General features: G+C 43.3%; 3 protein-coding genes and 1 non-coding gene across 7 annotated transcripts; 1 reads left to right on the top strand and 3 right to left on the bottom strand.

Moving 5' to 3' along the window:
- Window positions 1-4,272: 4,272 nt before the first annotated feature.
- IL26 (interleukin 26) lies at window positions 4,273-10,532 on the bottom strand. Of its 2 annotated transcripts, none has more exons than XM_030960630.1 (4): window positions 10,373-10,532; window positions 8,800-8,931; window positions 4,967-5,032; window positions 4,273-4,881 (listed from the first exon to the last, which is right to left on the bottom strand). In XM_030960630.1, exons 1-4 carry the CDS (start codon window positions 10,382-10,384, stop codon window positions 4,795-4,797), a joined length of 297 nt encoding a protein of 98 aa, XP_030816490.1. In that variant the 5' UTR covers window positions 10,385-10,532; the 3' UTR covers window positions 4,273-4,794. The 2 variants fall into 2 exon arrangements, with proteins under 2 accessions (XP_030816490.1, XP_030816492.1); XM_030960632.1 differs by having other exon boundaries at window positions 8,866-8,931.
- A 24,956-nt stretch (window positions 10,533-35,488) lies between these two features.
- Window positions 35,489-37,582, bottom strand: IL22 (interleukin 22). Its single transcript, XM_030960970.1, has 5 exons — window positions 37,388-37,582; window positions 36,531-36,596; window positions 36,292-36,435; window positions 36,014-36,079; window positions 35,489-35,602 (listed from the first exon to the last, which is right to left on the bottom strand). Exons 1-5 carry the CDS (start codon window positions 37,580-37,582, stop codon window positions 35,489-35,491), a joined length of 585 nt encoding a protein of 194 aa, XP_030816830.1.
- Window positions 37,583-39,925: 2,343 nt separating this feature from the next.
- Window positions 39,926-39,996, top strand: TRNASTOP-UCA. Its single transcript has one exon. It is a non-coding gene; the product is annotated as a tRNA-Sec (tRNA).
- Window positions 39,997-48,585: 8,589 nt separating this feature from the next.
- On the bottom strand, window positions 48,586-69,851 carry MDM1 (Mdm1 nuclear protein). Of its 3 annotated transcripts, none has more exons than XM_030960646.1 (15): window positions 69,696-69,851; window positions 68,678-68,783; window positions 67,178-67,530; window positions 66,647-66,763; window positions 64,747-64,890; window positions 63,059-63,192; window positions 60,812-60,911; window positions 57,708-57,746; window positions 57,167-57,342; window positions 56,519-56,800; window positions 54,646-54,791; window positions 54,426-54,526; window positions 53,280-53,520; window positions 52,137-52,205; window positions 48,586-49,903 (listed from the first exon to the last, which is right to left on the bottom strand). In XM_030960646.1, the coding sequence occupies exons 1-15, from the start codon at window positions 69,849-69,851 to the stop codon at window positions 49,797-49,799; spliced, it is 2,271 nt and encodes a 756-aa protein (XP_030816506.1). In that variant the 3' UTR covers window positions 48,586-49,796. The 3 variants fall into 3 exon arrangements, with proteins under 3 accessions (XP_030816506.1, XP_030816508.1, XP_030816509.1); XM_030960648.1 differs by lacking the exon at window positions 69,696-69,851 and adding an exon at window positions 69,246-69,619; XM_030960649.1 differs by lacking the exons at window positions 57,708-57,746; window positions 69,696-69,851 and adding an exon at window positions 69,246-69,619.
- Window positions 69,852-72,089: the final 2,238 nt, after the last annotated feature.

Genomic DNA, 72,089 nt, shown 5'->3' with positions numbered 1-72,089 from the left:
AAGCCCTCAGCAGCCTGGTTTGATCTCCTAGTGTGCCCTGCTTTGAGCAGGAGGTCAGGCCAGAAGCCTCCATTCCTGTGACAGCCTCATTTATTCTGTGGACCCTGTGGCTTTATGATCATTGATGATTTTCATCAACCCAGTCCATCCAAAGAACTGGAAAAAACCCATTATCCATAACATTTTGCAATTCAAACTTTCTTCTGATATATTTCACTTTATTCCATGATAATCTCCACCCTCAATTGATGGTATTCCTGTGGCTCCCTTTTCCCTCTGGCAGTCAATGCTCCTTTAGAGCATTAAACCTACCGGCTGCCTTTACATTTCAAAATCACTCTTCCACTGAAGACAACAGAATAGGAATGTCAATCTAAACACTGCTTTTTCAATGAAAACAGATTTGAGGTGAGACCATTCTCCACAGCTCAAGAGCTCCTGGCAGTATTTAGGAGGGAGTAGCCCCAGGGCAGTCATTATTTGCATCATGAAGAAGGTTGGCTAAAGATGGGAGAAGCTGTAAAGTGACCGCTGCATCTGAACATGGGCTGCTGTATCCCTGCCATTCCTGCCTACCCAGCCACCCCTTCTCCTGGCAGCCTCACAACTCCTGAGGGGAGGATGACTTGACTTAAGTGTCCGGGTTCACTGGCTACTGGGGGCTATTTGGGGAGCATCTCATTAATCACTAGGCCAAAAGTTCAAGTGTTTCACCTTTGGCCACACATCTTTGCGGTGGAGAGTCTGCTGTTAAAGCCGCTAGAAATCAGTGTATGTTGTGGGCTCAAAGAAACTGTGACCAAATAGACAAACCCAACATAAGTTGCATCATTGTCCAAATACCATTCTTAGTTCCATGTTTCAGGAAACAGTTTTCTAATCTAATCTTCTAATCCTTCTAATGTTCTCCAAGGGAAACTGTCCCAGCATTTGCCAGGACTTGTTTAGATTGGAGATTAGGAAATATTCTCTGAAAGCACTGTCAAGTTGCAACCAAGAAAGGTTGTCAAGCACTGAACAGGCTGCCCACAGAAGTGGTTGAGTCATCATCCCTGGAGGTAGGTAAAAGACCCGTGGATGTGGCACTTGGGGATGTGGTTTTGTGGTGGACTTGTCAGTGCTGGGTTAATGGTTGGACTGGATGAATTGAATGATCTTTTCCAACCTGAACAATTCCATGATGTTATGATTCCATGATTCTATGACTACATTATAAGACCAGGGCTGCAGCTGAGATGAAGAGATTGCTATAGACGGTTGGGCCTACAGCAAAAAATCATTTATTAAGTGATAACCTCTGCTCTGAAGATTTTGCACTTGAGAGAAAAAAAACACTTCAGGGAAATCAGAAAATTGTATATGATCTTGTATGTGATGGAAATTGTCTTCACTGACTGTTGCTGTACTATTTACATAACACCAAAACTGCACGTGCAGTTTTGCAATACTGCTACTTTCCACTAGATCAGTGTTTTCCAAGTTTTGATCTAGTGATCATTTCAATGCACAGACACATATTTTTCATTCTTGCTTTTGCAGTAACAGTCATAAAATACCTTTCTTTTTCCATGTAATAAGAGTCACTGCTTCAAAAAGACCAAAACATTGTGATGAGACAAGCCACCCTAAGCAGCAGTGACATCAATTAACATTGCATGGGAAATAATTTCCTTTTGAGGATTTCTGTACACTAAATTAGCTTGAACAAATAATTGATAGACAGTTTTTCCATTTGTCAAAGGAGAAAAGTACCTTAATAAAGGAACTTGTCTATAGTCACATAAGAATTCTTTAGTAAAACTAGAGACTGAATTCATAATCAATCAGTTTGTTGCTATATGCCCATCATTTTTACCCTGCATTTTTATTTCAATTCTACATTTGTGGCAATTGAATTGAAATAGTTCAATCTTTCTAACCGAACTGCATATCTATCTCAGTTTCCACTCAAGAAAACTACTTATGTAATATGCTCTAACACTTTCTCCATCAACTGAAGTCAGCAGTTAACTGAGACTAGCATGAGTCTTGTTTTGTAAGAGTGACACCTAGAGTCTCCTCTGTAAAATTAAAATGCAGTCCTTCACTTGTCCGGTTTTAAAAAGCAACAAGCTTTTGTCCATACTTATTACTTTGAATTGACAGTTGAATATATTTAATACCAATTATTTTGCTATATTTTTGTGAAGAATCAGAGCAATATTTGTTGTTAGGTAGCCTTCATATGGCAGGTATCACCACAACACTTTTGTCTTAGGTAATGTCCTTTATTTGGAGATGCTGTATTTTGGCTTTCATCCAAGAGTGTTTAATTGGCTTGCAAATGTGATTTTTGCTACTATATGAAGGGATGCATCATTCCCAGAGGTACTTTCATTTTATGGGCAAGGCAACTAAAAATCTGCAAAGTGTCCGAAGCCATATGGAAAATGAGGGCTGAAATAACAAATCCTAAGCTTTTATGCCATAAAATAGCTTGATTTCCTTGTCAGATGAAGGGATGCTGAGCTTTGCTGCAGCCTGACCTCAAACCCTGCTGTGAGAGGTCTGCTGGCTGCTCATGCCCACTGCAGGGCTGACCCCAGGAATGCAGTGTGGCAGGAAAGATGTTACTTGTCCTTTCTAAAGGTCCTGTGTCACTCCATGTGTCACCACTGACTGGATGTGCAAAATTTCCACAAGAGAAGTCTCTGGCAACCTGAATCACCTGAAAACATTGCCCATGGATCTTCCCAACTGAAGGTGGCAGTTTTTCTCTTTGCAGGTGTCACTGGCTCCCTTCTGAGGCAGGGAAGCAGCAGTCCCTCCAATTCCCACAGGCCTCCAGATCCCGGCTACTGCTCCTTACCAGCAGCAAGTACTAGACAGTTATGTCTGATGAAGGCTGGAGAGGCCATGAAGGCTGGAGAAGCCATGCCCATGGGCAATTTTCTATTTCATACACCAGAGTTCGGACAAAAAACACTGAAACTGAAAACAAACTTGAATTTCAAAAATTAATGGGTGTGAAAAAATCCATGAAAAGGGACATTGTGTTAATTAAAAGTTAAATTACATGCTCAAAAAAGACCATGACATCAAATTTTCCATTGTTCCTCTAATTAACCATTTTGTCTTCAACTGAAAAAAAATGTATTTTTCATAGCAACTCCCTTGTGTTAGACATTTGCCAGAAGAGGAACTAGCTCAGGCTCATCAGTGCCATCACACTAACGGTTTCAAATGCTCCTGACATAGTAGAACTATGAGATTTGAAGATTTGCAGAATCTCAGCCCCATGGAACTGCCAAACACGCAGACTGGGAATTGTGGTAGTATGTTTTTTTAATTTGGCATGTTCACTGTTTAATTTGTGGTTTTGCAACCCCTCTGTATTGTCCTCCCCCTGTTATTCTGTTCTGTTAAGTGTCACTTTTTCTGTTTGTTACCCAGCTACTCCCTGCCAAGTTTTCAACCCCCTCCCCTTCCCAGCTTGTAACCCCTCTTGCCCCTACCTCTGTCCCCAGAACCTTCCTTACTCCTCCTTCCATTAAATATCAATCCCTTCCCGAACCTGCCCTTCCCTTTAGAAACTTGGCTGTCAGTTTTGCATTCTTCGAAACCCCATTAGCTTACTTAAACTGTTCTCCTCCCTTGAAATCCTTCATTGGTTTTCACACTGTATTCCTCGCCTTGTGCTCCACCCCTAGTCCTCCCGATTGGTTAAAGAGCATATCCTCCCCTGAGACCTCCCCCGTTTATAAGCTATTGTCTGCCCTCAGTTCGGGGTCTTGGGATCTTGGGCTCGGGGAGTTTTACCATCAAATAAAGTTACTCCAGTCCCCCAGGGCCCGTGCTGCTGCCTTTTGTTCCTGCACCAAACCTCCACTGGTAGCTGGGATTCTGCAGAGCTCAAACGGGGGCTCTGTCGCACCCCTGTTACCACCTAGCCGGGACTTAGCACACCGCAACAGGGGATGCATTCATGGCCTAGATATTTTCTCTTGGTAAATCTTTAAAAATGTGAGAAAACTAGAATTCCATCTTCATTCTGTACTATATGGAAGACATTTTGGAAACCACTACCATCAACTTCGACAAACTTCTCACAAATCATTTTACAATCCTAGTGAAAGTAATCCATTTATTGTGTTTCCTGAGTGTCTGATCTCATGTAGATCATGTTGCACCTAAAGCTCATGCATGAGTCTGAAAAAAAAGCTTTTACATTAATTGTGTATTTTTTATTAGTGATCAATTATTACTTTAAATTAATAATAAAGATAAGCAGTATATAATTATTTTTCTTATTTACACATAGAATGGCTTGTGTCTACTGTTATATATCTAGAACCACAAGCCCCAAAGGAAATATAGCTTAGGGGTGGGATTTTCCAAAGTGATCCTCGTTGCTTTGAGCTGTATTCACACAGAGTGGCACAAGCCACGGCAAGATCATGCCCACAGCACATGGGACATTGTGTCTGATGCTCAGGGTAGCAGATCCCACGTTCTGCTGGTGCGGCACCTTTGGGGGCTGCCCACGAGGCAGCGGGCGGGCAGGCAGGGTGAAAGCACAGCAGCATGCTCTAGCTTCTCCACAGGCAGAACAGGCAAAGCTGCTGTGCCAGGTTAACCAGGAAAGCTTATGAAAAGCCCTCTTCGTGCCACTTGTGTTACAGAGGGTCTCTTTCCATGGGAGGGAGTTACTGCCAGACACATTGATCATCCGGCTCTCAGTTCATTTTCAGGCCTTTTGGGTATTGATCTGGTCTTCTCACAGAAGCAGCACACTGTCTGTCACGTCCTCCTTCTTCATATGATGGTTTGTATGTAGGCCTGAATCCAGGGAAGGAGAATGTCCAGTTCATGGATGGCCTTGTAGATTCCCTGATCTCCAAGCTGTTGAGAAGATAAAGGCATTAGAAAAGAAACTCACTACAGCCCTTGAAAAGTGTAGTGGGGAGCCAGCACCGCCTGTTCTTACCTTAAGAAAGACTCTCTTTAACTTTTTGACTGCAGAAGTTAACCTTGTGGATGGAGCACACGGAAGCTGAAGGATGAAAAAAACCCAAAGATGCTGATATAAAGACGCAGTGATGAGGAAGAGTCCAGCCCACAGTGTGGCACTGTAGGGCTACCAGTAAAATGTGTGAACTCAGCATCATTTCAGTATTTCCCAATACTTCAAATGTGTTCTTTTACCTGCTTGCTTCCTGCCAAGTTGAGTTCACAACACCCCAAACTGGTAATATAAGTACCTCGAAGTTTTCTTATTAAACACATTCTATCTATCCCAGGAATCTTTGCATAAGTTGCAGTTACAGCTTTTGCACATTGTATTATAGCTGTAAGATTCAAGGTCCTTTAGCTCTGAACCCTCAGAACCTCTGGACCTGAGAGAAGGCAAGACTAAGGGCCAAAGACCATTGCAAAGTACAGGGAGCAAATTTGCACATTTCTGCAAGCCCTCCAAATACGTTTATAAAGTTAATTTATGTTTTCCTCTGTTTCCCTGCCCATTTCTCCACTGTGTGATTAATTAGTCTGGAGGGCTTAGCTGTCTCCTCACCACCCTATCTCTGGCCACTCAGCAGTGGCTACCCACAGCTTTTCCAAATGTTTTTTTTTAGAGTTGCCAGACTAAGCTTTCTGAGCAATACAGCTTACTGATCCTCAGCTACCTGGACTGTCAAAAATACATTCTTTCAGAGAAAAAAAAAGGAAAAATTTGATGTCTTCCAGTCTACAAACAAGGACATCATGTTTGAAAAGAATAAAGGCAAAGGTCCTCATCTCAACACATGAAAGGAGATAAGTCCTCTGAAATGAATGGTTAATCCTTTTCTATCTCACATGCAGTACTTTAAAAAGGAGCACAAACATTTTCAGGTTACCTTTTGTGCTTCCCAAAGTCACCTCACATGATGAAAGTGGAAAAAAAAAAGGAAATCTTTAAAAGACATTAAAAGAGATGTAAATAAAAGTAAATTTTTTAAAAATCGTCCAACCAAGGTAGTTCTTTCTAACCCAGAGCTTTTTTTTTTTTTAATGATCTCCATCTTGTATAGTATAGATTTCCACAAAATACTATTTGGCAGCAGAACTGGCCTTAAATGAGTATGTTTGCTTTCGTGGTGATACACATTACAAACTCTTATCTTCTTGCATAAACTGCAAGTAACTAAATGAGCTGGCCAACAAGCTAGAGTATTGAAAACTCAGCTTGAGGTCTACAAGTTCTGCCTAAAATGATAGAGAAATATTAAAGGCTCTGCAGGAAATATATTGTCTTTCTGCACTCCATTCAAATATGAGAAAACACTTCTGCAGTGCTCTACTGCTGTAGCTGTAGGAACATAAGTCCAACTTCAGAAGCAACTTCACCCTGTTCTCAGCAATGCTGACCGGGGCACTCAAGCAAGTAATGATGTCAGTGGTGCTGCAGGTGGGTACTCCAAGTATCCAAGGAAAAATATCTGTTCCCTTTACCTTGCAGTCATAGTCTAAATGAAAACATCTGACTTTATGGCAGAAAATCAGTTTAGAGATTTTCAAACTTACAGATTTCTAAAAAACTGAACTTGGGCCTCTATATCATTGAAAAATATTAATGCTTCCTTGTTTGGGCAAAACCAAGAACTGGCAGGGTGAGAATCATAATATTGTAGTATAAAGTCTTTGGAAGTGGTTGGAAAGCAAATATTGTTAGGATTTCTAGGTAGCACACATGCCTCTAGGTGGCCAAATTACAGCCCAAATTTGTGAAAGAATATGAGGTGAATGTGTCTATAAAGGTGTCACTGTTTCCCTTAATTGTATGGAGAGCTTTATTCTTGAAAGGTAAAAAATTAGTCACATAATATGTTGTCATTGGAGGAAATCCCTTCTTAAGACAAACATCTTATAGCTCCACTAGGTAATAGCCACTAAAGAGCTATGAACAACTAAGAACACTCATGGATGAATGAGTGTTAATTTATTGAGGAGTAATATATGAAAAAATCTCAAGTTTACTTTTAGCAAATGATCCATTACTTTCACCCTATTCATAATTTTTGTTATTCTTTTACATGGCTTTGTATTGCTGGGTTTGAATTAATACAGACATTTCAAAAAATATTAGTTTCCAGAAATGACGTGTCTCCTAGAAAATCATGGTGAGCTTTTCAAAGAGCTGTTGTTTTTCTACTAGCAGGGACAGTCTTATCTTTCTTACCCACACATTTATGACCCAAAAAGGTAAGTTGTTATGTTTAGACTTGTGTTGGGTAAAACACTGGCACTAATTATGAAAAAGGATGCAGGAGCTCTGAGAAACCTGCAGCATTTTGTCTCCACATAGCACAGACACAAATGTATTACTAAGCAATCTAGCAAGCTACAGTCACGGGATATTCTGAATTCAGTCACAGTTGACAGTCTAAACTCCTCAGTGTTGGCATTTGTACTGGCATTTATATAGAATGTAATTGTTTCTCCAGACAAAAATGTAATCTCTATAAAGCATATTATACCATCTGAAATTATATTGTCACATTCTGGAATTACAGCATTATCTGGAATTTTGACAGTCACAAATAATCACAGCAATATGATCACAGCAGATTGCTGTGAATAATGGCTATAAATCTCAACAGTTTAGCATGGTTTGAAATACAGAACCTGAAAGCTGGTGAAGTTTTCTCCCATTAAGATTTGAATCTTTTTACGTAATGCAAATATCCCAGTTCAGTTCTGACCTATAACTCTGCAAAGAGATTTCTGAAGCTGTTTGGTTTTACATTGCAAATGTTTTTGTGCACGTAGAACCACTGTCCTTTACTTTCATGCTACCGTGCAGTTCAGATTAGCCAAAGTTTCAATTAATTTAATTCAATAATTAATTGACTTGCCATCATTCTCTCACTTTTTAAAATCACAGTAGACATTTGCCTGGATATCCATGGCTATATTTCACCCTAGGTCACGCTCCCCTTTCTGGGACACTGTTATTTTGAGGACTTCATATTTAGGGGAGGAAAAAGGATATCCATAAGATATTTAGTTTTAAGACACACCCAGTCACTATTTGTTTACCCTTAAAAATTATGTGAGAAATGACCAACAAGTGATGGCATCATCTTGGCATCTACCTGGTATGTTAGTGAGTATATTTGCACAGGCAAAAGTGTGCTCTAACTGTTGTCCTGTTGTTACTTAGGCAGAGCTGGTAAAAGTGCCTCTTCTCTGGGGCACCTGGAGACATTTTGTCAGTGAGCAACATCACTGACAACCTGCTCTGACTGTGAGCACAGCTAATACATAGGAACTGCTCCCATGTGCTTCATAACTGTGGCCCCTGCTCACTCATGAGACACCACCAGTTCTTTCAAACTCAGTATGGAGGAGCAGAGATGACATGTGAGTAAAGATTACACACCAGCAGAGGGTATGTTGTTGAAGAAGGAAAGCATTACCACTGTAACATCACAGAAACTTAAGGAGCCTCATTTCTCCCTGTGACCACCCTGTTTCTTTGCAGCTTTAGTGAGGAGAGGGCAGCACAAGGTGACATCCACAGTAGGAAAGTGGCTTGGCTCCATGGGATCTCCACCACCTTTCACACTCCCCACAAGATCACTCTGGGAGGAAATGAATGGTGTTAAACTTCCCTGGGCCCAGTGGACAAGCCCTCGAGAAGTTGGGTTCCCTGTGGTGTGGGTCACACCATCACTCTGAATCACCCTCTGCCTCTCCATCTGCTGAAAAACTGAGATGGAGCCCTTTCCTAACTTCTGAGAGGGACAAAGTTGGCTTAGCGCTCAGGAATATACTCACACAGGCATCCATGTTTGCTTGCAGGACCTGGAAGGCACTAATAAAGTACAACTTGTCACTTCCTACCTCAAGACGACTGAAGACATTTTTCACATAGAAGGAGAGGAGCTGATCTCGAACAGTGCAGTTTATCTGAAGACAAATTAAGTAATGATTTGCCAAATGAATACCCCCAAAGTCAATTTTTATGAGGCTAAAATTTCAACCTCATAAAACATGCATGTTTAGAAAGTGTGCAATCAATAAAACTATTTTTATGAATTTTAGTATCCAATTGAACTGCATCCTTTTGTCTTAAACAGCTCAGTCTGCCTCTGTGGTTTCTGAAGGAAAGGCAGGAGGTTGCTGTGCTGGCAGGCACAGGAGTATTGGTAAGACCAATCATGGTCTTACACAACAGAAGGGACAGCAACAAATGTACTTAATGCACAAAGAGTAAATGGAAGATAAATTGGAGAGTTAAGTCAGACCATCTATGTCAAATTGTAGGAGCCATTGTATGTGACATTTTTCCACTCCTCCACATCACTGTCCCATGCCATTTGATAGGCTGTAGGGTATCCAGCCCATCCCCAACTGCTGCTCCAGAAAAGATCAGTCATCCTGTCAGCTCTGTATTGTATCTGCCTGACCTGTGGGTTCTCTTGGACCCCTGAAGGTATTTCAAATGACTGCATGCCTATTTTTAGGCAATGGAATGAAGTGTCAGCTGAGAGATTCCTGTCAGGAAGCTAATGCAGATGCAGATGACACCACTCAAATGTGGATATCTGTGTGTAGGTCCCACACACAAGTGAGGAGCCTTCACTCCGAACATAATTGGTGAAATCCAAGGGACATCAAAGGCCAATAGGTCTATATTTAAGGATAAACCAACTCAGTTTGTCTTGCTGACTAGATCTCTGCATGAAGAAAACTAAAATGTCTCACACACTTACAGTCACAATTAGACACCCCAGGGCTTGTTTCTCACTCCCATGCTGAGTTGCGCTGGGAACTCTGATGACCCTCTTCCAGTGCACCTGCAGAGGGCTAAGCTCAAAGCAGCTCCTTGGGTGTCTCAACTCCCTGCAGCATGCCCGGGCTATCCATGGTGCTGCACATCCTCAGCAGAAGGTGCCTCAGCTGCGGGACAGTGGCTGTGGCTCTGGCTCTCCTGTGGGAGCTGGTGCCTGAAAGCATTCCTGGGAGGCTCACATGCAGCCAGGGCTCACAGGAGGGAGTGCTACAACAAGCACACTCCTCCCTGACCAAAAACACCCTCACCCCAACTTCCCTGGCACAGCGTGACTTCAGCTGCCTACAAAGAAGTGCCTCCAGGCAGTCTTTGCAAATCCACCTCTTTCTCCCCATATCATGATCAACCATCTCTTCGTATCCCAGGGTAATATCCCTTTCTTGTGACAGAAAAAACACTCTTCCTCTAAGCATGTGGCTTTCATAAACGTCTTTCCCAATTAAACACAAGTGATTTTTGCATTAGTTGTCATTTCTTTTGATCGTGTATTCCTGTTTCTATTGACCAATAGAAAGTCAAAGTAAGAAAAAGGAAAACAGGTAGTATAAATCTTACCATAAACAGCATTTTTGTAGTCTTTTTAAGCAATCTAGTGGTCTTGATGAGATCCTTCTGTAAAATATAATATGATAGTATTAATTAACACAAGCAGAGGAAGGGAGACAGTTTTAAGTCTGGTTTGTACAAAACTTAGTAACAATAATATTAATCTTCATTGTCTTCTTCAGATGTAGGGTGAGGACTCAGTAAATCTGTATTTCAATCCCAGCCTAACTGCAAATTTCTTTCATGGCAAACTCATCCAGCCTCTCTATGCATCTTCTATGCATCATTTTTTACCACCTTTACAAAAGAAGTAGAGGCATTACCCTGTCTCTCAGGACTGTAGAGATCGTTCAACTTATTAAAGTTTCCAGAAGCACAGTAATTAAACTAATAAGCATCTATAAATAAAATCAACTTTTTCAATTAGTGGGATCAACTTACAGGAATAGATGATTTTAAACTAGTTGCCTTGACATACAGGTTCTCTGTCACCTGGGAGAGGAGTCCTTTTCGGCAGGTATGTTTTCCTGTAGGTGACTTTTTGCCTTCCACAGCAAAAAGACAAAGCAGAAATAAAAAATGCCCAGATCTGAAAATAGAACATCCTTTCATCTTCGCTCCCATATCTTCGAGCCTCTACAGTCACAGCAGCATGTGTGATGCAGCCAGACTGGTTAGATGACAGAGGGTAACCTAATTTTGTTAACCCTCAAAGTAACTTCTTCCCCGAGATGCTCACGCAGATAACCTATTGCTTATGTGGTGGCTGATTGGTATTTTTGCTGTGCTTTTTTATACGGCTTGCTCCACTTTCAACAAATTCGACCACAATCATCTATGACGTTTTTCTAAACGATATCTCCATATTTACTGGCAACAGGGTCAAGGTTTCCAAGAAAGAAGAATTTCCCTATCATGTGAGAAGTCTTCTTTCACTTAAGTGGTGGTCAAGTGAGGAAAAGGTAGTGGAGCATTAGTTTAGTTTCAAAACATGCCAAATGTGTTCTGGGGTTTTTTTAATTTTTCCACAAAACATTATGGCAGCACTTTTCTGAAAGGTAATGGCCCAGAAGGGAAAAAAACTTTCCTAATTTACCCTGAAAAGGATTAGAAAATCTGTTATCTATAAGGAAGCTGGACTGCATGGTGTTTAGAACTTCCCTGTTCAGTTTTTGAGATTGGCGTTTTTTCCAGGGTATAGCATCTATCAGGTGTTTGCTGCCTATTTTAAATTCTGTAGTCTTTTTCCAGGGCAGACTTTGCCCCAGTAGGAGCAGTAGACTGCTCAGTGTGAAAGAGAGGGCTCCAGGGAGGGCTCTGTGGAAGGACCAGGACATCCTTGGCTATCAAGTCAATTTAAAAGCCCACTGCAAGTCGTGGGCACTGGGAAATAATGTGCAAGATCACAACATATCCATCACGGAGGTTGTAAATGTAAAATAGTAGAATCAAATGATCACTCTTCTACAAAGGTGGTCAGAGATTGGGCAATCTCTGTCTCTGGCCTGTTTCCAACACAGCCAAATGCCGCAGGTTTCTTAGGTACTACTCCAGGCAAGATCACTCCAAGTATAGACTTCGAAATCGTGAAGTAACACCAGCCATGTGAGGCTGTTAAGCCAAGGATGGTTTTAAGTCAAATGTCAAGATCCTCAGTGAGACAACTGGCTGAGGTGTGTGCAAGAAGATGAAGAAAGCAGGTTTTGGTCTAGAACAAAATTTCCTTGACACCATTTTTGTTGGACGAAAAAGGAAGCCCTTGAAATATTCACACAGGACAGGCATTTGACTTGTTTAATGTTTCAAAAGCAACATAGAAAACTTTAAACAGATCAGAGAAAGTGGTTTAAACTGCAGCTGAAATGACTCAAAGTGACCATGTTAGATCCAGCAGCAGAGCTCTTTGTCCCTCTATGGTGGCACAAGTGTGCCTGTGCCCAGGACATGTGTCAGCTCTGGGAGGAAGAAAGGTGAGACAAGCTGGGTAATTAATTCACTCCAGCCTCAATCCCACTGACCATTTACACACACAAGCATGCAGCCTACAGGCCAAGCAGGGTTCTTCAAGCATCCCACCCATAACAGCTCTGGGAAATGCATTTTTCCACAGAACCATCTACACATCACAGTTGCTCAAGCTGCGCTGAAGTGCGGATGGGGTCCATGAACAAAAACAACCAACAAGGGGAGGAGATCTTAGATTTTGGAAAGTGGAGAGGATGATGGCCTGAGGCTTTATGTGCTTTTTAGTGCTCATGTGAACTGTGGTCTCTATTTAAACATTCTAAATGCTGGTCGGGCTTGCCAGATGAGGTGCACTGAACCTCAGCACACATGACATGTGGACAGCAGATTAGCCTCTTATTGCTAGTTTATTCCTAGAAGAAGATCTTGGGTGAAAGCAATACAGTCAGAATGCAAAACTGCCTTGGTGTGGTACTCCTTGGTCAACAGTTTTCCTCTAAATGGAATAAATGGGTCATGTAGCCAGTCTGTAGTGGCTTTTCATAAGAAAATCAATAATTTTCAACATCTCTGAAACTTCTAATGTTGCTGGAAAATCCGTGAGCCCACAAGTTTCATTTTGTCTCTTCTGTGAACTTGTATCACCATACTTACAGGGCTGTAAGTGACACCTTTTTATTGGGCTCTAGACACCTCTGGATGTGAATCAGTAAATGTCTTACTGAATTGGCTGACTTTTCAACTGGGTGGTGAAAAAGGATGCAGGTAGATGGAAGTGCAAGGTAGCCATACCTTAAAAAATAAATAAAAATAAAATTGGGCTTTCCTATCACTCCTTTCATAAAAGAATGGAGGCTGCCATTTCATAACCAATCCTATAAGATCAATTAAACTTCCACGAATTTTGATACAACGGTTTGATTTCTAGTCAGAAAATAGCCAATATTCTTCAAGTTTTTTATGTGTAACTTGTTCAGAACAAAGACGGTCTTTTCTTTCTGGGTCTTGTGTAGCACTTTGTATTTTAGTGCCACTTTGGCACTCATTTATACCATAAACATGGTATAAATAATGTAGAATACCAAAGAACCAGTATTACTCAGTATTTTAAAATTATAAGAAGCAGAAGAAAAAACAAATTCAGGGACCAGCACTTTTAGCAATGAAGTCAGAAAATACCTGCAAGGCTTTGAATGAGCAGTGGAACTGATGTATCCAGAGTAAGTCTGAGGACAACAGAGAACACCACAAAGCATGTTGGCTTCCATGAGTAGCCTGGAAACTGGAGAAGTTCAAGGACTCTGCCCCAGAGGCAATGGGCTCTCTCTTTATTGGAAAGTTAGATGTACACTATCAGCCAATACTTCAGGAACAACACAAGTGAAGTTTGTGTGTTACATCTATACAGAATTGATAAAGCTTATGACCATGAGAATGAACAAGAAAGAAAATAACTAAGAAAAAAGTGTAAGAAAAACCACCAGAGTAGTCAGCTTGCTAGATAACAAAATCTTGCCTGATTTACCCTGTGTAGGGACTAAGTTTCAAAGCAAGTTGTGTATGACCTATGCTCCATGTGAGTGCGTGAAAACAACAGCCTGATGAAGATCATTTCTTCTCTGCCTTATTGAGAGCTGTAGAATTGTCTTGATCTACTGAGCTTATTAGATATAATTAACATTAAATTCTCTTGATCTGTGGAGAGCAAACATGTACAGCTAGCACTGCTGCAAAATTCTCTTAGTCCATTTAAGGTAACAATCATATGCACTGGTTGTTTTGCAGCTTAAATGGCTTTTTGATCTCCATCCACAAAAAGCCTTGTCTAGTTTCTTACTTAGGAATCTTCTCACTTTTCACAATTTCTGTTTATTTCGTTTCCTGTTAGTATAACTAGAATTAAATGTCGTGTACTTCCTATGAACATTACTCATATTTGCTTAACTGCTGCTAATGTTATGCTTTCTCTTAGGACTATTCTCTACTATTTTTTTTTTTGTTTCCTTATCCTGTTTGAATCACTTTGTTCTTCTGAAAAATAAGAGGTCTTCATGAAGAGGTGCAGTACTTGTCCTCAGAAACATGATTTGATAAACAACAAAGAAGTTTAGAGATATTTTACAAAAACTGAGGGTAACAACACTACTGTTAGGACATAAAAAATTGAGATACCCTAGTACTTCCCTTGGAGAGAGCAGTTTGGAGAAGAGAAGCTTCTAGCATTCAATACTGAGCCTGCAATTTTCTAAAAATAGTTGTAATGAACCCATAGGTAAGCCCGGAATACCCACCTGAGTTAAACTGTTTCTTGTGACCTTCTATTAGTATAATAGGAACACTTGGAGCTGCCATAGATTTTGTACAAGTCCTGTACAAGTACAGAACTACTATGAGCCAGTTTTTCAGACAAGGGAACCTACATTACCTGTGCAAACTCAGCACATAGGCACCCAGTGATCCACTACCACTAGCCTCAGTGGTCGTAAACATCAGGGGAACAACAGAACAGCACAGAGAGGTATTACCAGCAGCTACAGCTTACATACTATAAACACACTGCTCTGGTTAGGAAAAATAAACCTGCATAAATGAAATATGGACAGTGCGAAGAAAATTAAAATCACTGGATGTCCAGGACTGGATGTCAGCCTGGTGCTTTTCCCATCCTTACACACAGAATCCCTGCTCACCCACTTTTCATGGTGCCTGTCTGGGTGTCCTTCAACTGCCTTTGCCAAAGAGCAACGAAGATTTAGGTCAGAAGTGACCTAGGCAAGTCATCCTGTCCAACACTCCTGCTCAAGAGGGGCCACCTACAGCTGCTTGTCTGGGACTGTGTTTAGTCAGCTTTCGAATATCTCTGAAGATGAGACTTCACAATCTCTCTGGTCAACCTGTGCAAATTTTTGGTCACAGTAGAAAACTGTCTTATGTTCAGGTGGAATTTCAGGGATTTTAGATTTTTTTTCCTATTGCCTCCTGTCCTGTCACTGGGCAGCACTGAGAGGAGCCTGGCTCTCTTCTTTGCTTCCTCTTTTCAGGCATTTGTACACATTGGTGAGATCTCCTTGACTCTTCCCCAAGCTGAACAGCCCCAGCTCTCTCTGCCTCTCCTCAGACAAAAGATGCTTCAGTCCCTTAATTATTCTGTGGCACTTCACCAGCAGGTCCACAAATCCAGTTCTCTCAGAAGTTTTTCACTCTGTGCCTTACACAAACCTCATAAAAATTTTAAGATATTAAGTAAAGCAGAAATCAGACTCAAACCCAGATGAAGAAGACAAACTAAACCAAATCAACCCAAAACAAAGTAACCCCAAACATAATTACATTTTCCCTGCATTTGCACTCCTTTGCACTTTATGTATAACAACTTCTGACTAAGCTTCAAATGTAAATTGCTATTCAACATGCTGTCAGTCCTCTGTGATTCTCAGGACTGGTTCAGGTGGTGGGTCTCCCTGTGCTACTGGCCTGCTTCAGTGCTTCAGTTTGATGACAGATGGCTGACAATTATCTGTCAAGCTGGTTTTACTTCAGAAATCTGATTGGAAGGTTCAGTACATTCAGTCTTTACAGAGATATATTAGAGTATACTCGGCGTCCATTTTGAAACCACCAAGGTACTAGAACTAAAATCTTGCAATTGTGCACAGAAATAGACAACAAATTTAAAAAAATAGTTTTCTAAGCAGTAGCAATTTTTATGGCCAACTGCTTCAGAAGAATGCTCAGTGCTATCTGAGTAATAGTCAAGATACATCTCAAATGTCCAGTATTGTAGTTAAAATTAGTGATCACTTTCTGGTTGGACAAGGAGTTGAATTTTGCATAAAACCTTTATGCATATAGCCTTTACTAATCACACACATGTAGTCTTGCATTTGAGAATAGAGATTATGAAAGAAAGAGATATGAAAAAATGTTTGAGCATTGTTCCCATCAACCAGTCAAGAGATCTCATTTAGCAACAATGATTCAATCTCCAAACTCTTTAGAAAACATTTGTTTGCCACCACAAAACTCACTGTAGGAAATCCCTGCACAGCAGTATTTCTGCAGAGTGTACAGATGTGCTCAGCAGTAACAGCTCAGCCTTCCCATGTGGGGACGTGGTTAATCCACGCTCCTTGTCTTCTCTTGTGACATACAGGAGTGCTCAGAAGTCTGTGACCTGCTTTCTCTTGTAATGTCATCATGGCATTAATAAAAGGTTGTACTAAAATTACAAAAGGAAAAAGCCAACCTCGTGGAAACCTGGGTCTGGTTCTGGGGGAGGAGGATGTCCACAGCTACTGGGTTGGCAGAAGTGTGTCAGTTTGCATGGCACAACTCTTATCCAGGAAAGCTTGTCCTCCTTCTACTTTTGTGCACCATTTTTCAGTTTTCTCTCTCCCCATTTAACCTTCATTCTTGCTTCTTTTTTTAAAAAAATATGAAGGTTCTTTTCCCCTCTGTTCTCTTAACCCAGGACATTCCTGAGTGCCTTGGCAATGCTAGCACAGGCTGCCCATGCAGCTCTATGTGGTACACCACCTGGGAGCTGGGCTGCAAGACTGGCATTGAATCTCTCAGCTGATAGGCCCATGCTAATGCCAGGCAATAAATTGAACCACAATATGAAAAATCACTTTCTTTTTTTTTCCTTTTTTTTCTCTTTTTTTCCTTTTTTTTTTTTTTGCAAGAATAGTCCTTCATAAAAAAAAAATCAACCCCTATGTAGGAAATATTGTTTACAATGAGAATACTTGCACTTCAGTAAAGAAGTGAAGTCATCCATTTGGTTTGGAGCTAAAGTTTTTCTGTTTACTGAAAGCTGAATCCTAGCTTTAGCCAGGCAATTTTGAACAACAAAGAAAATCTCCTGCACAGGAAAATGTAAAAAACTTGCCATGTCATCTCTCAGGTCAGCTCCCTCACACGTGAGATTGTTCCAAAATCCTCGCCACTGTTGGTCTTTGTTGGACTCTCCTGCAGGATATCTGCCACCTTGACTCCCCAGTGTAGGAGCACAGAACAAAAGCTAGAGAAGCAACAGTGCAGCAAGCAACAAAGTGATTTCTCTGGGGAATTTTCTGTTTGGGAGTGCTGTTCTCCCTCCAGTGAACTTAAACCCACTGGCAATAAATGTGCTTCCCTCTGTTGTCTTTCCCTCAGAAGCATTCGTGATCCCTTCAGTCAAAGGTTGCTGCTAGGGAACCATCTCCCCAGCACCTTCATGCCTTCAGACTTTCCACTTCCCACTGTGCATCTTCCTTCTTTGTGAAGTGCTGCTTCCAATGAACCCCAAGAGTAGAGGCACTTTTGGGGGAAATTTTACTTATTTAATTATCAGATATGGTCACATCTGGCACTTTTTGCTAGAAAATATATAGAAGACAAATAATGATTTATTTATGAGAAGTTCCAAAGCATGTAAAATCCCATGGCACAGGTCATTAGCGAAGTACCTGATGGTGCTGTAAAAGAAGAGTTTCTTTTGGCAGGATTTATAAAATAGAGACTGCATTGTAAACACTTCTAAAAGTTATAGAAAAATAAAATATCGCAAAAAATAACTAGAAAAAAAGAAAGAAAAATGCCACAGATGTCAAAATATCCATTGAAATTTTCACTTTAGATCAGGAAACTCTTGATGATTTTTCCAATTAAAACAACAGAAAAACTTTATTTTAGAAACTTAGGAAATTTATTTTAGAAACATAAGAAACTTTCTAAGAAAGTTGAGTACTGGTTATATCTAATTCTGGATAACTTGCTGGTTTGGAGTTTCACTCTTTAGTCTGTTTCCAGGGTCTACTTTTTACTTAGTGTGTAGCACAATATGTAAACACATGCACAACACTTTAAATTACAGAAATCTTTTAACAGATACTTTCTTTAAGAGTTTCTTGAACAAAAGAGAAATATTTCATCTCTTAATATTTGTAGATTTAATACAGCTTTTAGACAATCCTTATATGCAAAGTTACAGTTACAGACCTCAGCACTGACTTTGTAAACTCCCATACATCCAATTCATATTGTAACTGTGACAAAAGTTTAGGTCATGTAATACTTGTAGGAGTAAAGCAAAATTAATTAGTAAGTCCTTAGTGTTCTCCATATGAAAACAGCTACCTTTAACTTTTTAAGCTATGGTTTGCAGAGAACAATGAATGGACACCTTTTTTGGTTTTTTATCTAAATGTAATATCAGTGCTGGGCTTACCAGCTTTTGAGTTTCCAGAAGAAAATCACTCTTGTGTAGAAAAGCAGAAGAACATTTTTAAAATCAAGTTAAAATGACCTTTCAATCGTAATAAAATCTTCAATGATACCATTTGCTACAAAGAATAAAAAGAAAAAAAAATCCTTTGCCATACTTTTTCTGATTATTTGCATTACTTAAATCAACAAAAAGAGATTAATTCTATAGTTCACTGTGTGGGCTGGAAAATCACATGGCAGCCTTGATTTTAATTACTTTTTTCCCATCTGTACAAATTTTCAGTACTTGTACCCATTTATGAAGAAGCTTTTATCAGTTCCAAATACACATGGGTTGTGAAAGGTTTCCTCACATTTCCAGGTTTAGGTTAGATTATCTGAAAGCAAATTTTTACACATGAGAATTCCTTTTCTTGAAAAAAAAGGCATTTTGGTACCAAAATTTGCTTTGTTTAGCTCAGCAGCTCCATAAAAAACACATTTGTTGCCTTGATCTTCAGACAACATGATTCAAAACTCTCAGCTAAGCCCTTCAAAGTATTCTAGGTCTGAAATGTGTGCCCAAACCTCTGAACATAGAAAAGTTTATTTTTATCATTCTGTTGCTCTGGGAAAGCAAACATTTTATTTATCACAACATCATAACATTTTAATTATGTGCTATTTATATGGCAAGGAACAGGAGGTAATTTATCAATCTCTCTTATCTCGGTTCCGATAATGAGGTTACAGTATAAGCCTAAGCCTGCCAGCCAAAACTTCATACTGCAGGTCTAAGAAATTCTTTGCTTTACTCTTCAGCAGTGTAGAAAAAAATGAGTTGCTCCTGTCTTCCTATTTTCAGAGAAACATCACATATTCACCTCCCCTAAAAACATTCTCTCTTATTTATTAATTTCCAGTGACACCAGGTTACCAACAGAAAGTGGAGTCCATAACTGCAAGTACCAATGGAAAACAGGAACAGAAAACTGAAATCTAATGCAGTTATGTTCTTACAGCTAAAACATTTCCAAAGTAAAACGGCACAGGAAAAGGTTCTTGATTCTGGTCCTTTCGCTTGCCCTTAGCTTGACCCATGAGCACCACAGCATCCTGAAATCCAGGCCTGGGATATGCAAGGCCCAGCCTAAGCCCTGAGGCTGGGTGCTGAGTCTGAGCTCAGTGCTGGGTCTGAGCTCATCACATATCACACATGACACCTCACACACCACACGCCACACGCCACACGCCACACGTCACACGCCACAAGCCACACGTCACACGCCACACGTGACACGTGACACGTGACACGCCCCACCTCACATCACTTCACACGTGACACGTCACACGTCACACGTCACACGTCACACGCCACACGCCACACGCCACACGCCACACACAACACGACACACGTCACACGCCACACGCCACACACACCCACACGACACGTCACACGTCACACGTCACGCCACACGCCACACGCCACACGTCACACGTCACACGTCACACGCCACACGCCACACGCCACACGCCACACGCCACACGTGACACGCCACACGCCACACGTCACACGCCACACGCCACACGCTCACACGCCACACGTCACAGGTCACAGGTCACAGGTCACACGCCACACGCCACACGCCACACGCCACACGTGACACGTCACACGTCACAGGTCACACGCCACACGTCACACGTGACACGCCACACGTCACCGTGACAGCCACACGTCACACGCCACACGTCACCGTACACGCACACGTGACACGTCACACGTCACACGCCACACGTCACACGTCACACGTCACACGCCACACGCCACACGTCACACGCCACACGGACACGCCACACGTCACACGTCACACGCCACACGCCACACGTCACACGCCACACGTCACACGTCACACGCCACACGTCACACGTACACGCACACGCCACACGTCACACGCCACACGTCACACGTCACACGTGACACGTGACACGTCACACGTGACACGCCACACGCCACACGCCACACGCCACACGCCACACATCACACGCCACATGTCACACGCCACACGTGACACGCCACACGTCACACGTCACACGCCACACCGTACACGCCACACGTCACACGTGACACGCCACACGCCACACGCCACACGCCACACGTCACACGTCACACGTCACACGCCACACGTCACACGTGACACGTGACGCCACACGCCACACGTCACACGTCACACGTCACACGTCACACGCCACACGTCACACGTGACACACGCCACACGCCACACGTCACACGCCACACGTCACACGTGACACGCCACACGTCACACGTGACACGCCACACGTACACACGGCCACACGTCACACGCCACACGCCACACGCCACACGCCACACGCCACACGTCACACGTGACACGCCACACGTGACCGCGTACACGCCACACGCCACACGTCACACGCCACGTCACACGCCACACGTCACACGTACACGTCACACGCCACACGCCACACGCCACACGTCACACGCCACACGCCACACGCCACACGTCACACGCCACACGTCACACGCCACACGCACACGTCACACGCCACACGTCACACGTCACACGCCACACGTCACACGCCACACGTCACACGCCACACGTCACACGTGACACGTCACACGCCACACGCCACACGCCACACGTGACACGCCACACGCCACACGTCACACGTCACACGTCACACGTCCACACGCCACACGCGACACGTCACACGCCACACGCCACACGTGACACGTCACACGCCACACGCCACGTGACACGCCACACGTCACACGTCACACGACGACACGCACACGTCACACGTCACACGTGACACGCCACACGTCACACGCACACGCCACACGCCACACGCCACACGTGACACGTCACACGCCACACGTGACACGTCACACGTCACACGCCACACGTCACACGCCACACGTGACAACACGCCACACGCCACACGTGACACGTCACACGCCACACGCCACACGTCACACGCCACGTCACACGTGACACGCCACACGTCACACGCCACACGCCACACGTCACACGCCACACGCGACACGTCACACGCCACACGCCACACGCCACACGCGACACGCCACACGTCACACGCCACACGCCACACGCGACACGTCACACGTCACACGTCACACGTCACACGTCACACGTCACACGCCACACGTCACACGTGACACGTCACACGTCACACGTGACACGCCACACGTCACACGTGACACGTCACACACGTACACGCCACACACGCCACACGTCACACGTACACGTCCACACGTACACGTCACACGCCACACGTCACACGCCACACGCCACACGTCACACGTCACACGTCACACGTCACACGTCACACGCCACACGTCACACGTCACACGTGACACGTCACACGACACGCCACACGCCACACGTCACACGTCACGTGACACGTCACACGTCACACGTCACACGTCACACGCCACACGCCGCACACGTCACACGTCACACGCCACACGCCACACGTCACACGCCACACGTCACACGTCACACGTCACACGTCACACGCCACACGTCACACGTGACACGTCACACGCCACACGTCACACGCCACACGTCACACGTACACGCCACACACGTCACACGTCACACGCCACACGTCACACGTCACACGCCACACGCCACACGTCACACGTCACACGCCACACGCCACACGTGACACGTCACACGCCACACGTCACACGCCACACGTCACACGCCACACACACGTCACACGTCACACGCCACACGCACACGTCACACGTCACACGTGACACGTCACACGCCACACGCCACACGTCACACGTCACACGCACACGTCACACGCCACACGTGACACGTGACACGTCACACGCCACACGTCACACGCCACACGCCACGTGACACGTCACACGCCACACGTCACACGCCACACGTTCCACACGTCACACGTCACACGTCACACGTGACACGTCACACGCCACACGTCACACGCCACACGTCACACGTCACACGTCACACACGCCACACGGTCACGTCACACGCGACACGTGACACACACGTCACACGCCACACGTCACACGTCACACGTCACACGCCACACGTGACACGCCACACGTCACACGTGACACACGCCACACGCCACACGCCACACGCCACACGTCACACGTCACACGCCACACGCCACACGTCACACGCCACACGCCACACGTCACACGTGACACGTCACACGCCACACGTCACACGCCACACGCCACGCCACACGCACACGCCACACGTCACACGTCACACGCCACACGCCACACGTCACACGTCACACGTCACACGCCACACGCCACACGTCACACGTCACACGCCACACGTCACACACACGTCACACGTCACACGTCACACGCCACACGTCACACGTGACACGCCACACGCCACACGTCACACGCCACACGCCACACGTCACACGCCACACGTCACACGCCACACGCGACACGTCACACGCCACACGCCACACGTCACACGCCACACGTCACACGTCACACGTCACACGCCACACGCCACACGTGACACGTCACACGTCACACGTCACACGTGACACGTCACACGCCACACGTCACACGCCACACGCCACACGCCACACGTGACACGCCACACGTCACACGTCACACGCCACACGCCACACGTCACACGCCACACGTCACACGCCACACGTCACACGCCACACGTGACACGTCACACGCCACACGCCACACGCCACACGTGACACGTCACACGTCACACGCCACACGCCACACGCCACACGTGACACGCCACACGTCACACGTGACACGACGCCACACGTCACACGTCACACGCCACACGCCACACGTCACACGTCACACGTCACGTGACACGACACGCCACACGTCACACGCCACACGCCACACGTGACACGTCACACGTCACACGCCACACGTCACACGTCACACGTCACACGCCACACGCCACACGTCACACGTCACACGTCACACGTCACACGCCACACGTCACACGCCACACGTCACACGTCACACGCCACACGCCACACGTCACACGCCACACGTCACACGTGACACGCCACACGTCACACGTCACACGCCACACGCCACACGCGCACACGCCACACGTCACACGCCACACGTCACACGTGACACGTCACACGCCACACGCCACACGCCACACGTCACACGTCACACGTCACACGTGACACGCCACACGCCACACGCCACACGTCACACGCCACACGTCACGTGACACGTGACACGTGACACGCCACACGCCACACGTGACACGCCACACGCCACACGTCACACGTACACGTCACACATGACACGCCACACGCCACACGTCACACCACACGTCACACGCCACACGTCACACGTCACACGTCACACGTCACACGCCACACGTCACACGCCACACGCCACACGCCGTACACGCCACACGCACACGTCACACGCCACACGCCACACGCCACACGTCACACGCCACACACGTCACACGTCACACGTCACACGCACGTGACACGCCACACGCCACACGTCACACGCCACACACGCGACACGTCACACGTCACACGCCACACGTACACGTCACACGTCACACGTCACACGCCACACGTCACACGTACGCCACACGCCACGCCACACGCCACACGCGACACGCCACACGTGACACGTCACACGTGACACGCCACACGCCACACGCCACACGCCACACGCCACGTCACACGTGACACGTCACACGCCACACGTCACACGTCACACGCCACACGTCACACGCCACACGCCACGTGACACGCCACACGTCACACGCCACACGCCACACGTCACACGTCACACGCCACACGTCACACACACGCCACACGCCACACGCCACACGTCACACGTCACACGTCACACGTCACACGTCACACGCCACACGTCACACGTGACACGCCACACGCCACACGTCACACGACACGTCACACGCCACACGTCACACGTCACACGCCACACGTCACACACGTGACACGCCACACGTCACACGCCACACGTGACACGCCACACGTCACACGTCACACGCCACACGTCACACGCCACACGTCACACGTCACACGTCACACGTGACACGTCACACGTCACACGTGACACGTGACACGCCACACGCCACACGTCACACGCCACACGCCGTGACACGCCACACGTCACACGTCACACGTCACACGCCACACGCCACACGTGACACGTCACACGCCACACGCCACACGCCACACGTCACACGTCACACGTCACACGCCACACGTCACACGTCACACGTCACACGTCACACGTCACACGCCACACGCCACACGCCACACGTCACACGCCACACGCCACACGCCACACGCCACACGCCACACGCCACACGCCACACGTCACACGCCACACGTCACACGCCACACGCCACACGTCACACGCCACACGTCACACGCCACACGTCACACGTCACACGCACACGTCACACGCCACACGTCACACGCCACACGTCACACGCGACACGCCACACGCCACACGTCACACGTCACACGTGACACGTGACACGTCACACGCCACACGTCACACGTGACACGTCACACGCCACACGCCACACGCCACACACGCCACACGCCACACGCCACACGCCACACGTCACACGTCACACGTCACACGTCACACGTCACACACGTCACACGTCACACGTCACACGTCACACGTCACACGTCACACGTCACACGTCACACGTCACACGTCACACGCGCACACGCCACACGCCACACGTCACACGTCACACGCCACACGTCACACGTGACACGTGACACGCCACACGCCACACGTGACACGCCACACGTCACACGCCACACGTCACACGTGACACGTCACACGCACACGTCACACGCCACACGTCACACGCCACACGCCACACGTCACACGTGACACGCCACACGTCACACGTGACACGTCACACGTCACACGCCACACGTGACACGTCACACGTCACACGCCACACGTGACACGTACACGCCACACGTGACACGCCACACGCCACACGTCACACGCCACACGCCACACGCGACACGTCACACGGCCACACGTCACACGCGTACACGTCACACGTGACACGCCACACGTCACACGCCACACGTACACCCCACACGCCACACGCCACACGCCACACGCGACACGTCACACGTGACACGCCACACGTCACACGTCACACGCCACACGTGACACGCCACACGTCACACGCGACACGCACACGCCACACGTCACACGCCACACGCCACACGTCACACGTCACACGCCACACGCCACACGTCACACGTCACACGTCACACGCCACACGTGACACGCCACACGCCACACGTCACACGCGCCACACGCCACACGTCACACGCCACACGTCACACGTCACACGTCACACGCCACACGTCACACGTCACACGCCACACGTGACACGCCACACGTCACACGTGCACACGTCACACGTGACACGTCACACGTCACACGTGACACGTCACACGCCACACGTGACACGTCACACGTCACACGTCACACACGTGACACGTGACACGCCACACGTCACACGCCACACGTCACACGCCACACGCCACACGTCACACGTGACACGTCACACGTCACACGTCACACGTGACACGTGACACACGTCACACGTCACACGTCACACGTCACACGCCACACGCCACACGTCACACGTCACACGTCACACGTCACACGTCACACGCCACACGTGACACGCCACACGCCACACGTCACACGTACACACACGCCACACGCCACACGTCACGCCACACGTCACACGCCACACGCACGTACACGTCACACGTGACACGCCACACGCCACACGTCACACGCCACACGCCACACGTCACACGTGACACGTGACACGCCACACGCCACGCACACGCGCACACACACGCCACACGCCACACGCCACACGCCACACGTCACACGTACACGTACACAGTCACACGCCACACGTCACACGTCACACGTGACACGCCACACGCCACACGTCACACGCCACACGTTCACACACGCACACGCCACACGCCACACGCCACACGCCACACACGTGACACGGCCGCACACGTCACACGTCACACGCCACGCCACACACGCATGACACGTCACACGTCACACGCCACACGTCACACGCCACACGCCACACGCCACACGCCACACGTCACACGCGACACGTCACACGCCACACGTCACACGCCACACGTCACACGCCACACGTGACACGTCACACGCCACACGCCACACGTCACACGTCACACGCCACACGTCACACACGTGACACGCCGCCACACGTCACACGCCACACGCCACACGTCACACGTCACACGCCACACGTCACACGCCACACGTCACACACGCCACACGCCACACGCCACACGCACACGTCGTCACGCCACACGTCACACGTGACACACGCCACACGCCACACGCCACACGTCACACGCCACACGTACACGCGTACACGTCACACGCCACACGTCACACGTCACACGTGACACGTCACACGTCACACGCCACACGCGACACGCCACACGTCACACGCCACACGTCACACCACACGTCACACGTACACACACGCCACACGTCACACGCCACACGTCACACGTCACACGCCACACGCCACACGCTCACACGTGACACACGCCACACGTCACACGCCACGTGACACGTCACACGTCACACGCGACACGCCACACGCCACACGTCACACGCCACGCACGTCACACGCGTACACGCCACACGCCACACGTAACACGCCACACGCCACACGTGACACGTCACACGCCACACGTCACACGCCACACGTCACACGCCACACGTCACACGTCACACGTCACACGCCACACGTCACACGTCACACGTCACACGCCACACGTCACACGCCACACGTCACACGCCACACGTCACACGTCACACGCACCCGCCACACGCGACACGTGACACGTGACACCACGCCACACGTCACACGTGACCGCCACCGCCACACGCGCCGTGACCACGCACACGTACCGCGTGACACGTGACACGTCACCGTCACACTACCGTACACGCCACACGTCAGACATCACACGTGACACGTGACACGCCACAAGTCACACGCCACACGCCACATGTCACACTTGACATGTGACACGCCACACGCCACACGCCACACGTTACACATCACACGTGACACGCCACACGCCACACGTCACACGCCACACGTCACACGTCACACGTGTCACGTCACACGTCACACGTCACACGCCACACGCCACACGCCACACGCCACACGCCACGCCACACGCCACACGCCACACGTCACACGTGACACGTGACACGTCACACGCCACACGTCACATGTCACAGGCCACACGCCACACGTCACACGTGACACGTGACACGCCACACGTCACACGCCACACGTCACATGTCACATGCCACACACCACACGTGACACGTCACGCGTCACACGTCACACATGACACGCCACACGTCACCCGTGACACGTGACACGCCACACGTCACACGCCACACGTCACACGTCACACCACACATCACATCACGTCACACATCACACACCACACGTCACACATCACATGTCACACGTCACACATCACACACCACATGTCACACATCACACACCACACGTCACACATCACACATCACACGTCACACATCACATCACACATCACATGTCACACACCACACGTCACACATCACATCACACGTCACACGTCACACACCACACATCACATCACGTCACACATCACACGTCACACATCACACATCACATGTCACACATCACACGTCACACATCACATCACACATCACACGTTACACATCACATCACACATCACATGTCACACATCACATCACACGTCACACGTCACACAGGGCTGACGGAGGCACCAGGCTCTCCTTGCCTGCCAGCCCTGCTGCTGACAGGGCTAGGGACGGGCTCTGCCCGTGGGCAGCAGCTCAGCTTTGCTAGCTGGCTTTCTGGCACTGAAGCTAAGGCAGATGACTCATATAAGGCTACTATCAAAATGAGGAGAATATGTGGTGTTCTAGCAATTTGCAGGATCAGAGTCTTGGTCACTGATTTGTTTTGAGTTCCCAGAATTTGTTTCAGTCGGGTAAGAACTGAATCATTGGCAGATATTAAATGAGGGCATGGTGACAGCACTGAGCAGCTCCCTGTTTTGGAGGCTACAAGTTCACATGCCAAGTTAAACCAGATATCTCATGTGCAAGTAACTATCCTGCATTTTCTGAGCCACACATGGTTCCCATCAAACCAAGATGATTTCCTAAACTGAATTGAACCTCTATTACATAGAGGAGAAATGTACACAGTGTTGATATTCACATTAATGACTACAAACCAATCATATTTTTTGCCAAATGCTGTCCTTGACAAAAAAGCACATTTTCTTTTTGAGCTGTCAAAGTAAAAATAAGCCCCAGAGTAGATAATATCCCCAAATCTGGTAATATCTACCTGAAATCTTAGTCATACCATTTATTTATCTGGTCACATATAAAAAAAAGAGAGAATCTGGAATTTCTTCCCCTATTCAACACTGTTAGGACTCACATTATAAAGGATAACTACTGAAGGAGAAAAGCTGGTCAAACCAGAAACTTTACAGATGTTTTTGGTAAGAAGTAAGACAAAGCCTGGGTATTTTTAGACCAACAATAAATACAAGGTCACTGCAAAGACGAGCAGCATCTAAACTTTATTTTGGAACCTCTACTTCTCAAACAAGTGTTAATACACTAGATTTTCATGAAAAAGGCATTTATCAGAACACTCCAAATCATCACTTCCATTATCTGTGTTGAAACCTTTCTTTTTAATTTTTTTTTGGTAATATAATTTTCCCTATAAATACACAAACGACAAGTCTGATCTTACACACTTTGGAGTCAATAGGAGCTTACTTTCTACCTTCTGTGGAGCAGGACCAGACACAGGATGAACTGATCCATTGGGGAGCTCTTACATCACAAGGCCTAATCAGAAAGTCAATCTTGATGATTGCACAGCTTTTAGACTTTACCACAGATGCATGATTGGCCCCATTCTTTTCACTTCTTAAGGAACATCAGCACTATTCTTTAAACGTGCAGTAGGAGTCAGAAATCTTTCTTTTGGAAAAAACTGTAGAATAAAGAGAACTTTATAGTGGTGCAATGTTGCAGTTTTTGGAAACCAACATCACTTTGCATTCAGTCATTTGAAACTAGGGCTACAATTTCCAGGGGGAAAGCCTCACTGGTTCTTGAAGAAACAACTATAAAACAGTTTGAAATAAGCTAGTTAAATACATATTCATGATTCTGCTTTTTTTCAAAATATTTTTATCCATGCTGCCCATAGCTGAAGAGAAAATATTTTTAGTTTAGAAGACAGCCCTATTTTTTTAATCAAACTTGGATAAGAGAAATGGCCAGATCCTGGAAATATTAATGCTGTGCTTTAATCCTTCATACTGGAAAAATATTTACATTTGGGTCCTATCATGGTTTGACACTGGCACAATGCCAGTGCCCCATGAAAATATACTTCCCTGGTGTTCGCTGTGAGATGTGACCAGGAAATAAGCAAAGCAGGCCTCTACCTTAGAAAAAAAAAAGTTTATTAACTAAACTACAAAAGGAAAACAAACCACACGCACACACACACACACACACACACACCTGGAAAATGAAAACTCCACAAAAAGCATTTCCTCCTCCCCCCCCCACCACATTTCCAATACATCTTCCAAATTTCAACTCTCCATCCATCACCCTGTAAATACTCAATTCCAGTCCATCAAGAGGAGAGGAGTCCTTCTTGGGGCCATGGTGACCTCTTCCTTACATGCCCAGCGCTCCCACCACTGGACAAGGAACAGAGCTGCTTCAAGGGTTATCCTTTTAAGGGTGCTTTGACCAGTTCCGAAAAAAAGCACAGTTTCCTCATCACTCTCGGGACCTCTTGTCCCCCCCATACTTGTCTACCCCCTGGGGCCGGGGGGTCTCCAAAACTGAACCCTCTCAGTTCTGAGCCATCGCCTCCCCCCTGCATGCAGCCTCTGTGTCGCGAGGAAGCATGGTTCTGTCCATGGCTGTACCAAAAAGAGTCCAGCAACCAGCTACTCCATCATCCCTTTCCGGCCTTTTCTTTACTCTCCCAGCCTCACTCACTGCTCCGACTGTCATTCACTTGCTCATTTCTTCTTTATCATCCACTCCATCTCCCCTCCGGGAAAGGTCCAAATGCTCTGTGAGGTCTTCATTGTCCAGAAAGGGGTTAACAAACTCCTGCACGCGGCCAGGCTCCTTCCCTGCTGCACTCCCCCCTTCCCCCTCCTTCTCCACAGGCCGATATCACTTCAAGGCCACAGGCCCGTACCAGCTTTCTCCCTCTCGTCTTCTGGCTGGGGGCTGCCCAAATCTTCTCGGGGCCTCTCTCCCTCTGTCTCTCCTGGGGGGGGGGCTGCCCAACGCCTCCTGGTGCCCCCACCACCCTTCCATCTTGAGGGGTCAGGCCTACCTCTGCCGCCCGCAGGTTCGCAGGTTTCCCCTCCCCCGCCCAGCTCGAAGCCGGGCAGGGGAGGCCTTGCCTCTTTGCTGGCCGGGAAATCAAAGAGAGCCCAAGGGAGTGCTCTGCTTCTAACCCCTGTGTTCTCAGAGGCGCATCCACCCTCAGTGGCCAAGCGTGGTGTCAATTTAGAATCTGAACACCTATTGGCCTCTGGCCACTCCATTCCCAGAAAACCTGCTTCCTGTAAACCCACGAGAGGTCCCATGAGCTAGCTTGCTGAGGATAAATGGTTCTTCTCAATATAATTTTTACTTTAATTTCTCCTTAGGGGAGGAAAGATGTAGGAATCTTTTCTTTTCAAACCATTCATCATTGAATTCCAAATTAAACTATAGAAATTGATATATGTGTACTTGCCAGGGATTTGTAATATAAAGGTCAACAGAGAGAGTAATTTCCTAGACTTGAGAAGAAATCTTTTCACTTGCATTGCTGTTTAGCACTTTTGTTAGTGGTGAAGTTCATGCAGTTAATCTGATAATGTCTGCAGTGTTAACCATGAAAAAGGTGTCACAAATGGATACGTGCTATGAATCATATGTAGCCCAGAAGTGCCACCAGCCTCGGCATAGTCTGCATTTAGTTACCTCACCCAAATCTGACTTTCTAACAAACATTCTTGAATGTTTGTTAGCAATGGAATCCTGGTCTGGATCCATGGAGAGGTTGCATTACTTTCCATCTTAAATATGTTATTCTATGTAACTTTTTTTTTTCCTTATAGTGGCCTGCCAATAATACCCAGGGTCCCACAGAACTGCATTGTAGGTTTTTCCTTCTTTTTGTGGCCATTACCTTGACTGAAAAGTTTGTCAGGCATTTACTGCTGTTCAGTGCAGTCCATACCTCCTTCAGAGCAGCTAATTGTGTAGCTAAGCGTGCTTTAAAGCACAAGCTCACATAATCACATGCCACCAGTTTATGAACAGGATAGCTTCAACATTTTGCATTGCCTAGAATATACGTCCAGCAGCAAACTGTAAATATCAACCCTGTATTATTCTAGGTCACTTGGGTGGTATATATTCACACATTGAATATCTAAATCTCTTAAATGAGTAACACTCCAAGCAATGTATTTAAGAACGTGTTTCTTAAACTGTCACCAATACTTACTCAGCAGGATGTGGAAACTTCTGTTTATGCTTTGGGTTCTTCTCTCTTCACAATATGACATTTCAGAGGCAGTTTTATAAATGTTTTACAATTATCTGGGTAGGAAAAAAAAGTGCCTGTTCTGGTCACCTAATGTAAGAGAAGGGGAGGAAGAGTCAATGAAACGCAAATTTGACAGTAGAGTGGTCTGTGAATTTCTGCACAGGAAGAGGTCCTGGAGCCCCTGTAGTGGAGGTGTCCTCACTGTGGAGCAGGTGCTTTCCCTAAGGTTGCTAGTCGAGGATCTCTGGGAATTGCAAACAGTCCATGACTTGGAGGCAGAAAATGGAAATGAAAATAGGGCAACAGGAATTAGATTGCGTGAATAATGGAGTTTTTCTTTGGTGGCCCAACCAGAAAATTAAGCCAAAATAATTTCTTTTGTGTAGGCTCAAAGCACTTGTCCAACTCAAAATGAAACAGCTCATTTTGCTTTCAAATCTCTTTTAAACTTTTGAAAGAAATGCTCATAAAATCAAAACACTAACTATTTAGAAAATGTCAGAATGAAACATTTCAGCAAGATTTTCTTTTTTTGAGCTGGAACTATTAACTGCCCAGCTTGCCTGACTGAAACTACATCTTTATTTTCTTTTGGTCAGTAATTGTTTGTCCCAGACCTTTCCTCCTGTTTAAGGGAAACCTACTCCAACTTCTACTTCCTTTGTTTGTTCAAAACTGACCATCACCACCATCCTTCACACATCCTCAAGTCACAAATACCCTGAAAGAAAACCTGAGAAGGAAATTCTACAAATTTTGCTGTGTGGCATTTCTGAGGCTCCAGCTTATGAGGTTTCTGTGGTAGAGTCTTCCAGCTGGTGGCTTTTAGGGTTGGAGAAGTTAATAATTAGTCAACTTCATTTTTACACTTTTGTGGACAAACGGCTTTTAATCTGCCCCAGTGTGGAAAACTTGAGACTGATTTGACATTTCTGGGTAGAGCAGCTCAGTCAGCATAGTGCAGAAGAGACCTAAAGGAAGTAGAAGAAGGAAATAAGTTATTTATCCATTTGTGAAATGATTTTATCAACAAGAAACAGCATGTATGTGGCTCATGGTCTGGTCTTTATTTATCATTAAGGAACAAAACAGGTACTTTTAGGGTAAAGTTGTGTTATTCTGCTCAAAGCCACAACCTTTATAAACTTCTAATGTAGACAAGGGAAATGACACCTGTGTAATTCCTCTTATCCTCCACTGACTGTAAAGGGAGACAGATGTAGTTCAAGGAACGACTGTGTATGTCAAAGGTCAGTGAAGTGAAGTGAATTATTCATTTGGTGTTTAAAATCCCTTCCTTTGCTGTCAATTGTCACAAGTTTGAATAAGAGAAAGGGTGCTGGCCAAATAGCTCTTGACAACATCATTCCTTATCCCAGACGAAAGGAAATATATACCAAACTGAATATATAATAAAGGTTAAATCCCTGAAACTGTCATGCAGTACCAGATCCTGGCTGCCTGTCATTTATGGGCCACTTCTGCCTTGACTGTGAACAGGCATGTACATCATGTCTTGTGATATGCAAATGAAAGTGTGGGGAAAAGTAAACCATGTTGAATGAATCTAGTTTGACAGGCATCCATCACCCAAATGGATCATATGCTGGTCTAATATGTGATTTCCCACAAGAAAGTCTTGTGATTTCAGTTCACATAAACTGTGTTCAAAATAGGTATGGATGGATGCTTTTAAATCCATCTTTAATTTGCTCTGGCTCAGGAGCAACATTTTTTAAATGTGGACATGATACTTGTTGTCCTGATGAATAAATGGTAAGGCCTTGCTCAAGAAGACTTCAGCAGTTGCTGAAATCTGCTATTACATATTTCTGATTATTTGGATGCTTTTCACCCCTTTAGCCTTGGTCCAGTCACCAGTTTGCCTGGCTACACCAGAGCAACCAGGATACATTGCTGAAGGACATGACAGGATAACGACAGACTAAACAGTGCTTCAGGGACCTGGGGGGTTTTTCTGCCTTGGAGTTTGTGTTGAGAATAGGCACCAAACATTCTCTTCTGAAGGACTCTCAGATCCCTGATGCTGCAGAGCACCATTTGTGCTCAGTATGCTGTGGATGGGCAGTGGGAATGCAGAGCCCTGAGTTTTCATTAGCAGCTGCTGCCCGTTTGTCTCTGTGTCATCTGGCCCACGGGGACAGTTTGGGACTTTTCAACAGCAGCTCTTCAAGGGGGGATGTTGTCTCTCTGTGTACTGAGACAGAATCAGTGAACCAAAACAATGATTTTCAGGAGTGATGCTATTTTTCCCACCATCCCCTACAAGAAAGGCTGACTGATATGCTCCCCACTAAGCCCTGGCCTGTGAAAAATCAGAATTGCAGGCTTATGGTGAAGAAGCATAGCCCCAGGCAGAGCTTGCATCCTTTCTGGGCACAAGACTACAGCCACTAGTCCAGCAGCTCCACAGGTGCAATGTGTGTCATCTCCCTTGTGTTTGAAGAAATGACAAAAAGCTCTGCAAATGGCAATATTTGAGGACCAAAATATTTATTATAATAAATTAAAGCATTTATAAAACGTTTCATCTGCATATAAATATCACACAGCAGTGTTAATTTCTGGTAAAGCTTCATAAATACATTTCCTTGAATATTTTTCAATTAATCTATATAAATAAAAGTATAGTATAATTATTACCTTAAAATAAGTTACCATTAAATACAAATGACAAAAAATACTTTTGAAATAGTCTGAAATACCAACTTTTCAGGCAAAGGTCAGAAGGGGGAAACATATGCAAGAGAGATTTCCAACTAGGAAGCTCAAAATATCCTGGCTAAAACATCACATCAAAATACCACTGCCTCAAACAAAGCTGATTCATAGGTGTAAAATTTCAGGGTATAAAAGACAGAAACGGTTACCTCATTCCTGTGGGCCGAGGAGGACAGAACAGTGCTTTTGTAAATAACTAATGCCCTGCGTTGCAATCAAGAGGCAATGTCCTGGAGTTTTCATTTTCAAAAAAGGCAGCAATATCCATCCTGTCTCTGCCCACTTAATTTTCTAGTTTTGACACAAGTGAAAAATATACTGGATCTAGGGGGAATGGACATAGTTGCAGCTAACCAATTTGACTTATTGCAAGAGATCTGCAGAGACATCTCTTCAAGCCTGATCCAGAATTTTTTCAATTTTTCTTCTTGTTCCCTCCCTTCTTTGGGGCATCTGTACAGGCATTTTCCATGTAGTCAAACAGTAAATCCAGCTCTCCAATGGCTTTAGTCTTTCCATTTTCTCCCAACTAGAAAAGAGAAGAATGCAAATCTTAGCAAATAGGGGTTTTTTCTTTGAAAATTGGAATTAGGATTGTCACAGAAACTGAATCAATAATTTACTTTCCTAATTCTCTTACACAGTTCTGCTAGAGTCATTATATCATAAGATATAAACTACTTTGTTCAAATCTAGACTACCATATAAGTTTCCTGAAACCTAATTTTTTAAGGTTTAAATTCCCATAGGATGTGCAGACAGCTAACAGGACAAGTGAGGGAGGGCTGGAAGGGGAAATGCCATTAATCTCCTATTTAATGCCCTTGCAGGCTTCACGTCCTAAATAATCTCGAGTTTGTTTCTTAACTAGGTCAGCCTTAATCCAGCTAAAGGGCTGGGGTTTGAAACTACTCCTTCTAAACATTTGGGGAAAATGTACCTGTTCCATTTTGTTCTTCATTTGTTCCAGGTTCTTTTCAATGTGGTCTCTCTTTCCTGAGAATTGCTAAAAGGAAGGAAACATCCAGACATAAGATGGACAGCTATATGCAGTGAGGTACTATTTTTTTCTTTTTCACACCTTTCTATTAACTCTGACTTTCACATCTTTGATCTGAGGTTTCCTTTCATATCACTGCCTTTTGCAACTGCTTGTAGCATTCTGAGATTTAGGAGCAGCAATGAGAGTCGGAGGGAAAGAAACCCGGGGTTACTCACACAGCTGCTCAGCTCTGAGGTCAGGGATGCCAAGAACTGTGCCACCTCCTCTACATAAGGGTACTGGCTCTTGACTTCAGTGAGGAGAACATCTTTTACTACAAGCTCCACAACCCTCTTCATCATGTAGCAGCGGTTGTTTTCCTATGCATGAAAGTAAGAGCTCATGTTAAATCAAGGCAAGAGATCATAAGTGCTGCAGAGGGATGCAAAGAGCATACTCCTCATGTAAGGCTTACCCTGATGTTAACAAAGAGCTGCTGCCCAATCAATCTGTTGTCCGTGTCCTTGTCTGAAGCACTGGCCTGAGAGGAAAAAGGAAGAGTCAGGTGGTGTTGGGAACCTTACTTAAAAATTAGCAATAAACCCAGAAGTTTTCATCAGCAATGAAAGTGCAGCTGAAATGAGGGAATGGACACCACAGTCTGTTACAGGTAGATAAGCTTGGACATTGTGTCTGTTTCTCCTCTTAGTTGTGTGAGATTCAAGGTCAGTATCACAGGAAAATAAATAAGCTGAGGTCTGAACTCGTATCCCCCACTTAAAAGTCAGAAGTCGTCGTGGTTATGGCGACTAAACCAGATACTGCAGGTGGCCGACCTCACAGTGGCCCACAGTGCTGCAGGGAGGTGCTCGATGGTGTGCACCCAGGGACACCCACCCATGGCAAAAGCAGCCAAGAAACCTGCCCTGGCAGAGCACTGTAGGACACCTGAGCATCTGCTTGTCTGTGACTGGAGACATGGACAGGCCCAGCTCCAAATGGCCTGAGCACACTGAGAAATTTAATGTCATATTTCACAATTCACACACTTTGGCAGCAGCTGCTTGACAAGAAGCAGCTGTGCTGTTCCAGGGGCTGCCCTTCCCTGGGGGAGCAGCAGGAGGAGAGGCAGCACCTTCCCCTGGCTACACAGCCAGCAGGCAGTAGACCTGCTCCACACACCCAAACTCTGCCTTAACTGCAAATCCACTATTTTTCTTTTTCTGGAGAAAGGCAGGGGAGAGAGGGAGGAATGCCAAAGGCTAGAAGTCACAGCACCAAGGGAGGAGTAAGTCCTCAGATCCCACCATGAAGAGCACACAGTGACTGTACCGTTTTAGCCAAGGTGTAGGTACGATTCCTGATGTAGGGCTGCTGGAAGTGGATCTTCCTGAGCCTGCAGGCATGATGGGCACTGGGAGCCCCTTTCAGAGGCAGAGAGCTGGTGAGAAGAAGAGGGAGACAGCAACAGCAGCAGAAGAAAACCCATGCTGGGAAGCTGCTGGCCAAGGTGCGCAGGGAGGCCATGGCTCAGGGTCTGACACTGTCCGTCCCAGCGGCTGCAGAGCAGGCTCAGCGCTGCTGTGAGGAGACAAAGGCAGCGTTAGCACCGAGGACAGCGGGTCAAAGTGAGAGCAGCACAAGGGCTACAAGCCTTACCTTTGCTGTGATTCTTGATGTGCTCTGTAGGAGGTGAGCTGCACCTTATATAGGGCCACCAACATCTCTCTCAGCTTTTTTTTTTTTTGGGGTACTGGTGGTGAAATAAAAATTACATCAGCAAGTCTCTTACTTTCCAGTATCCTCTTCTGAGAAATAACTAACCACTTCACAACCCACAAATACAACGTCAAGGCCATCATAGTCTTTAGTTTCCAATAAAAAAAACCAAATATTCATGTGGGAAAAAGCAGGGGTTTTTACCAGGCTAGGAATCCTGATTTCTTTTTGCATAAAAATATTTGAGAATTTTAGGAGTTTGTGCCTCCTGTCCTAATTATTATGCACTCAGTTGATTGACAATTTGATGGCAGAAAACCATCAAATCTTCTGTGGTACAAGACTGGTTTCACTGCTGCTGACTGGTGCACACAAGTGATCAGAGACTGCGTCGGAACCAAAGCACTGACCACCTGTGGCTCCTACCCTGAAAATACCCTTCCCCACACAGTGGCCCACTGGAGTCACTGGCCATCTGCACATCACTGTGCAATCCTCCCTGAGAGATCAGAAACTGTGTAGGACCAACACTGCATTTATCACATGCCCGATTTCCAAAGTCCCTTTTTCAAAAATATCCTCTGTATTTAAGGCTGTAATTAGATATGATGACCAGAGCTGTGGTCATGTATCCATCCAGGTGATTTCCATGTTCCTAAGGCTCTTCTGCTAACACGTGGGCAGTGCTGCAGCTTCAGTCTGAAATGCCATGCAGTGTTCCAAACAGGACACTGCACTCTTCAGACAGTAATTTTCAACCCATCTGTAGACAGTAATGCATGAGAACACAGAACTGGTACAAATGTAAACTCTTGGTTTTCTAATACCCACAAGGTACACAGGTGACAAACAGGAGAATAGAGATTTGGAAAACCAAGGCTTCAGCTCTGCCTCTGAGACAGGATATCTGAGAGCTCTGGGGGTGGGCATCCATCTGGCTGAGCTCCATTCTTTGTGCCTCAGTTCTCAGGACAAGAGCCATTATCAACCTAACCTCATGGTCTGAAATGCCCAGATTTTTTTCTTACACCTGAAAGGAAGCAAGTTAAAAGCTGAGTGGAACAAGGTTTATTCTTTAGCCTCCTCTGATGCCTCTACAGCATGAATTTATCCCTCCCTGTCTCAGTCCTGCCTCAATTGCCCTTAGACATCTGCTACATCGATCCTGCACAGATCTGTACCCTGGAAGCTGAGCCCTGGAGCCATCACCACCACCTCCTTTTCCATGCCCCTCTCAGGTACTCATTCCTATGACCAGCCTCCAACAGCATCTTGACTGCAGCAAGCAGCAGAAACTGAGTCTGGACCCAGGATGTCAACAGTCTAGTTCACACCCAAATGTACCACAAGGCTATTCAAGAATCTATTTCTAAACTCTTTACCACTTATATTTCAAGCTAATCATTCCAGTGGGGTACAGGTTAATGAGAATATGAGAGGCTGAGTTTTACATAACCAAAGGATAGATGTTAAAGACCAAACTGGGAGAATCCTGATAGATAGGCTGCTTTGAAGTATTGACTCTCCCTGAAATGCATTTCCATTAACTCCTCCCCACGTGTTAAACACAGTCTGATAACCAAAGTCTGCTTCTATCTGAGGTTTCTCCACCAGCTCATCCATAGAACTGAAGTCCCATACTCACAACAGGAGCTGTGGACAGGCATTCAGATCCCCTGCCCTCTTGTCCTTCTGGCAGATGTTACCTCTACATCCCTTTTGTCACTGACTCATCAGACACAGATCCAGCTTGTCTGACCTCTTTTTGTGGCTCCAACCCCATGGAAAGGCTGCATGACCTAAGCAGGTGCTGTGCCACACCCATCAGTTCAAACGACCGTGAGAAGCGCACCTCGTCCCTTGTCCTGATGGATATTTAAACAAAATCAGGCAGATTAATGAAGAACTAGATGCTGAATCCTTCTTCTACCCCTTCCTATGCAGTAATTACAGCATCTCTTCTGTCTTCTTGCTCTTTTATTTCAAACCATACACTGGGACATGCCTATTTTCATAGAAAACTTTAAGTTAGCCTCCCATCTGTATTGTTAGCCATCTCAGCCATGCTACTGTTTGGTTTTGCCATCATGTCCTCCTTCTGAGGCCGCTTCAGTTGTTCAGTTTACCTTGCTGCAGCTGCGCACGAACTGAGCCCGGCTAGCTCAGTCGGCAGAGCATAAGACTCAATCTCAGGGTCGTGGGTTCGAGCCCCACGTTAGGCGCCTGCAGCTGTGGCTGCGCGCGAGCTGAGCCCGGCAAGCTCCACAAAAAGCACAGCCACAGCCTGGCTGGGCCGGTTGTATGGCCACTTCAGCCTCTGCTCCAGGCAGGGAGCAGCTGAGGCAATCGGCTGGCTTCCAGGGACCTCTCCCACGGCAGAGGTGGGAGAAGGCGTCCCTGAGAGGTTGAGCAAAGTGGGCGGCAGCAATGCGAAGAGGCGGCGAGACGAAGGAAGACACGAGGCAGCAGCTGTCCGCAGCAGGGGTTGGGTTTATTCAGGTCAGGGAGGTACAGAAAGGGTAGGGAGCTGCAGGCAACTACCCCTGATCCGCCCCTAAGGGCGAGCAGTTGAAGACTCCCCAAGGGGAGGAGCGAATCACAGTAAACCAATAACGATACAGAATGAAATGAAGAGCATGAGACATGGACCAATAATAAAACAACAAAGGAGTGGCTTCCCTCCCTGCTCCAATCATCCTCTGCCCAGGATAGAAGTTTCTAGGGCTGGGGTGTGGGCAGAAGGTGACGGACAGGAGCGTCGCCAGGAAAACATGGGAGGGGACAACCAAGATAATGAGAAAACAGGGAGGGGTTTTACAGATTGACAAGGAAACTGATACAAAAGGGCGGGAGTTGCTATGGGAACTGTGACTGACAGTTATCTGCTTGGGGAAGAAGTGGAGGGAGACCCTGAAACAGAACCCTAAGGAGGCCATCTTGAGTGAACTAGAACAACTTATAAAAACCAAACAAATGCAACCTAGAACTATTTAAAACAAACAACAAACGCACCACAACACCTTGCTACTTTCCAGACACTGAGATGCTGAAATGCATATTTCAAATTCATTAACTGATGTTTTGCAAATTCTGTTTTTATGACATTCCTAAAGCTTTTGCATTATTTACCCTTTTGTTAGGGGCTGTGAGTTACAACTATCTTTCATCCCTCTAGTTTACTCTGAGTATGGTCCAGCCCAAAAGCAAACAGCCAAGATGCTACTGGACACTAACACAGAAGACTTTACATTTCCCATGTTCATCAGATCATTCCTGGCCTCTTCCCAGGACTATTAGTGCAACAGAGCTATGGTGTAGCCATAGTCATGGCTTCAGTAGTTCCTTGTAACTCATCAACAGGATTTCTTTGGAAGTGGAAATATGCCTCTCATTCCCAGGGTCTTGTATTTTTATCTCATATTTCTGTTATGAGATTGCATTGAACAAAGACTAGTCACAGCTACCACCTCTTTTCACTGGCTCACCACACCCTGGATGGGAGATGCACACCCAGCCATACATCCCATGGAAAGATGGGGCTGAAAACCTGTGCTAGGGCTCCAGGATCTTACTCCAGTCCCCAGCTGAAGTCCAGAAGAGACTTCACTCTGTGTTTTCCACTACATTTGAGGAAGGGTTTATTTTTATTCTTGTTTGAGGAGGAAATACAATAGACTTTTCAAAAACAAGGTCTTGAAGCATCACTTAGGGTGAGCCTCAGGGAAATTGCTTGGTTAGATTTCCCTTCTCAAACAGGCTACCCTGACCTGCACAGCAGGAGAGATCAGCGGAAGGAAAGCTGCCTTTCATTTAAAATGTGGTACTCTGGATGAAAACATCACTGGAGGGTCTTGCTTTGTGGAGAAAGAGTAAACTGGACAAAATGCACCTGAAAAATGAGGTGGAAGTAATTTCCCTTTCTTATTTCATGATTTTTTAATAGGCTTAATGGTATTTTTAATATTGAAGGCTAGTAGCACTGTTTAAAATATGAAACTCTCACAAGAAAATATATGTCCTCTGCTTTCATTTTAATTAAAACTTACCAAAGACCTTTAATCTTCTATAAAGTACTCTCTGTATTTTTTCAAGTATAATTAATTAAGGAAATTATTTTGAAATTTTTCTCCCTGGTACCGCCCCAGGAGTTAAGCGTCTATCCTATCATTTAAGTCACCTACAAACTTTTGAAGTCTAATTGCGGGGAACTTCCCTAATTCATTAAGAAACCATAGTGGTAAATATTCTCGACAATGACTTGTTGACCCATTTTGAAGACAGAAGATTTTTTGGGGAGGACTGGAACTCTGCATCACATCTGCTTCTAAAGCCACAGACACTTCCTTCTTAGTTTGAAGGAGGTCACAGGTGAGCAACCAACACTGTACTTTGATGTTCAGCTGCTGTGTATCAGCAGCAACATACCAGCATGTAGGAATCCTCTTGGGCTTTGGGACATTTTCAATCAGACAGGATTATACTGCACTTTTGGAAATGTCAGGACTGGCCACTGGGCTAGAAATTCTGTCAAAAGTGGGCACGTGAAAAAGTGAGCCTGTGTACTGTGCTCTTGGATTTTTTATTTGGCAGTGGTATTCTCCCCCCTTAAACCCTTGTATGAATGGGCCATAGGTCATGGAACACCTAAAACTGAGCACTCAATCTCAGGTTTCAGGTCACACTCATCCCCTTATTTTGCTCCGGCTCATTTGTGAAGCACTCACTTGTCACATCCATTTTATCTCAGTTCTTCTCTGCTTTTGTCCAGGCTTTCAAACTTCCAAAGATTAAAGTAGACTATAAAATTGTTTCAGTTCAAGCTCCAGTAAACATATTTTAGCCAGCTCTCCACCCAGCAATGAAAACCTCAGTAATGGAAATAAATTCTTCCCTACAAACCTTGAAAATAAGCTTTCCTGTAATCCAACCATTCCTTATGGAAACCTAGTACACAGGCAAGTCTCTTCTGGGCACAATCATTAGGAATGGCAGCAGGGATTCAATTTCTACAGAGGAAATGGTACCAATACAGAGACTGGGAGAGGACATGTAGCATTCAACCATTGTACTTTCCCTTGTCTCGTTTTTTTCTTTTTTTTTTTTTTTTTTAATAGGTTTAATGTTATGTAAGAAATTGTGAGTCCTTTAGAAGAAGAATGAACAGCATCAATAAAATTGCTTAGCCTGGGAATATCAGATGATTGAAAAAGACTGGAGACAGTTCTCAGCACAGACATTACTGACTCAGGGTTTTTGCTGATGATGCATGATTTCCTACCTTCCCTGGCTGTAACACAGAGTTTCCTCTTTGTAACACAGAGTAATACATTTCCTCTAAAAGTAACACTTTGGTTTTTATATCTCATCTTTCATCAAATCTTTCTTTCATCAAAGATCTTTGTCTCTCACCCTCACTTGGTTTTGTTACATAATTTTTGAGTCTCCTAAGTATAAGATGCTATATCATAAAGCTGGTATTTCATATCATAAAACACCCAAGAGAAAGGGAAGTAATTGCCTCAATTTTAAATTACATTGGGGGGCACCAACAAAATAAAAACCACAGCCATATACACACAAAACAAAACAACAAAACAAACAAGAAAACCCCAACCAAAACAAACAAACACACAAAAAACCCTCCTGTTTTAAATAACTGTATTCTCAAAAACATTCATATAGTGGAGATACAAGAGAAAGCAACCTAGAGATATATTGAGACAACACTATATTGCTGCTACCAGTGTTCTTAATGTGTTAATACCATGTTATTACCAGGACCACTGTGGTAGTAACTCCTACAGCAGTCCCTAAATGATTAATTAATTAATACAAAAACAACAACAAAAAAACCCTGTGTCAGCGTAACTGCAATAGATCCTAGCCCAGCAGTCTTGCTTCTTCAGAAAACTCCTGCCAACATCAGTAAAACATAAAGAAATTTTAATAAGACTTATCAACAGCAGTCAACACTCAGTTCACACAGAGGAAAAAAAAGAGAATTGAGACCATGTCAGCGCACACAGCCTCATAGCCCCAAAGGCACCACTATTAACTCCTTCCACCAGATGGTAATTCTTAATTCAGTATGTAAAGTCACATACATATTATAAGACTATCACTTTATATAGTGGCCTACATGTGTCCAACTAGGTCTTGCGAACAGTCACATCAGGTGAACTGAAACTTTTGAGCTTCCAGTTAATGTGTGGTGCGGTTGCACAGCCATGACTCAGTAACATGATGAAGTGGAATTAATGACATACTGTAGCCCAAAGAAAACCACTCTAAATGGGAACAGAATTTTGCAAACTGGCTTATAATTCAAAATCCAGTAAGAAACAGTTATTCAGGTTAAGAAATAGCCCCAGCACCTTAGTTGACCAAGTACTAGCAGTTTTATCATGTAACAGATTAATTCTATGAAGCCATTTTGAAGACTGACCTGCCTTTGGGAAAGCAAGGCCTGGTTTACGAACAGCTTTCACAGCTTCTGTTGGATCGCTCGTTGCACTCATGGGGCTCTGTTAAGAGTGTAAGAGCAAGAGCACTCATTTGCCAAGAGCTTGCTCTTTGAAGCGAGAGATGGGTGGTGCAGCCAGAGCAGCACATCCTGCTTAGCACTGATGGTTCTTCAGTGGAGGGCACAAAGAGCAACTCAAGCTTCTAACTCCTCACTTTCTTCAGAGGTCACGATAATGCTTTCTAGTAAAGCATGTCAGCTTTGTAAATGTGACTGACATTATATTTATGCCTGGTAACCTTATGGCAACGTAACTAAGGCAAACCTGTGAAGGTTTCAAGTGGACCTCAGAGTTTTGCCTTTTAACTGTGTTTAAATCTGATATACACATATCTCTGTGTATGTGTACATATGTGTGTGTGCTGGAACAGTTATTTTTTTCCATAGTAGCTAGTATGGGGACCTGTTTTGAAATTGTGCTGAAGATAATGTTGATAATACAGAGGTGTTTTCTTTATTGCTGGGCATAGGATCAAGATCTTTTCTGCTCTTCACCCTTCTCCATTAACATGTAAGCTGGGGGTGCACAAGAAGTTGCGAGGGGACACAGCCAGGACAGCTGACACCAACTGACCAAAGGCATATCCCACACCTTGTGCTGTCACACTCAGCATATAAAGCTGGGGAACAGGAAGGAAGCGGGGAGACATTCTGAGCGGTGGTGTTTTTCTTCCCAAGTAACCATTATGCATGATGGAGCCCTGTTTTCCTGGGGCTGGACACCTGCCTGCCCATGGGAACTGGTGAATGAATTCCTCATTTTGCTTTGCTCATGTGTGGATTTTGCTTTACCTATTTAACTGTCTTTATCTTAACCCACAGGTTTCCTTACTTTTGCTCCTCTGATTCTCTTCCCCATCCCATTCCAGTGGGAGTGGGTGAATGTCTGAGTGGGGCTTAGTTCTTGCTGTGATTGAATCACAGCTGTGTGTACATATGTATATATACATGTATCATTTTTTCTGAAACTCAAATTGTCTTTGTGTAATACTGCCATGTGCTGGGATGCCTCCAAAGCACCTACTTTAGATTGTGAATTAGAATAGGAATGCCTGGCAGTATCCAGAAAGCATGTATTTTGGATTTCTCCTTTCTAGGCCCCTTTCTGGTTACTGGGTTGTTGGGACACAAACCTAATCTGCAGATGCACCCTGTTCTGGAGAACTGGGTGCCCAGCTCTTGCAAGGTTGTCTGTGTGCACTAGGGAAACCTGCTGAGGCTCAGCGCTCCCCTAGCTAGAGTGGGACTGTGAGATCCCAGAATGGTGCTCTCATGAGGAATGGTTGGTTGTGTTTCCAGGGGAAAGCTGGCTCCAGCCTGTTTGTGGATTTTAGCTTACACGACACATGGCTAAAAACAGATAACAGGAAAACAGCATCATTATTCCTATACTGCAGCTATTTTTTCTGGCCCCATAAATCTCACATTCTTGACAATGATTCTACTCCAAGAGGAAACCCATTGACTCACAGAACTCTCTTGGGGGATCATCAATAGCAGTACACTGGTCTGGGGAAGGGCTGGGGCAGGGGCTGTTGGCTTCCTGGGGATGGACACAAGTTAGAAAGCTGCTGTTAGTGACATGAGAGCTGTCACCTTCTCTAATGGTTCTGTTGCAGTGAATAACTGAGCTGCAAGGGCTCACTCTCAGAGGTGCTGAGCTCAGAGTCTCAGGGGAAGTGCTGGTATATGGGCAGTGCCTGAGCACAAGTACTTCACCTTAAATAGCGTTACTTCCCTTCAAAATGGCTTCATGTAATTAATCTGTTACATGATAAAACTGCTAGTACTTGGTCAACCAAGGTGCTGGGGCTATTTCTTAACCGAGTAACTGTTTATTACTGGATTTTGAATTATAAGACAGTGTGCAAAATTCTGTACAATTCTTCCACTGTTACCTGCCAGAGAGCAAGGACACCAGAAGTCAGATTAGGAGAATGTATTAGTACCTGGGCTCCAAGAATTTTTGAGTGAAGAAGAAAGTTGATGGCTGGTAAATAATTTCATTTCCTTTCACTTTACAGCAACACACACTGGGTTTTGGGGCTGTGGCCCTTGGGTGCAGAGGGCAACTCCAGCTACCTGACACTGGTAAAGCCAAACCTGTTTTCAGAAGGTTGTTATTCACCACATAGGAATCCATCAGCAATTTAGTAGATGTGGATGTATTAACCTGAAAAACCCCTACACAACATACTCATAGTGATTAAAGTACCACTAGATGACTACTTACTGAGTGGCTTTGTGACTTAATTCAGACTGTATATGCAAAACCAGTTAGAGAATCAGAGAGTAAGCTGAGTTGGAAGGGACCCACAAGGATCACCAAGTCCAGCTCCTGGCCCTGCACAGCACCATTCCCAGAGTCACTCCATATGCCCGAGAGCATTGTCCAAATGCTTCTTGAACTCAGACAGGTTTGGTGCTCTGACCACTGCCCTGGGGAGCCTGTTCCAGTGCCCTACCACCCTCTGGGTGAAGAACCTTTTTATAACATCCAACCTAAACTGCCCCTGACACATCCTTAGGCCATTCCCTCGGGTCCTGTCACTGGGCACCACATTGAAGAGATCATGTCTGCCCCTCCTCTTCCCCTCACAAGGAAGTTGCAGACTGCAATGAGGTCTTCCCTCACCTCCCTTGACCAGCTGGCGACAAGTTGGGAACAGCTGAAGACATTCAGACTTAGTGACTGGGTCAGTTATTACTGTGCTGGTTTTGTAAATCTTGACCTTGAGTTGACAAGCTCACAAGGTTGTTTATTCCTGAGATACATCTCCTATTGACAGCTGCCTTCCTCATTTTTCTAAAGTTTCCTTGACAGAAAACAATACCCATTCAGTGCATAGCACACACTTGTAATTATTAATAAAGGGTGCACTTTTGAACATGTTTTTCCACGTTCAGATTGCTTGAAAGCACAACAGGAAATATGTTTGAAGGCTGGTCTGAAATATTTCGAAAAACCAAAATTCCTCCTGAACGAGATAAACAATAGCAGAGAACATGCATAAAGAATTTTACATCTGCTTTGAAGACCACAGCACACACTTCAGAAGCCTGGCACTAGTGTAACTCAAAACCAGGTATTTTGTCTACACTTCCTTTTGAAAACTTCTGTCCAGAAGTAACTCAATTAGATTATTTCAGGCATATACTAGAAGTTGTTTAGATGGGAAATAATGTCCAGTGATGTGTGAGACACCATGAACTTTCATTCCAACATCTAAATTGGTGTGTACCCCTATGCAACAAAAAAGTGTCCCCCCTGTACCATAGCTATTCTCTGCCTGGCAGAAATCAATACACCTGAACCACACTGCACACATCTAACAAACTACGAGCTACCTCAGATGTACCAGACTCACCTGTGCCACTACAGACAACACTGTAAGCAACACTGGCACATATGGTGTCATAGTATCTGCCACTTACAGGCCTCAAAATCAGACCTACACAAAAACTCTTGACAGAGCTGTCAGACAGCCAGGAAAACTAGGCAAACACAGAAAAACAAAGAAAGAGGACACAGTTCATAGAAGTCAATTAACAGGTATCACAGAGAAATAATGGATGATGAGAGCTCTTGGCCAGGAAAACAACATGTTGAAATGAATAATGTAGATAGGTACTGCAAAATCAATGCACCCACACCACAGTAACATATCATCCTGAACAAAAAATATTTTCCCTTTTAGCCATTAAGTTTTCCACTATAAAACTATCATTTTAGAGGAAAAATGGAAATTTTCATCAATGCTGTTGCACATTTTCCCTTTCAGTAGAAACTTTATGACCAATTATAACTTACGCATTAAATGTACACCACAGAACAATCCCACAAGCCCTCAAGATAAAATAAAAGACCTTGATTTGTTTCAAACAAGTCCACTGGTAGGAAGCTACTGTAACATACAATTTCTGGAAGAAGCGACCACCCTTTTCTAACATCATCAGTACTGGACAGCACTAATTCACTCTTTAAATCATTTGCTGGGGACTGACCCTTTGGGCATTGCAGCCCTTCCAGCCTGTGTAGCAACCATCTGCTTTGAGTCACTATTTAAAATACCTGTAGTCAGCTGTGATTTCTAGGGTCAACATATCTACCTTCAATAAATTTTACTCTTTCTGAAGATCAGCTCTGAGGCAACTTTTCTTGTGTTTCTCAAGTCTATAGATATTCAAGCTGAACAGGTGAAACAGAGAACTAAACAGAGAAGTGGCAATGTAATAGGCTCTGCCAAATTATCCAGCGTAACTTAAATAGAAACAAAGCAAACAACCGTTTTTATTTTCAGTAATATGCATACATAATTACATACAAAATCAAAATGCAATCAAGTGTGTACAAATTTCAAATTGTTCTTGTACAAAATGTTCAAATTAAGTAGTATTAAAACCTGAAGCCACACAGAGAACTGAACTGCTTGCTAGCCACATATTTCCTCTACTTCATTTTAACTCGTCTGCATCACTTCGAAAGATAAAATGAGCTGTCAGCATAAATCACAGACACTTTTCACTGTAACAATCATAATGCAACATGTAACAATCATAATGTAACAATCATAATCTGTCTCCCCAGAAGAGGAAACTAAGATAAGAGGTAATTAAAATATAAAAGTCAAGGAAAAAAACCATTCTTTTGAGTTTACTTAAAGAGATCACCAGTCCTAAATACCTGAGTTTGAAGTGGAGCTGGGGAACACCACTGGTTAAGGTGGCTGAATTTGCTTTTTCTAGAGAAGCTGAAATTAACATGGATCTTAGTCTACAAGACAAGCATTCATATTAGTATAGCTGACAAACTGCAGTACTGTACACTCTGAACTCTGACAGTCATCCCGGTTAAAAAACTGTGGACAAAGAACAAACCATAATGTTTCGCTTTTCTTAAACTCCTGTTTGTTCTACAGTTAATGACACTCTATGTTAGTGTCATTAAGAAATTAGAATTTTTTGGTAAAAAGTTAAAAACAGTAAGTAATAAAAGTAAGTCTTTGTTACAGCACTGTGTTATGCTGACAATTCATACAGTAACATAAACACATATACCACAGCTGCCCTTAAGATAACTTGATAAAATAAAGCAACTGAGATATTTGGTGAACGATGGTGTTGCCCCTGAATACTGGTCCAGGTCATACTGCATGACTGCAGCAAATATCTTGAGAAGTCACACACAGGTTCCATAAAAAAGTAATTATCTCAGTGTCAAAAGGTGGCACGGCACTGTAAAAAAAAGCCTCACAAGGCTGCTGTAACATAGTGAATTAAGACCTAACTCTCAGATATAAAGAGCATTAATTTTCAACATCATCAGTTTAAATACTTAATTTTCAATTGGGATGGCAAGTCCTAAAAGTTGAGCCATATCAATGGGAAATGAAAGGGTGCTGTGTGAAACCTACAATCACAATTTTTTAAAATGTACACTACAAGTTATACAAAATACATCATTTTACTGAATAGTTTCTATACAACAGGAAGGAGAGACTACGCCTTGCCCCAGAAATCCTTCCTCTTCTGAGCTCGTTCCAGGATCTGAGACGCAAGAGAACTAGATGCTGCCGAGCGAGCAGAAATCTGAGACAGCCTGTCATCTGTGGGAAAGCAAGGAAAAAAGTAAATAGGAAAATTAAACATACATATTCAAACACAGCTGACATTTTTTGAATATTTTTATGCCCTCTTTCACAATGGATGCTAAAATAGTACCACAATCTACTTCAATTCAATTACTTGGCAACTGACATGCTGGAGGAGAGCCTCACAAGGAAGCCTCTAGTATGTTAGGTAAGTTTAAGAGAGTTACATGCCCACCTCTTGAGAAACTCCAGAATGAGACCCCTGTGTTCACCTGGGAATCACCCAATTCTCCAAGCCACCTTGATCTTTACTGTCCTGTGTCAGAAGACCTCAGGAATTGTTCCTTGCCACTGAAATCTATATAGATTACACTCTGGTAATGACATGTTCTTGAAAGCAATCCACTGCTTCAAGCAAAGCAGACAACCTTAGAATAACATGACTAAAATATCAGAACTCATGCTGCTAAGAAGAGCCCTTCTGTGCCAAATCCAGCTAGTGTGCCAAAAGCTGCTAAAAAGAACGTGTCTTCTGAAGAAAACAGAAGTTTACCACAAAGACAAGAAGAAGCAGGCTTTAGAAATATACTTTTGAAGGGTCTTCCTTTGGAATACAGGGTCCATTTCACACACAGTAAAACTCCTAACACTAATCAGTCTTGATGTTGCTTGCCTGATAAAGCACATTATAAGTCTTCAACAGCTTTATTAAAATGTTGCTACAGGTCTGTCAAGATGGCCTCTATGAAAAATGACCTTAATTACACGCATTCTCCTGCAATGGATTGGAAAGAACTGTATCACTAGCTACCAGACATGTCACCAACAAAAAAAAATTCCAGGGAAAAATTCCTCAACTCAATCCAAACAGCACCAATATTCTGTCAGTGTTTGAATTAACTTTTCAGCAGAGTTTCTAAATTCTTAAAATACAGTGAACCTAATAGCCTGTATCAGGATCACACACTATGTATAACAACTATATTCCCATGTATGAGAAAACTGCAAACTGCGCTTCTGCAAACCGACATGTCATTGGAATAACTCCCAGGTTTGTACCTGAACACATATGGGCATACAAAGTATCTGGGAGCTGGCACATTTCACCTGTTTCTGCAAGTTCATACAGTACCATTCAGCTCACAGGGAAAAAAAAAAAAGAAACAGCAGCTACAGCATTTAATCTGTGGGCAGCAATCTGTGTGCAGCAAGCTGCAGAGTACTAGAGGATTTTGCATGTTTTATGCAGTTGCAGAGAAGCTTGGCTGAGCCATCTGCATCCACCCACATATTTTGCAGCCAACTGCAATGAGTAAAACAGAGAATCAGCCTGAACCTTGGTTAAAACCCAAGGAGAAAAGAAGCGCCAAGGGGTACAAAAATAAGCTTTTGGTGGTATAACTATAAATAAACTGCAATCAGATTCATATATAAACCTGCTCTGCCATAGTCTGAGCTGAACCAGACACAGGTGATTGCAACTAGCACAGCACCACACCAGGCTCAACGTCAGACACCACACTAAGAAAAAGTGTAGGGCAGATACAGTGCCTTTGGTTGACTCATGCTACTGATAGAGTTTATTTGTGTCTGCCCACAAAAAGGCCAAGAAGATGCAGCTGTGCAATGGCTGCTCTCGTAGATTAACTTTAAAATAAACATTAAAAAAAATCCCAAAAACAGCAATCAGAATAGCAGCATGCCATAAGCACCCCTAACACCCTAAGCAGAGGACAGGTGGGAAAATTAAAGTCAAGAGGGATCATTTCATGTTGCACATCTGGGGCTAAAGTCGCAGATGCAAAACCTTCATCCTGAAGTTGTGGTACCTTTAAAGTTGCAACCGAAGTTACTCCAGCTGCAATCTGGGCCATGTTGCAGTTTCCTTTGGTTGCTATCAACACAAAAGCTTAAAAATGTGTGGGCAGGAAACAATTTAAGGTATGGACCTAACCAACCTACAGTAACCATATGGAGAGCCACAATGGTCTGCTAATTTTCAGCCACATTTAATGGTTTATTCACATTCCCTAAACCTTCATATTACTACTTCAGATACTAAATTGAACTACTTCAGATTACTAAATTGAACATGTTCAAATTACTTTAATAAAAATACACTGCAGCTATTCAGGCAAACACATAAACCAGTATTACTGCATTCAGAAACATCTCCCATTCATGCGGAAGTTAAAATTTATTGAGGCTACATACACGATTTACAATAATACTTTGGGACAAGAAATACCTTCATCATTACGGTTTCTTTCCCGAAGGGGCAATTGGAAAGTTCTTACTTTTGGATTGCCAAGATTCCCTAGGACAAAAAGTCAAAAGGCACAGATTGGAATAATTTCAAAATAGACCAAAGATAATATTTAATTTTAGAATATCTAAAAATGTTGTAACATTATTTCCAAAACAAGAGTCTTATAAAGAGCCCACATGAAAATTCTACCAGACTCATTTACCCTAGAATGAGGTAAAATAATCTCGCTCCACTGCATTCTTCTCAAGACACCATTCTTTGGTACATGCTACAAGTCACTTAATGAACTGCACTCAAGGTGCAGAACTAGAAACCAGCACAAATTCTAACCTTTCTGAGGAAATTCTCTGCACTTCAGAGAATTCAGGAGTCTTCCTGCTTAACGTGACAACTGCTTGTTCTGTTCTAGAAAAGAAACACTACTTTTTAGCTAATCTCTGTAATCAAAGGACCAAGAATTGTGGGACCTGAAGCAGCAGTGGAAAATCTTACCAGAATGGAGTCTAAGGGGACAAGGAGTCATTTCCTTATCAAATTTACATCCCCAGTACCCTTAAACATTGTTAAAAACTTTTTAAATGCTTCAGTACAAATCTCTCCTCAGCCAAGAAAAGGTTTTTCTCAATATCCAATAAACCTTATAGAGACAGTTTTCTAGTTTCCTTATGCTGCAGAAATAATTTTAAGCAGCTTACCTCTCGGAAATCCACAGCTCTTTCAAACTACATGACAGAGGTCCCACTTAAACACTGCAGTTAGCAATTGCAGCTGGAAGAGTGTCACACCATCCAGTTGCAGCTTAAATATTAAAATTTAGAGCTGTTCATGCTAAACCAAATTATTCTCATTAGTAGTATTTATTGAAATTAATAAAGCAAAATCAGACAACTAACTGATCACTGTAATACAGTGATATCAGTGGAATCTGAAACTAAGGTGGATGTTTGCCCATTTCCTCAGCAAGACTAACCAACCATATAGTTAAAAAGCTTTTGTTTTTAAACCGCACAATCTTTGTAGATACTGTAAGGCAGCAAGCCCAGCACCTCTTGGCCTAAGCACTGCACAGTAGTCACTTACATCCTGCATCAGTCTACCACAGACTTAATAAACAAAACCCACCATTATGCTGGAATTCTGGATCCTTAAGAGTCCCTTGAATACGATGAGAGGGACTCCAGCAAGGCACAGAGCGGCTTTTTGCCGACTTTGACTGCTCCTGATGGGCTGAAGCAAGAGGAACTTGCTCATCAGCAACGCTGTTAGGAGGCCACTGATCCTGCCTAAGTGGCAGAGGATCCACAGTTCCCAGCCCAGCAGGTGCAGAGTTAAAGAGTGAAGTGGCTTCCATTTTCACATCAGGCTACAAACATAATAGAAAGAAAAAAAAGAAAGGATCAAAAAAAGCACAAAACCACAACACCTCATATACAGCCTCCAAGTTCAGACCCTCACATATGCAGCAAATGTTGACTTTACACTTTTATACTTCTCATGCAAGTACTAAAAGAAAAAGTATTCCAAGTTTGTGAGTGTAAAGAAAATATGTTCCTAATAAAAAGTATTTAACAAGGACTGAAAGCAATCTAATCAGGTCAAACCAAGAGCTTATTTTCTAAAAGTGTGATTTTTTAGATTTTACAACAACATAACCAACTCATGCAATTGTGTCTGCTTCTGTTACAGAACTTACTGCACAGGATGTATGCAGTCAAATGGTAGCTCTCTTTGCACAACACAGTGCAAGCACAACTGACAAACAACTACCAAAATTTTGAGGATAACAACTCCTAGATGATTCTATTTTTCTTTTAGTAACTACCAAAGTTGCAAGTAAAGTAAAAGCAGCGCAAAAGTAAAGGCAAAGTGAAACTACTATGGTACACTAACCTATCTTTTAAATAAGCACCCAACCTCTCCCTCTTGAGTTTCTTCCAACTCAAGCAATCTACAGTTGTGCCCTATGTCAATGGCTACAATAACATTAAGGGGAAATTCTACTGGCAACCTTTTTATTTTTCTGTAAATGGATCCTGTGCATTTAGCCAAAGAGGCCAAAATGAAACACATCTAATCTCACTCCAGTAGTCTCAACTCATTTGTTTGACACCCAAAAGTATTCAGACGTGCCTTTTTTAGTCACAGATACTGACAATTTTAAGACAGCAACTAACAACTAAAGAAAAAGATTTCTTAAATAAATTATTAATTATTAATTTAAAAGAGCATTCCTAAAATTCATCACAGTAAGTCTGCTTTCTGGCTCACCTGGAAGGACTCTTTTTTTGTAGGGTTCATTGCTGAGTTTTGCCTTCTCTGTGGTGAAGATGAAGACTTGAACTTAGAAGCAGATGCTAGAACAGTATCTCCTATTGTATTGGAAAAGATGGAAAATGCCTTATTACATTAAATAGCATAATAAATTAATTCAATTATGTATTTTTCCCTAGTTCTTGAAATATTGCTTTGCATTTACAAGTGTTTTTACCAACAGCTGGGGTAGTGTGGTTATGATGAGTCCTTGGGGCTCCTGCAAGAGCTCTCAGCCTCAGAGTAGGGTGCTTGCTGCCTTTCCTTGAGGATACAGAAGAATCTGACACAGCTGCAGAAGTGTTCAATACTAAGGCATTCTCACTGAAAAAAAAAAAAAAAAGTAATGATTAAAGGATTAGCTAAGGAAGGACTCAGGAGTCTTGCACTCAAGCTTTGTTCCAATCCATTCCTACAATGAAGCCCAAGGCAAGACAGTTAAGGCCTTAACACCCCAATAGCCTGTAGCTAAAAGGCTACAGGGGAGTTTTGCTTGCCAAGGGGAGTCCTGGATTCCAGCTCTTAAGCCTCAATTTCTGTATTTTGAAGAGTCTCAAGCAATAAATTCAGGCTCCCTTTGTCCTGAAAAACCCTGAGCATACTGCTGCACAATACAGAGGCTCAACAGGAGGGCTGGAAAACTTTGAACCCAGAAAAATTTTGAACATGACTGCTGCCTTAGAGGTGGGACTGTGAGTTTGACATTCTTCAGTCCATGTAGTAGAACTGAAGCCAAATATCCCAAATTTCTGTAATGGCTATAACCCCTAGGTTATTAAATACACATCATAATATGATGTAAATATATATATTATACATTATATATGTATATATAATATACATCAGCACTACCACCTCTGCCTCCAGGTGCATTTCAAAAGAGGTGGCAGCATATCCACAATGTGGAGAAACCTGATTCTATCAGTACATGACAGACACATCTAGGCAAAGGATTCCTCATTTCCAGCTCTCAAGAAGGTGTAACATGCAAGCATTAAGCTGCTCTGCATGGCTGAGTCCAATGCACATCCCAGAACACACAGAACCCCACTGCAAGACGACAGAAAATGGACAATGTCCATCAGAGACATCTATGAACTAGACTATCTCTAGAATTAAACAGAAACTTAGAAAGGTTTCTAGATGGTGGTTTTGAAAGCCTGCATTTAATATCTATTCAAGTCTAACATCTCAATTTTTTTTGGTTTGAATACACGGTATTACTCCAAATGGAGACAATTACAATTTCTTACCTTTGACTAGCGCTGCAACACCAAAAATAAAATGCAATCAGGAATACAAGATGTGTAGCTGACATGGCTACAATGGTTAAAGCTATTCAGAATTAGATGTCTATCAAACTAAAATATTGTTCTACAAAAAAAAGATAGGCAAAATTTGCACAGTAAAAAGCCAGAGACTTCTGAAACTAGATACAATTTGGATCTCTCAAATGTCAAATACTGTACTATGCACATACTGAACTGATCTCCCAATATCTGTACACACCCCTCCACATTTTTCCCACTGCTTAGTAACATAACCACCAGTGATTACTGGATATTAGTTATTTTTCCTCCTAAGTCCTTAATCTTTGTCCATGAAATGTTTTAAGAAAAATAGAAGCCTAAATGCAATATTAGCATGTATGCTGTCCTATCAAATTCTACACTGTCAACTTGAAGCAAATAGTGAGCTTTACTTTTTACTACACTTGGCTGCTGTGTAATGAACAGTCTGTTCTAAGAGGCACATACTGCATATTTCATAGTTGTGGAGAAAAATATTAGACTCATAAATGAGTCTAGAAACTTCTGTCTTGCAAGTTAGAAATCCAGTATCTTTAAACATAGGTCCACTTCCATCAACCAGTTCAGTGTCTTAAACCTTCTCATTCCTTATCATACTGTTCAAAACAGAAGTACTACCACACCAAATTACACTTTCTTTAATACAAAAACTATTTAACCTACAAATGTGTATAATATATACATATATATACACATACACACATATATATATACACACATCAAAAAAACATTCAGTTTTACCCTTCAGTTTTCTTATCTTCTTTAGTGTCGTTATTATTTTCTTCTAACTGCTGGGCCATGACTGTAGCCTGTTCATCTGACTTTTCTTCCTCTTTCTCTTCTGTTGATTGTTGATCTTCCCTTTCTTCAGTACCTTCTGGTTCATCCCAAACTAAACGTCTTTTGATTGGAACAGTTAAAGCATCTGACATGTCTTTCTTTGTGCTGTCCTGATGAGCTTGCTCTCTGGAGTCAGGTTGCTCTAGCACTTCAGGGCTTGCTGCAGCCTCTTTTTCAGAAACACTGGGTAAGAAAGAACACAGCATTTTGTACCTCTGATTTGCACAATACACGTGTCTACACAGAACATATTCATCCAGTTCAGTTCTTTGCAAGAAGAACAGCTCAGACATTACAAACTAGTATGGTTGATATGATGAATGGTTAAATTGCCACTACAGTTTTATTTGATGCTTAAGCACATCCCACTTTCAAACTAGATTTTATGAAGACTCTTTCCAAAAATGCAGTGTAAATTAGGGCTGTATTTTCAATTTAAAAGCAGATTATGAGAAGTACTCAAAAAACAACTACTTCCATACAAGCCTATATTCAGCATTTTGCTCAGTTTCAAAGCTGCAGAATAACAGGCAGGAATGACAACCTTACCCAGCAAGATCTAGTGCTCTGATGTTGTTGCTGATTCCTTCTTCTGAGCTGGAAGTTGAGGACACATCCCAAAGACTGTTATTATCAGACAGGATCTGATTGAAATGGTATCGGGAGAAGTGTGTTCCCTCTACTCGTTGCCTGTAAGCCTTTGCTCTTTCTCGAAGCTCTCTCACCTACACATCAAGGTTTTGTAAGTTTCACAGCTGTTTAAACTTCACTATTAGGCTACTATAAATGTTTGCATTAGCTACTGGCAGCTAAAAGAGAAAAGCAAGTTATAATACATCATACAGGGCCAGCCACAGCACAAACATTGCATTGCATGCCACATTATGTGTAAGAAGAGGAAAGCAAATATAACATATTCAGTAAGCATGTTTGAGCCATGAAGCCAAAGCAAAATTGGCAATTATTCATTCCATGAGCACAAAAATTTATGCAGTAACTATGAATAAGTTTAGTGCTGGATTCTAGTTTTTCCATCAGCGCTCAGACACAGTGCTCCAAACACTGAAAGAGGAATTTGGATGCAACCAACCTCCATATACCACATGGAATTTAGGGTGTTTTGAGATGCCTAAAGAGAAGAATACAGAGTTATTTTTAAATTTCTTATTTTTCCTCTCAACACTCAAAAGTGATATTGTTATCTTTGTAACTTTAGTTCAGGCTAAGTAAGAAGCTAAATACTAAAAACCTGTCAACACAGCTCTATGCTGCCTCCCTGAGATTCAATAAAAAGCTCTCTAACAAGTACAGTCTGCACTGGCATTCCACCAGTTTTTGCCAAGCTTGAGGAAATGAATTTATTTTTCTAAATATTAACACTCAAAAATACATTGCCACTAATTTATGATAAATTCAAATCAACAGATCTACCTATGTTTAACACTGAGTTTGTATGCTGCAAACACTACAATTGTCTGTAGCGACATAAACATTAGTGAAAAGTTAAGATTAATACAAGAACTTTAGGTGCTATTGTATGCAAGACATAGCATCAACATTATTCCTTCTAGGCTATCAGTAACTACAAGAATGAGATACAAAACTGTTCAGGTCTCAGTTTTACTCCAAAACAGTAAAAGTGATAACCCTTCTCTTCAAAGATTATACACCATCATTTTTACAGTTAAGACCATTTAAACACTTGCTGTCTTGTATCCTTCACCCAAACACAATTAAAGTGCAGGGAGAAAAAGCAAAACCAAGAAGTTTATGATTAAATTATTAAAAACAATTTTGTGATATTGTGTGAATATTCTGACTTATTAAGAAATGGTCTACAGGAAACAAGTATTTGTCAAAGAGCAGAAAAGTAATTACTGACATTTCCTCTACCACACTTTTATAGTTTTTCTTTTTTATTCTTCCTTCATGATAGATTTCACATCATTCCTCTTGCAAGGAACAGAGTTACTGAGCTAAACTCAGCTAATCCCACTAAAAGTCACAGGATGCAGCAGATGAATATCCAGCTTACATCCTACAATTTGACCCACTAAACTTGCAAATAATAGCCCATTAAAAACATAGGCTTGTCATTTTCAAAGAATTTGAAGTTTGATATGCAAGTGATTTACTGGATTACTCACTTGAACTAGAAGAATAAAAAATTAATTATGATAGCCAGAACAGAAGGAATGTAAATCCAGAGCAACAGGGTACTGCAAGGGGAGGAAGAATACTAAGTCTCCTGTGAATTGTGAAGAAGTACAAAGGACAACCATCTTCTTCAGCAACTTAGCAGGCAGCACTAACTCAGCAGGACATAGGCCCTAGGGAGTCCAACTGCAATTACGAATTGCCCACATTTATTTTTCAAAAGCATAATTAGAAAAGACTTTTTTTTTTGGTCAACAGCTGAAAAGTACCCTAAATAATAAATTGCAAAGAAGCAGCCTACAAATAATCACTATGGCTAAGGTCACACCAGGATTCCATAATGGCATTTGCCTGTTTGGACTCAGAACTTCAGAAAGCCTGCTTTGGACAGAAAGTCACCCACATGCCAAGCAACTTCTTTCTAGTTTCCTGCAAATCCTTTTTCAGCAAGAAAATCTCTGTGGGAAAGTCTGATACACTCCAAACATATCTTGACAGTGTGGGAAATCCTTGATTTTTCATACACTCTAATTAAATGCCACATGTAAAGCTGAACATCCATCTTCCACTTGCAGTCTTCTCATTCTTTCCCCCAACTGTACTGCAGTGACTCCTCCCAGCTGACTGTGCCACAAACACACCATATCCCAAGGCTCACCCTTTAGTTGCCTACCACTCAATTGCTCTTAAAGCTGAGCACTGCTCCTCATTGGTTTGAATGTTTCATGATGCAACATCAACAAATTAAAGTATTATACGCCAGAAAAATGACATAATATTCTACAGCAACATTCAGTATACCACTTAGGCTGCATGCAATAGTTCATAACATTTTGCAATCTTAGTTACAGTAAATCTAATGCATATATCAATGCATATAAAAATTAAAATACTGCTTCTTTTCAGTCCTCTAACATCCTCTTGAGGCTATTTACAAAGAATGGATTGTCTCATGCATGCATACACAAACTCAGATTATGAATCATCTCATACTTTAATATACTTTAAATATTGAGATCTATTTCTCATTGTGGATTCTGTATATATTCTGAAATTCTTCCTTTTTGCTAAAAGCAAAATTACTTTTTAATATTGATATTAAATCTAGCAAGAAAACACAGAACTGAAAGCTACCAGACTACTCCTGCAATTCTCAGAGAACCTTATTTTCAAAGAACCTATATTCTCAAAGCCCAGCACCCTAGAACCACTTCCTCCAGTTCTATCTTCCACATCACCATGGTCCAGAGTGATGAAGACATTCACATTTCTAAGTATTTGCCACACAGGTGCCCTACAAAGGCTCCCTCTATCAGCTCACAAAGGCTCCTCTGTCTTCTCTATCAGGGAGAAGACGACAGTGAAATCGGAGTTGCAGAGCTAGCTCTGGCAGCTTCTTAGCACACTATTAATGGTTTTGATTTCCTTGACTAACTCAGGAATCACACTTGATAATGCTAAGAAATGTTGTGGTCTTGAGCTACTCAGCATTTTCACAGTTCTGTCAAATGACTTCATGTACAGTATAACATGGATTGCAGTTTCTGAATAAACTAGAAGAAAATACACAGACTGAAACTTGCAAGAAAAATTCTCTATTTTATGTTGCGCATGACAGAATTCAGTAGATTGCATTTAATAGATTCAGGCATGGTAAGCTACCAAACTGAGCCTGACCATAAAGCCAACCTAGGCTGATACATTTTGGTTTTATTCCCTTGGAATCTCCTATCATTCAGCCCTGTATTTTGAACGCTTCTGCTTGTTACAACTGGGCTGAACATCAAGAATAACACTACCTGTCACAAGAGACTGTCCTGAATGATCCTGATTGTACAGGAAACAAAATTTCTCCCTCACTTTGGAGGTTACACTTATACTGACTTGTCAGAATCTAACTGTCTTTGCATACTCACCTTTGGGAGCTTGAGTCATTAGCACTACAATCTCAAAGCTGTATCTTATAAATCAAAGTTTTTGCATCTAAAAATCAAACTACAAAGCATACTTGGCTTCAGATTTTCTAAGAATACTCACTTGGTTGTGAGCTTTACTCTTAATGCGAGACCAAACTCCGTCTTTGTAGAAATACTGGGCTGGCGACAAAAATTTTGACCTATATTCAGTGTTCATCTTCCTAAGAAATCAAGAATGAGAAAAAAAAAAAGAGTAAAGTTTGATATCCAAAACACTCTTTAAGAGCACTTTTAAAGTTACTCAACAAGCATAAATATACTTGCACCTAAATGCCAGTGAGACACAAAAACCACATGCACAAACAACAAATCAAACCAACACAACAAGGAAAGCTGTGAAAAATACTCATTCACAGTTGGCAGTCCTTCAAGTACTTACTCCTACTGGTTTTTCCTTGCAACACCTCCACCAGAAGCTTTTGGCCTGACAGCCAGAACATAATACACACATCAGCCTCAATTACTTCAACACAAAGTGTGGGACCTTGATTTAAGTCACTGATGAAGGCACATTTAAGTAAAAATGCATGGTTTGGCATTAATGTGTCTGAGACATTTCCTTCTATGAATTCCATTTTAAAGGCTCTCTGCATATGGGTGGGGTGAGCTGCTGGGGCTAGAAACATCTGACTGCCAGAACATTGGTCAGTATAATTCATCTCTGTCCTACTGGCTTTGATCTTCAAAAGGCCTCAGTACTTGAAAAGATGGGTTCATTTTTCCCTTCCGCCACACACATACAAACACAGAAAAATTAACATCATGTAACCTATACCAGGCAGTAAGCAGTACTTCGAGTCCTTAAGCACTGAACTGTGGATGTATCAGCTTAAATCTGAAGATACTTTTGGATTTAATCATGCTTCAGAACATTACCAACTTAATTTTTATATATACAGCACAGGGTAGAAAAGCCCAATTTTTCAATCCTTCTTCAGAAATAGGTCATACAAGTGTGAAGTCAGAGAATAAAATGGACGTTGTAAAAAGAAAAATGTGAAGGTCAAAAAACCCTTTATGTTCAAAATTTCTCTTAATATGTCCTTTTCTTTAAAACTGACAGAAATCCTTCACTTTTGGTTGCCAAACCAATGGATTAGCACAAAAAACACAATACTGTTGAACCTGGATCCCAGTCATTCTGCTGCAAAAGCAGGCCATGCATTGCAACACAGCTTGCATACAAGTAACAATCCTGTCTGCATATTGAGAACTTGCACATTTTTACAGCTATTTGCCCAGTGATCCAGTGATTTTTAAGATAATTTTGTCTTGTGCTACTACACTGCAGCCATAAGAGGCAGAAATTTGCCTTTAAATGAAAAGAGCCCCGGCAAATGATCAAGAACTTTTTGCACATTACTCACTGCAAAATTGACTACAATCTACTGCAAATAGTATGAAAACCAAGTAGTTAAAGGTTTTAGCTATCTATATTCACTCACTTTTCCATAAACCTATTTTATTTCATAGAATTTTGGGTGATCATTTTGTAATCAAATCCCAATATCCACCACCATTTAGGCAGGTAAGTCTCCCCTCCCATCTTCAATTTAATGCCTTAACACTGCCACAAAGAATGAAAGCAATTGCTGGGGCATACATTAAGCACAAATACAGGAGAGATGGAATAATCTATGCATTTTAAAGCCTACATCTTGGCTTTTATTGCTCTTGACATATCTCAGATGTGTATGAAATGGAAATACAAGTTCAATTTTTGCAATGTAGGCCATGTGGCAAAAATAAAAAGATACTCTGATAGCACTCAACAACATACAATTTCACTTCATTTCCATGCTTGCCAGATTACTCTAAACAGGACAGATTTCCTTCCTTTACCTTGTGTGTTTGCTTTTGTTACTCAGGCACACAAGGCTTTACAGATCAGAATAAGCAGATATCAAGTACAATCACCACAGTTTTAAGGTGTGGAGTGGGCATAGTAGATAAAGTAGCTTGAAAGGTGACTATGACTTCCAAAGCACCAGTTGAAAGTCTAGCAGCAGCACTGCACAGATTCTATTTCACTCATGTTGTATTCATTACTACTACTGCTATTGCATCACAAAGTTCAACTGAACAGGAGTGGTTACAAAGCTTCCACTTTGCTGCCCAGAGAAGAGGATGCAAATTAACATCAGGTTAACATCAGATGTACCCACAAGCAGCTCAATCTCAGTGCTGTGAGAAGCATTTGGCCCTGCAACTGCAGCATGGTGTGGTTAAAGGTCCATAGTCCATCATCCTAAACACTGGGCCACTGTACACCTACTCACTAGTCTAGGTTTTCCTATTTTATACATACCCACGACTTGTATGTAAAGTGAGGGGTTTTGGACTGATATGTTGCTTATTATTTTGTTTAGGATGTTTCTGTTCTGATTTCCCTTGTTTTGTTGCATCTTCTGCTGGTTTTTGAAACGGTTCTTCCCTCTTACTCTAAGGCAAAGATAATTTTAAAAATACCACATTAGCTAACAATCTGAAAACTCTCATATTTCTTCTGACATCAAGCACTTGCAAACATTTAATTTTTGTGTTAGCTGTTTTGAATATTTAATACAAACAAGAATACCACATTCTTTTCTAACACAAAAATAAACTAGCAAAATGCCAAAGATTCAGTGCAAACATTCTGCTAGCTAGATGATCTATTTTGACCACTTTACAGAATTACTACTTCAACATGAAACACAGAAATAATACAATATCTACACATTCTAACCTGAGTCCAAAAGGTAAACTTTAAAATATTTATTTTGTTTTATAAATGTTTAGATTTATTTGCTTGGGTTTTACACCAAAGATTTTTCTTTCCTGATTATTTCATTCTTTCAGAAATGCAATGCATGACTTCTGATTATGCTAAAGATCTTCACAGGTATTGTTCAAATTCAATTTAAAAAAAATTAGAAGCCCACCAAAATCCCCCAAAAACCTTTTCAAGATACTCATCAGAGACTAGCTATTGGTATAAACAAAAGGGTTTTTAGCATTTTTACAAAAATTCCCTTCTCATGACTCCTCTTACTTTATTTATTAGTTGTTCTCAAAAAATGACCTGAAATTCCAATATTAAAACCAGATAAATGCTTCTTGAAAGCCTCAGGCTTTTCAAGCTTTTTTTCATATCTACTAAGAGGGAAAAGGGGACATAAAATTTCTCATCCCCAGATGGGATTTAAAGAACTGGGCAGATCTGAGTTTTAAATGATAAAACCTCTAAGCCAACAATCCCCTCAGAAGTACCAATGGCTTAGTTTAAACCAAGGCACCACATGCTAAATACACCTTTAGGCCAGCAGTGCTCCTAATGAACACCTTGTCTCACAATGGCCCTTTCTGTTCTGTCAGCAACGGAGGTGGGTGGTGAGGAGACTCAGATTAACTGGGAGCATCACACAGCTGGTACAACCCAGGCCAGAAGATTCCTAAAAAACCAGAATGACAGCTTTTTGGAACAGGTCATAAGGGAGCTGACTCAGAAAGGCAAAAAAAGGAAGATGTATGCCCAGTGGAAGCAAAGTCAGGTGACATGGAAAGAATACAGAGATACTGCTTGCCACTGTGGGGAGAAAATTCACTATCTCTGATTTATGGAATTCAAAAGTTCCAGACCTCCCATCTAGCCCAACTGCACACTAAGATACAACACTAGTACCAATCAGAGTATAAATCAGAGATTTAGATTGCAGAAACTATCCTAACTACTAAAAATAAAGTGTCAATTTGGAACAATAACAAAAAATAAAATCACTTCAAAACTCAGAAACTTAAAACTGAAAAAAAATGCTCTACAGAGGATCCACTACAGAGCCTCCAAAAAGCAGAGCTGTACAGAATTATTTTCAGTCTTTTACAGCAAAACCACTACTGAGACCAATAGCAACACTAAATAATTTCAACCTAAACCCGCCCCCATACAGAATAGATCACACTGCAGAACTATTACAAAAGCTTTTCTTCCTGGGAAGTATTTACTTGCTAACACACCAGAAATTCTTTCTCTTCTGAACCATCTCTCTCTTGTGGACTCTTAACAGCAGGAGACCCCTTGGAATTTCTCTCATATGCAGCTTCAGAAGTAATGGCAGGAGGTTTAACCGGAGGTATGGATTTCTTTGTGTTGCAAACCAGCTGCGTGGGAGGAAGAAAACAAAACAAAGAAAAAAGTGTGATTTGTCTACCTTAAGGCTAAATTTTCAAAATCTATTAACTTATTCACACAAATACACTCACATGTGAGCAAAGAGAGGTCATCTGTAAAAATACAGCATGTGTAGACTAATGAACTGCTAGGAGAAAGTAAAGAGAAACTGAAATACATTGAAAAGTGACCAAGACAGACACAGTTAAACCTGTGTTCAAACACTGTTCTGACTGAAATTTACTATCAGAGGTTTTGTTTATTTGTTTGTTTTCTTTTTAGTTCACCTTCAGAGCTGTATGCAGGATCATGGTTTTTTAAAGGCATGCCATAAAACTTCCATATGAGTCTTTAGTATACGTCCTGTCCATAAGTAACAGAAAACTGCTCTGAGTTTTAGGGCTAGAAGCTTAGAGCTCAGGCAAATTAAAATCCACTCCTTTTCAACTAACATAGTATTATAAATCAAGGTAGAGAATTTGCCTCATATGTGGTCGTGGGGTTCCAAATTTGAAGACCGTGCCATATGCGAGAAGCATACATTTTCCATAGATTTGCTCTGAGAATTTAGGTCTCAATTATAACCTAACTTGGATAACTTTGATATTTTCACAGAATCTCTTCAAGGGAAAGGGATTGTCAGTATTGAGGTATATTCTCAGTCACATCAACAGTGAACAATAACAACTTGTTAATATGTGTAATTTTTATAATTAAATTTTCCCTAGGTTCTACTTATCTAAGTATAGTGCCTACAGACTTATTGTCACTGCTTCTTCTTCTTCTGTGTAAGCTGTGGAAACAAGTCTTTCTTCTGAAAAAAGCACAATGCTCACAAGCATTAATAATTAAATGATCAAACTGATTGCACACAGAATCAAATGGAATTCTCTTTGACTTTTTCCATAAGGTGACTTTCTGGAAACTGCCTCTCCCTCAAAAGGTCCTTTGGCTTCTCTGTAGTACTATCATGTATTTCAGTGAGTTTTCCTTGGATAAGGGGCTGCTGGGAAACATATCCTGCAGTAAATCCACCTGTCCTTGGTACTCCAACAGAAAAAGCACAGGACAGTGATTATCTTAGTTATCAACATTTATTGCCTCTGAAAGATGTTGCTGAAGAAAGAGAAGACAAATGCAGAAGTGCCTGCTTTACACTATGTAATGACCTAAAGAGTGAGTCTCCTAAGTATCCTAAGTCTTCTAAGATCCCAGTAACAGTTAATTGAAAACACAAAGCAGTCTCACACTCAGTTACTCCTTGTGGTCTCACCAGAAAAAGCAGCATTTTCAGCCCTACAAAGCCCAAAAGCTCATGAGATGTATTAAAATGTCACAAGACTATCTTAAAATCAGAAAACTCCACTTTTAAATATAAGCTGTTCTCATGAAAGAATAAAACACTAGAGAAACACACTTTAGGGCTTAGAAGTGTATGTGCACAGAGATGGAGACTGAGAATAAGAAACACAGATAAATCAATGCAAACAGAAGAACAGGAAAGAGCAAAACATACGGCCTAAGGAGAACAAATACTTAGGCCTGACCACAGTGAAGACTCACATGGAAACAAATCCAATTATGCAACACTTTTGTATAGGTGTGAGAGAAAAAAAAAGGTAACAACATTAAAGTTTGTCGTTCCTCCACCAGAAGAGCAAAAAAAGGAAATCTTCTTGAAAGGAGAACTCTGCTGATACATAAAAGAAAGTATACTAATTGGCTTTTTGGATTCTCTAATGTTACCTGTTCAGCTGCAAGTATTGGTGACTTTACATGAGGACTCTTCCAGACAAACTGGCTTTGATATTCAGAATTTCTGGGGATATTTACATCTGCTTTCCTCTGAAGGGCTCTGTGAAACTGATGATGAAAAATAAGTACAATGATTGTTCCCTTTCCTGCAATATTTTGCAACTTAAGCATCTTTCAATACACACTTTCAAAACAATGGTTTGGGTTTTGGTTTCAAGAACAAAATGAATGAAAAGTACATTTTCTCATTATAGTCAACTACCCCAAAAATCTATATATTATTGGCTAAATCCTTGTTGAATTGAAATCAGCAGTGATGATACATTCTGGAGATGCAAAGGAAGAGCAAATTCTATTGAATTAAGAAACTTACTATTCTCCCAACAAAGAAGGTTCAAGAGTATCAAAATACAAAACCAAGGAAAGAGAGAAACAGTTCAACAGGAGAGTCTGAGCATGGGTATGAAATTACTGTTAGTAATTTTTAGACTGGTCAATTAAAAAAAAAACATATTCCCTTACCCCATTACCCATTTTTTCAGATTCCTTTTTTGGAGATGAAAATGCTTCATTTTGATTTGGTGGAGCTTCTGAGGGTGATTTCTTCATGTTGTTCTCTGCAAGGGCAAGAGCTATTTCACCACCAGAATCTACCACATGTGACTGAACTTTTGGGGGGAGTCTGGGTCCTTCTGGTGTTTCAAGTTTTTCCTGTTTCCCATTATCATTGTTGCGGTCAGTGTGCAACTCTGCAGCTTCAGTCTCCAGCTGGTCATTCAAATCACAATCTGCTGGCCATTCAAGGGACTTTGAAATCTGTGGATTATGGTAAGGTACCCTTCTCTTGGAAATGAACTTTGGTTCTCTCGTGATTCCTGAGAAAAAGCCATACTAGATTTAACAGAAACATTCACTGAAGACATAACATCACTCTATAACAACAATAAACTGAAATCACACAACTGATTACTAGAAAGCTTGGAGCAGTGACAGACTATGAATTACGGACATGGCTGTGAAATTCTGTGTTTTTTCCTATCTGCAAATGACTTTCCACTAAACAGAGAGGAACATGGTGCTCCAGAACCATGTTGGATTAAACCCTATAAAGCAAAAATGTTCACAGGACAACCCTGTGCAAATTGATTCTGGGAGATGAACAACAAGAAAACTAACACAGCCAGTGAAAAAAACGTGGTTGACCCACGTTATTGCCAGTAGTCAGTTCTTAATTACAAGGCCATAATTTAGAACACTTATTATTGTAAGAATGAATGCATTGTACTCTAATTACACAACTGCATAGTGCAGTTGCAGTGAACTGCACCACTTTTTTTTTACTCTGCCTTGCGCCACTACAATAATTACTACTTTTTACTACTCTTTTACAGAGCACTGCAGCTGTCATCACTCTTCAGCTTACTCCTCTTCCTCAGGTCCGTATAGGTCTTTCAATCTAACTGCTATTTTCTTTTCCTCCTGCTTTCTATTCCCACATTTCCCTGTCATGATAATGTCTACAATCCTTAAATCCTACACTACAGTATCACAAGGTTTTCGCTGTAGTGGCTGACCTTTCAGTTAGCTGTACCTGTTAGGTTCATAACAATTTTACTCTATCAAACTTTGCCCCAAGTTATTCTCCCCTGAGAAACAGGATTTTATTTACTATTTCCATACATCACAAATAAACCAATCCCACCCTCAGCACATCCTATATGAGTTAACACTGCACCTGTGTTTCCTGTTTGGATCTGAGTTTATGCTGTATGTCAGAAACCACTTTTTTTTCCAAGATTTATATAAATACCACTAATTGAAAAGAAAGTTTCAGTGTAGCCATAAAGAACATGAAGTTCAAAAACGCATTCTATCTAAATGATGACCAAGCCTATAGTTTTAATTTAATTACGAAGTGCACAAACTGTAAACAGCGCCAGTTCACTGTGGCCATGCACTCGTCACAGCGAAGCTTTCCGGGCCTTGGCTGCAACCAAGAGGGCAGCGTCCAGGGGCACTTACCAAACTGATCCGACCGAAGTCCTGCCCACAAGGATTTCTGCTGTTGGGACGGGCTACAAAACTCTGGGCTTCTCCATTTGAAGTTTCTCTTGTATTCACTCAGTCCCTACAGCAAACAGAGAGGAGTCTGTCAAACCACCGGTGCACATCCTGCTCCACTGCTCCCGCCGGTAACACATCTCCAAGGGGAGGAAAATCACCAACACGCTGCCGCAGGATGAGCTAAGCCAGCAGGCTGCTCTGCATCTTCCAAACCCACCCCCGTCGGAGAACTAAAAGTACTGCTGAGAAAACCGGGAAGCATTTCATGCACCAAAAAATCATTTAAAATTTTAAAAAACCAAAACCAAAAACATGTATCTTATGTCTTCAAGTGAATGGTTTCAAGAAGAAGCACAGCCTGAACCCGCCGTCACCCGACAGAAGGACAGAACTCCTTCTGTCTTTACCGGCCGGTGCCGCAGCGCAGGGCCCTTCCCTTCCCCGCTACCCCCGGACCGGCCGCAGCCCCGCTCCTGCCGCCCCCTGCGCCCGGGGCCGTGCCCGGCCCTGCTCCCTTTCGGCTCACCCTGAACCGCACGGGCATGGTGGAGCCGCGGCCACCGCACTGCCGGGGCCGAGCCCCGCTGCTGGCCCGGCCCGGCCCGGTCCGCCTCCCCTCGGCCCGCCGGGCGCCTGCGCGGCGGCCGCCCAGGGCGGGCGGGAAGGGCCCGGCCGCGCCGCTTCCCCACCGGCCCGGCCCTGGGGCCGTGTTGGCAGCCGGAGCCGCTCGCAGCGATGCTGCCGGGCGCTGTTGCCGCCGCGTTGTCCACGTTAAAAGACTGGTCCCGGTAACGGTTCTGTGCGGCCGGGCTGTGTGTCTGAGGAAGCACAATCGGGAGGCACCCGGTGTTAATGCATCGCAAGGCCTGCGGGATCTTGGGCGCCTGGTTACAAAAAAATCACGTGTCCACGCATGCAGCTTTACGGTGCTATAAAAACAGCGTTTCGAGAAAGGAAAAAAAAACAAGTTTCTTACCCTTCTGGAGCCTCTGCGGTGGCGTGTCAGCTGCCGGTCCGCCTTCGCCACCTCACCCGACCTCGCCACCCGGTCTGGAGATCCTAATCCACCTTCTTGTTCAGATTTTCCCTCGGGGGTCGCTTTTCTGACTGCCTTCCCCCTGCTAATCTCCATCCCGACTGGTTTGGACAGTATCACATTAAAAAGAACGGGGAGGGCGGTAAAAGAAAAGTGCAGAGGTGGACGTGCCGCCCGAGGACGGCCCGGGCGATGTGTTTACACTCCCTGTTGCCCTGGCTGCCCACCCTCCCCGTGTTCCCTGTCCCCAGCGCCTGTTCTGGGAAAAGAACTGCTCTGTTCTGTTCTTGAGCGAGGCCTTTGTGACCCCTGCCTCTCCCAGGCACAGGAGTAATGTCAGTGCCAGACCCACTCAACGCAAGCAGAGTTTAGGTCCGCTGGGACCCTGTGTAACTGGCGAGCAACAATTTGTTACTGTCGATATGAGGCGGGGGAGAGCACCGATCTGTAATGAAACGCTTGCAAAGTAAAATGTTCTTCTGCGATGTGAACAGCAGCGGGGGAGCAGAAGAAAGGTGCTGCATTGATAGTGTTTTCAACTTTCACACATCTTTATTCATGAATTTCATGATCAAGACAACAATTTTGGTATAATTTACTTGCTGATTACGCTTGAAACTGCTAGGTCCACCATGTAAAGTTGTTTGGTTTGTTATTACAGTGATTTATTTCGTGATTTTCAATCAGGTCTAGTTCAATACATTTTCTAAAGTAGTGTGCAAACTTGCTACAGAATGTGAAAAGCCAGCTGGCAGAAATACAACGTTCAAAATACATATTCCAGGTTTGCCAGAAATCTTTCCTCTTTGATATGTATGGAAACAAGGCCAAACATAATTTCCATATGTTTTTAGGATGTTTTTCAATTACCAAACTACAACAATGCTTTTATAGATGGTTTGGGCTGTCTGAATTTGGAGATGGATTTGATTCTTTAATGCAGAAACATAGTAGGACACCATGCCATCCTGATATGCAGATTTTTGTATTTCTTCATGTCTCCTTTTATTTTTTGAAGATAAAACACAATAAATTATCCTGAAACAATGGATTTCACATTCCTCTTTATGCACTGATTGAAATTGCATTTTAGATCTTCTCCTAATAGCTATGAGATAGGAATAGCTTATGTGGGGGAAGCGCTTCAACAAATACGTCAACCATTGAGCTACTAGTGTCTTTACCTCGTGTTTTTTATCACTGCTGATGTATACCAGCCACTTCAGGTTCAATGCATACACATTACTCAACATACAGGTATTCAAGGCAATAGGAGGTAAGAATGCTAAAATGCTTAGGCCAGTAACAGTATTTCCATATGAGAGTTGAATAAATAAATGAATAATGAAAATATGGATCTGTGTAGAAAAAGTTGCACTGCATTCACAAACTCACAGTCTGGAAAAGCAGGAAAGGATTGTTTCTAGTTTTCTGAAACATAAACTTGCAGGGACTGATGTAAGTCTGTATCCCTCAGTAACTGGTCTGTATAATTTATTGGATCCTGTTGTTTAAAGAAATAAGCATTTAAAGCTTGTACTACATTGCACATCTAAGTAGTTTTGAGTTCAAGTCACTTCACATTTCTGTAACCCTTGAGAGGTTGACCATCTTCCTCCTTTATTTCCTATAGCGCAAATTAAAACATTTTAATTTACCTTGCTGATTCTTACTCCACGTTTAAATTATCTTGCTTTTGTTCTTCAAATTAATCAAAAGAGGCAGTTTCTTTTGGTAAACCACGTGTGAAAATTCTTTTGATTTTCTTTATGCGTATAATTTCAAATGAGTAATTTGTGACCCATGTTTGTTTTCCCATCAGCTTCACCACATTTTGCTACACATCCAGACCTAATCTTTGACCTTTTCTATGTCTTGACACCCATACTCTTGAGTCTTGGCTTCAAGACTTTCACTTCAGCCTGTGAACAGCTAATTATTATGTCTAACTAAATAGGGACCTTCTTATGACCTGTTTCTCTCTGCTTGTAAGCTCACATACCGCAGGCAGCCTTCTCTTAGGGAGCTCGTAACCTGAAGTCTCTTCCTTTTGTTTTAACACTGGTGGTGTCTCTTGCCAAAACTCAGAGCATGATGTATCAGCAGCCCGCCCTGCAGCCAAAGGAGGCTAGACGCAGCTTGCTGTGAAGCCTGACAGCTCCACTCCATGTGTCAGCCTCAAGGGAATCAAACAGGAGCAATGAAACGTGTTTTCTACCTTCAGAGTCTGTAGCTTCTGGCACTCACTGGTACAGGAGTAAAGGAGCACAGCTGGCCTGGCTCAGATCCCATGGTTTTACTCGTAAGAGCAAATGTTTCTTGTGCAAACTTGTC

The sequence above is a fragment of the Camarhynchus parvulus genome, chromosome 1A (genome assembly GCF_901933205.1).
Source record: "Camarhynchus parvulus chromosome 1A, STF_HiC, whole genome shotgun sequence".
Classification (NCBI taxonomy): Eukaryota; Metazoa; Chordata; class Aves; order Passeriformes; family Thraupidae; genus Camarhynchus; species Camarhynchus parvulus.
This window is presented reverse-complemented; position numbering and strand designations above follow the sequence as displayed.

Excerpts from the sequence above, each read along its gene's own strand:
- IL26 (XM_030960630.1), bottom strand. Across the intron at positions 5,033-8,799 it reads AAGCAAACATGGATGCCTGT|CTTCCGTGTGCTCCATCCAC; the intron begins GTGAGTATATTC and ends TTCATCCTTCAG. Across the intron at positions 4,882-4,966 it reads TAAAGAGAGTCTTTCTTAAG|CTTGGAGATCAGGGAATCTA; the intron begins GTAAGAACAGGC and ends TCTTCTCAACAG.
- IL22 (XM_030960970.1), bottom strand. The coding sequence starts at position 37,582 with ATGGCCTCCCTGCGCACCTTGGCCAGCAGCTTCCCAGCATGGGTTTTC. Across the intron at positions 36,597-37,387 it reads CCTACACCTTGGCTAAAACG|GCCAGTGCTTCAGACAAGGA; the intron begins GTACAGTCACTG and ends TTTTCCTCTCAG. Across the intron at positions 36,436-36,530 it reads AGCTCTTTGTTAACATCAGG|GAAAACAACCGCTGCTACAT; the intron begins GTAAGCCTTACA and ends TTTCATGCATAG.
- MDM1 (XM_030960646.1), bottom strand. The coding sequence starts at position 69,851 with ATGGAGATTAGCAGGGGGAAGGCAGTCAGAAAAGCGACCCCCGAGGGA. Across the intron at positions 56,801-57,166 it reads AGAGCACTAGATCTTGCTGG|TGTTTCTGAAAAAGAGGCTG; the intron begins GTAAGGTTGTCA and ends TTTCTTACCCAG. Across the intron at positions 52,206-53,279 it reads TCCAGAATTCCAGCATAATG|GGAATCTTGGCAATCCAAAA; the intron begins GTGGGTTTTGTT and ends TTTTTGTCCTAG.